This window comes from Trichoplax adhaerens, genomic scaffold, assembly GCF_000150275.1.
Source record: "Trichoplax adhaerens TRIADscaffold_10 genomic scaffold, whole genome shotgun sequence".
Classification (NCBI taxonomy): Eukaryota; Metazoa; Placozoa; class Uniplacotomia; order Trichoplacea; family Trichoplacidae; genus Trichoplax; species Trichoplax adhaerens.
Window position 1 is genome coordinate 1785916 of NW_002060952.1, and position 72089 is coordinate 1858004.

The following is a 72089-nucleotide window of genomic DNA, read 5'->3' on the forward strand; positions in this document are numbered from 1 at the left end:
CAATCATCTAACGCTGTTACTTCGTCATGTCTATTTCCTTGTTGTGAACGGATGGTTGTAATGATCATTGTAAACTTGATATATACAATTACGATCTTTTAGTCATCATCGATTGATTTTAAAGGATAGCTTTAAAAATTGATTGTAGCACAGTTTTCTATCAGAAATTATTGTTTCGCCATAAAAGAAACAGCGTACAACCTGATAATTTCTCAGCAAAAACTTGTTCATTTATACGACTAATCGATTTTTTATTCAAAAAGCGTAATCAGATAAAACAGTTGTAATTTTATGAGCGAAACGATTTAATGGTATTTTAGATATCGTAAATATTTTTGTTAAAAATAAAATCAGTAATCTCATCCTACGCATTATATTCGATATACAGTACTGCTAATATTATATATATATATACAGAAGTAAACATTATATTATCTTTGTTTTACCCACACATTAAGATGTAACATGCAGTAGTATCCTATTTGCATCCAATGCCTTCCTTGAATTTTACGCTAGTAAACAACATCAATTTGACATTAAATAGTTTCTATTTGTCATAGCTAAGCTACTCCTCCAAGTATCGTTTTTAATACCCTCTCTGACGGCGGTTTACTCGTTTAGTGGATCAAGACATAAAAGCAGAAGCTCCATATAGCTGTTTCTAATACCATTTTATCCAATTTTCAGCTATGCTAGCCCTATCTTTCACTAGTCATTAGTGCAAGAAGAATCAGTTTACTTTGTCTTATACGCTTCACGAAAGTATCGTCAACAGATCATTATGTAAGCATTAAAATCTCCTAGTTACAAAATTAATTGCTCGCTCATGATCAGTTACTTTATCATGCATAGTTATCATCAACATGAAAGTTCTCACTTAATATAATTTCTTGAAAACGCATAACTATCTAATGAGAATTTTGTATTAGTAAATTTATCGCTAGCTACTTAGATGAAAGATAAAAGCAATTTAACTGCAATTATACAATTATCACTTGACTATTTTAATAAAGATAAATATAATAACATAATAATTTAACAATAGGCCCTCCAGTGCATTGTATGCTAGCAAGATAAAATAACGCTCTAGATAAATAACTCTTTGACGTAGATAATATATTGAAGTATAGATTAGATCGATATACTGTATTGTCGTAGAAAATCGAGATTTGAAATTGTACTGGAAGGATAATCTTTTCTTTATATCAAAATAATTCGATAATTTCTTTCACGTAAGTGACACTATTTCCTGCATCCTCATCGCTTAATTTTACTAGATCAGCATTGATAGATTTATTCTAATCATATAAAAAATGGCTAATTGAAAATTAAAATATAGGCTATCAAAAATAGATTAGTTTATAATTTATAATAACCTTTGGTGTATATCGTTATCTCATCAATAATCAATGTTTAATTATAAGCAGACAGTTCTACAGTCAAGCATTATTTCTACTGGTAGCAATTATTTCAACATTATCATACGTTGCTCCTCCTTTACAAAAATTGTCGGACTGTTAAGATCAAATTAAGTAATTGACTATTTAGGTTATCTTTCAACTCGGCTATTGAAGTAAGCCTCAATTTAATATCGATAACATTAGTTTATGATACAAAAAGTTCGCCTAGAGTTATACAGTAGGACAAAGCAAGAATTACGTACATCCTCAATTTGCGTATTAACTTTAAATTTGATCCAATCCATAGCTGCCAATATTTGTTTACGAATTATTCCTTCACTATTCTCGATCGTGTCTAGGATAAAATTTAGGCTGTGTGAACTTGTTTAACTTATTTAGTGTGAGTTATTGCCTTAAATTTTAAATAATGAAATTAAATAATTTTTATCACCTTTCTAATGATTCTTACCTACTTTTTAGGTAGACTTGATTGGCCGTTAATCGAATGTAATTATTACTTATTGGACTGATAATTAATATAAAAATTAAAAGTTTGAACATAAGATCGAACACTAGGCTTTCTTTACCCAATCGTTCAAATCTTCAACTTGTAAGTAAAGTTCCATAGATTATAATCGATGATTGCCGAAGTACCTGCTTTATCATCCTGTTTTTATTTCAAACTTTTTTCTTTTTTAAAATACGCAATCAAGAGTGTATTTTAGTTACATGCCATTTTAAATGTTTTACAAAACTAAATCCTTTCCTGGCTAGTACTTAAGGCTTAATATATGGATTAAAAATATTTATCAGAAAGGCTTCTAGAATATTCCTATAGATTCGATTATATCAAAATAAAGTGATCATTCAGTAACGTCGCCGACAGTAATCTTTGAAAATTTTTTTATAATCATATAACAGCCCATACCTATAGTGACCATATTTTTCAGACAAATCATAAATAAATTCCTTACCAATACATACTTTAATAGTACAACTTTGGCATCCAAATACGCTATATATCAATACTAACTCTGTCAAAGTTTAACTAGTATAAAATCTTAATTACGAATATTTCTTGGTAAAGATCCAATTTTAATCATTTATCATCGAGATTGAAATATAAATTTTTAAATCAACGTCTACTGTGATATTATTCAATTCAAGGCAACTAATTAATCTAGCATAGAAAGCGTCGAATTTAGTAAACTACTCTAATGGTCCATTATAGCTAGAAGCTAGAACTATCTATTTCTAATCTATATAACTGAAACTAGTTCGACGTTATTGATCATGCTCCATTATTAAAAACTAAAGCAAACCTTTACTAGCTACATAAAGATAGCAAATAAATAAATTTACAAGAGAGATTTCTTTTAAGACAAGAGTGCTGAAGCCTGCAGCTGTATATCTAATTATAGCCTTCTGTACGTTATATAATATTATCGTGAAATAGATAGGAAGTAATAGTTAATCATTATATCCTTTGTAACAGCGCTATTTACTAACTTGCTTATCTCCTCGTTAAGATATTTAGAGTCAAGCTTTATTTTTTAACTGGAATGATTTATCTTTCCTTAGAGAATTGCTGATTATGGAGATTAGTATTATACGAAATTTACCCCTAACAAACGAAATAATAATGATTACAAATAGATAAAGCTAACTTTTAGCTTTTTAGTTTAAGAGATCGATCATTTTATAGCTTCCTTTCGATCCAATACTTCTCATTAACAATAGAATATGCCCTTATATCTTGAGAAGTAAATTAGTGGAGTAGAAAATTGATAATGACCCTTAAAATGAGTAGAATTGATGTCCTCTAATATTTAATTAAATTACGGTCAATGGATTTGTGAGGCGAAAATGAGATTGATGAACTGTTGTTTACGTTTAAGTTGATATTTCATGATTTCTTATTATGAACAGTTATGCCCCTTTGCTGATATCTTATGAATGCATTCCAAATTTACATAAAGTAATTACAATAATTGCAGAGTGTTGTTTTATGCCATTTACTAACTTAATTATAGCTTGTAAAAGAAGCTCTATATTAAACTTTTTCATCAAGTTTTAGCCATACCTTTCCTAGTGATTATAGCAAGGAGAATTTCATTCATAAGCATGATACTGTATTTACTCTATTGTATATCTATCTTGTTCTTCAACTAATTAATATATATCTTTATGAGCACCCAGACTAGCTATAATGCCAGAATAATAACTAGTTCCAGTCTGCATAATCGATAGCAAGATTTATTGAAAATCAGGTAAACCTTAATTCTATTTGACACCTTAGCCAAATTCAATTCTATAAATCAAATGTAACTCGCATGTAATGTACATTGCAAAGCTTAGCCGGGCAAGTGAATTCACAAGATCACTTGTATCTACATGGATTAATGATTTTATATAAGAACGTCTTTGCCTATTATTTTTTCGGCTAGATAACTAAAACATGAATTTGCTAATGGTATGCAGCATTAATCATGCAATTTTTTCAGCATAGCAATTAGGTTTAACATGACCATAGATACTGCATTTCCATAATTACGTTAATATGCGCATTATTTATACTTGCAGTAGTGTATTCAGGAGCTATGGGCTAACATAGTAGCCCAGTGGGAGAGTTACTCTCTGTGCCAGTGGATAATGAGGAGACTGTCTATATTTTAAGTCGCACTATGAACGGAAAACTATCAGCATACAATATATCTGGTTTTAGACGCATTCTACATTCTTTGAGTTGTCATGATCAGTTTATACCAGTCAACCTGATAAAGAGCATGGTTGTTTATCATTAATTTTAACGAGATCATACTGTAGCATATTCAATGTTACTGAACTAATTTTAAAAATGGACTACCAAAGATTCTGACTACTTATTCTACGTCAGAACCACTTATAAGTATAAAAGCACATACAATATCGTCAATGATGGTTAATAGTAGTAACAACCTTTTCATTCTGTTGGCGTGCGATCAAGTAAATTTCTGATTTAGTTTCATCACTAAAATCTTATGCTTGAACAAATATTCAGTAAAATCATCATTAATTCCACTAGCATCCATTAATACGAGTATTGTGATCTCAAATAATATCTGCTACGAAATTAAATTACTGTAAGTATGAATTTATTACATTGATTGTTATAGTTTGTCATTAGGACCACCAGCCAACTCGTATACAGTAATGTTCATAGACAGAAATATCAATGATTCTTCTCCTTACGTTAGAAATAATTATCATTTTTGCGATATGTTATGTTTAGGTTAAGTAGTTGATGTATGACCAGCGAGATAAAACCACGGCCTATTTTGGTGGTAATAGAGCCATTATTATGATTCTATACACGTATGTCAATTCATTAGTAGTACAAATTAACAGTAGTTTTTTTATTTGGACTTATAGTGATGTACCATCATTGTCTGCTGATGTGACTGCTGTTATATAATTTGCATGAGAATATTTAAAAACTGTTTAAATTTAATGTACACAACAAAAAGCAAGGTTGGTATTCTATCATCTACGCATAAGAAATTAGATAGTAAACAATACATTGTCTCTACCGCAAGACTCTAGCATAAGAAAGCTTATGGCAGTCATAGAATACTAATCTCGATAACTAGTTTAATATTGAAGAATACCAAAATACCTCCCAGGGTAGTTTTAGCATGTACTTACACATTTCTTAGGACACTACTCTAACTATTTCAATTTGTCTTTCGGTTTTTCTAATTGTTACGGTTATTGAACTGTTCATAGAACTTACGGAGAGGATGTAGATTTTACTAGACGGTGTAACTTAAATTTAATTAAGCTTTCGGTTATAAAACTATTCTTTTCAGGGTCTAGCAGTACTTATTTTCATCTATTATACCTAAAGCGATCTCGATGCTTCATCATTCTGACAAGTTGATCGCTACTCTATCTTCTTCTCAACAACTTACATGGTAGTTTTAAAAGTAAAGCTGAAATGGTAATTTATTAAACTCTATTAGCATTTATTTGGCTTAAATCATAAAATAAATAGTCTTTACAATACTGAATTATGTTCCCAACAAGCTAACACGGTGGCTTCGAAAATGGGGACTAAAAATCGCTATTTCGCTTTTCTTTCCACCTTTACTTAAATTAAAAGTATTAGGGTATATAAACATGAAAGAGTCATAGCATACTATTGCTGCTTGTGGATGATTTCATTTGTGTTATCCTTTAGTTTCCTTAAGCTTCGTACCCAAGCATACAATAATTTTTTGCCGCTATTTTTTTTAAATTCAATAGAACCTAGTCTCTTCCTCTGAAACGAAGATCACAATATTTACAGTCAAGCTTTCAAAGCGTAGTCAGCTAAACTTCCTATCTAATAAGTTTAAATTGAACTAATAAAATCGATAGAAGCAGATTAATGAGCTCACTTCTGTCATAAAATTTGTTAGGACTATGCAAATAAGATTAAGGCAGATCCGAAATATTTAGAATGTCCACTTTGATATTAACTAACATTTTCAGATATGATTAGCCATCCGTTTTATTCTTCTCCGATCAGCCTCAACAACTGTATAAAATGCCGTCGCCTATTTGCATAAATGCATAGCTTAGGTAGTCACCAATTTGAGCATAACAGCAATATTAGGAATAGCATGAATATTGACCACTTTACGCCCAAACTATACTAAAATAATGAAGTAGTCAAATTATTCTTGGTTGTATTTCTAAAGGACATACTTATGGTCTTCAATTTACCGATAATAATTTTGTTTACTGCAGTACATTATCATGCATACGAGCTTTCAGGCAAGCAAAAGTTTTATAACCTTAAAAGAAGAGTCAAAGCTGAACATTCCATTCATTAAAGTTAAGCACATCGCTACTTTTCATCTTACAACGTTAAACTTTTCCAACTATCTGATTATATTCGTTCCGCAACGATTTCGTTGCTATGACAATTTGAGATTGAACTGATAGATAATCATTTGATTGGCTTAACTAGTAGTGGAAAGAGCTAGGTTTTCATTAGATTGACATAGAATAGCAAGAAAATTAATTCATTGCAGGATAATTTAGGTTCAGTTCAAGAATTGTTACTAATTATGCGAAAATAATCCGTCACCACGGGCCGATAAGAATATTAAGATAGAGAGTATTGCCGATAAGAAGAGTTTCTGATTCTAACAAATAAAACCTACCTATGATTCTGATTCTTAATTATGATTAGTACTCTATTTAAACACTTTTTAATTAAATGTATTGAATTCATTATAGGGCCAATAAATTGATCACTTGCACGTTAAAAGAGAATTACTGTACTCTATCCGAGTTACTAAGAATCTTGAGTTACTAGGCCAACGAAAAGTTCGTGATTAGTGAATATTGGAGTCATTCCAGTACGGATTTATTTAAATTAAACAGTTCTATAATAGAAGTGAATTCTCTTTGTCATATCTTGGCTGCTCTAAATATTTTATTTTCCGATTATTATTGAAAGTAAATAATTCTATCGTCTTAATTTTTTATTGTTAAATATCAATAAGTCGCATGTGTCCCTGGTTAGATTTTCCTTTTATTCTATCTTTGTTCAGTTTAAGTTAATTTGTAAAGTTTAGATCAAAGAATATTTTCGTGGACATTTTACTTATAGATAGATTAGTATAAACTCTACCCGGTAGATTTGGTGTCAAGTTTAATGAAGGGTTACTTAAGTAATTTTTAAAAGCACAACCAGTAGTATTATATTATGACGATGAGCAGAAACTAAGATATCAAGCTGTATAAACTTAAGCTATCATAATACTTTCCATGTAGATCTTCTCTTTAGGTCCCAAAATATCCACTTAGACTCTAAAATTTTACTTGCGAATGAATAAAACAAATGGTGACATGCGGTTTCCTTACGTATGGAATCTAACAAAAAAATTTTATAACCATAGGGAATAGTCCAGGGCATTATAAAATTTTTGTGTCCAACTTAAATATATCGCTAGCAAGATAGGATCAGGGGGATATAAATACAGGAAATATTGTTTATATTATAGGGTCCTTATGTGAAAATAATTTGCAGTTGACAGTACTGGTGGAAAATATCATCTTCCGTATGGAATCTACAAATGATTTTGTAGCTATAGGGAATAGTCCAAGATATTGTAAAAATTATGTGTCCAGTTTTAATTTATGGATCGCAAGATAGGACGCTGACAGATCTGAATATAAGAAAAATTGATTACATTATATGGTCCTTATGTAATAATGCCATAAAGAATAGTCCAAGTTATTGCGTTGTTATATGCACCCTGAGTGCATTAGGATATTAGTTACTAGAGGAGTGGAAACGTTCGCAAAGAAGAAAATTTATGGCATACGTATAAAAGTTTCGTGTTCAATTCTAATTTATTGATAGCAACATAGGACGCTGACAGATATAAATACAGGAAGTATTGTTTATATTATATGATTCTGATATGACAATGCTATTGCACTTATTCCAGGATATTATCAATGGTTTTACATCCAGTTTTAATTTATCCATAGCAATATAGCACACAGAAAGATATCAATGTCGGAAATATTGATTACATTACAGGATCCTTACGCAATAATGATTTGTAATATACAATAATCGTTGCAAATATCATCGCTACTAAATTTGATAGTGATTCACGTCTATAAACGTCCATATGAGGTATTTCTATTTTGATCTATCCGGTTCAGTAGTTAATGTACTTCAATTGATTTCTTGATCATCTAATATTATCACGGCCTCATACTTTACCCTCGCTGAGGTGTCCAATTGAATTAGAATGATATCAACTATGGCAGGGGTATATCATTCCTAGAATGCGGGTTATAAATCGATATCGAAATGATTTATAATTAATAATTACTATTATTATTACTGACTTTATTTCTGGGAATTGATGGTAGAATACATCAAGCCGATTGACGTTAGTAGTATCTCTTATAATTCTATCCCTAACCAATTATTAATACTTTGGTTTCCACGTCGATATGATTGTATTATAGGGCAAAAATGTCAGTCATCCTCGATCAATATTCGTAAGCCCTGTATCCGCTAATTATTTGTTATATTGACATCCATCCGTCCAATCGACCATAATGATATTGACGATATTAGTCACAAATCGATTGTAATTATAGGAGAAGCCCTGTAAAAATTAATTTCATACGCTATAAAGCAACTTGATATCAATTTCTATCATCCAATAGTGAGCTATTAACAGTAACGCTTGTTCGTTATACTCTTTACAAGGAATTAATAGCATCAAATTCGATTTATGTCAAATTGACGGCATTAAAGAGTACACTAAACAAAAAATCAAGTTTTATTTTAAACCTTGATTATGACCAAGAATTATTAGTGGTTATGGCTTTGTTTTAAAGTCGAGAACAAAGCGCCAGCCATCACCAGAGTATTGATATCAATAAAAATCATCAATGTAGTTATGATGAATTGGATGATTTGTTGGCTAATATTTTATGCATATTATGTATTGAATTGATAGCAATATTCTTTATTTAACGAGAGTTTGAAAATTTGTTTATTTACTTCAAACAATAGTTAAGGGATGAATTTATAACGTCAATTGGACTGTTGATGCCTACATTTTCTTCTTTTTTCATTTTATGATTGCCGTTTTTCAAGTTCTATGTCTTAGCGAGCAGATTAAATTCAATGTTCCGCTTTCAACGCTTTACCTAATACTACTACTTCCAATTGGATAGTCATTATCACTATCGATCTTTATGTCGATCCTAGTCTACTAAAAGAGAAAAAAGAAAGTGATCCTGTTTCATTATTTAACTGAATCTACTAAATCAAGTCAAGAAATCTTTGGAGTCGTTCAATTTATATCGACGACGATAATATTGTTACTAAAAAAAGAAATTAGTTTCATCACTATGGCCAAGTACTTTGCTTGTTTTGCTATCATCATTTTGACGGTAAGTCAAGTTAATGTCTTTTCAATTGGATAATATTTCCTTCTAGCTTGATGAGTAAAAAATAGAAATAAATGGATAGCATTAAGTAATGAATAAAGATTGCAGGAAGATGATTGTTATCACTTACGCTGATTAATTAAGATCATGCTTCAAGAAATAGTCATACAATTTTCAAAATTGGATCGGATGATCGATCTTGTTTTAGTTAAACTTTAATCCAAATTTTTATCTTGATTGAAAGAATTGAGATTATTATTTTGACTTGTTTTAAGTCCAAATCGTCTTTAAAATCAAGAAATTGTTCAAGGTTGGACATTTTTTGTACGGGATTGAACTGATTTAAATTTATGCCAATTCCGATATTCTGATTGATTGATTACGCGAATCTCAACGTCGATCATGATTTATTATCTATCGCATAGGCGAGTAATATCTAGCGAATTCGTTTTATTCCTTTTAATACTCCTTCTTTATTCAAATCAAAATCCCTAGACAATTTGTTTGGGTTAGTTGTTAAAGACTTTTTTGCGTGATTGATTTTAATTTATCAGCGTTATTTTAACAATCATCTTTCTATCGAGTAAGCCACAGCTAAAGTAAATATCGTTATAGTAGGCCATAGAAGATAGCTGTCGATTACTTTATCGATCAAAGATGATTTTACTATTCAAGCTTTTATTTCCAACAAAATATAAATTTTTATACGACAACCGTAACTCTTTTTTCATGCAGTGTGTCAATCTCGCTATAGATCTATTGGAAAAATGATTTCAAAGTCGTGATGAGCGTTGGACCGATATTTTCAACCAGATTGATGAATTAGAATATTCTTCTTTATTCCTGTCTTGTGAACAAAATTTCTGTTTAATTTATCAGTTTTAAATTAAGCTTGTTAAATCAGAAAGCTATCAGTAAGATAGAAAGGAACCATTGTTGTTATTCTTTTCCATTCAACTTAACACTAGTCGTAGATCACTTGCAAAATCTGATCCATCATATTCATTGCTACAAATGCAGAACAAAATGTTAAAAAAATCTTGCTCCCTTTCCTAAATGATCTATCATTTAATGACGAAATGATTTGTGAAATAGGAATGATCCTAATTTCCAGCATCACAACCCCTTTTGTTTATAATTATTTACTAGAACTAAACGATAGTCTATACTTAGGATTAAAAAATAATATATTACTGAGATACAAGCATTACCCTATTTATCATCATCAAAGCCGTAAAATTAGAATTTGCTGAGATGTTGACATTTTCTAAACTGTAGCACTTTTAATTATGGACCAATGTATGCATCTATAGAGCGATTGTTCTTCAATGATTCGCAATTAAGTTAACTTTAAGTCATCGGATGGCCTTCCATTCATTTTATTCGCTACTTCTGTAAGGCTAAGGTTCGTGAATGAACGGAATCCTTTGAGTCAATTCGATGCGTAAACTCTTTATGGCAACGGCTCTAGTAACCCGATCCATAACGGCACTACTTTATTTTAACATGTCAATCCTTAATTTGATGTAGTTGTAGCAATGTTCCATTGCAGCACATACCACTCATTAAAGTTGAAAGATCATACAAATAGCATAGTACTAATTAAGTTCCCTTCCTTCAATCCTTTCCCTTTGGATAATTGAAATACCTTGGCTCGTACTCGTCGAAAATATATGCAAAACATATTAATGATAAAGTTTAGATTATTTCATATTGTGTTATCGATAATATCATCAACGATTTTTATTGTTACCAATATAGTTTTTATCCAGTACAACAATATACGCATCAATTTTGTGGCATTTTTATAGTCTTGGTTTGATTAGTAATTCCGTTTGAGCAAATAATTTGACAAGAGGGTACGACTTAATATTTCTAAATCACGGTTTGCTTTAAATCGAGTTTGGGATTTCTTCGATAGTGTAAAAGTAGCGATTAACTTCAGTTAAGAAAATGATCCGTTTAAACATACCACTGCCAGATATCTATTACATCCTAATTTCTGAATCTGCAATTTATCCAATATTAGGAACAATCCGTCTAAAATCTCAATAGCATATTCTAGATCGATTCTTAATCGTCTTCCTATGACTCTGCATTAGTATAATTATAATTTGGAAGTTGTTTAAGTTATCCCATATTTGCGTGTAGATGAATTTTAGATGGTTGCTAATACAGACTGTATCGGCTGTAGATATGCTCGTAATTGAAATGATTTTCAATTTGAAGATGGAACGATACTAAATTCGAAGTACAGCTATTCCTTTTTCGTTATTATTTGTAATTTAACTAAAATTGAAAAAAAGCCGCTACGAGCCTTTGAAATTGTCCTTGCTTCTATGCAATCAATCTCAATATCAAGTCGCCAAATTATTGATCTTACAGTGGCATATCGTTACTTTCCCTTGATCTTATCCTACACCTGAAATCGAGGTGAAAGTTGATTCTTGTATTGCACCCATCATTTATAATCAATCAATTTCGAGATAAAGTTGGCAAATTATAATTAATTATAGACCTTATTTACGGACTATATTAGAAGAAGCCTTTTTTCTTGTAGTCTGTGCCTTATCTTACTCTTCAAATTGAGGCGAAAGATGATTCTTTACGCTTGAAAGTTATATCAAAACTAGGATAGAACATTGAAATTATGCTTTTATCGATTCTGTTGAACAAACATTCGGTCCTCTATTTGAGCGAATATAGGATAGTATTTTATTACCGCTGCTTCTTCCCAATCTAAATCCAATTCGGATTGTCAGTTGGATATTGCTACCGTAAAAATAACATCATGGGCCAAATATGATCAAATTGGATATTGTCTTGAAGAAGCTACTTGTGATCATTATAATCGACTGCTGTTTAACATGCTGTCGCGAGTTTTGAAATCATTTTTACACATAGTGATAGTGTGATCAACTTACGCTAATAACAATACAAAGCACTTAAATTATCCACTCTATTCTATTTTAAGTTACAAATGATTGAGTTGATCACCAATAAAGTATTTGTTAGTCATCACAGATTGATAACAGCACTAGTTTAGCATCATTAATAACAACACTGTGATCTAGCAAAGGATAACTGTGAGATTATTTTGAGCAAGGTTACTTATGCTAAGATAATTGACTACTGTTGATGATATTGTTGTTGTTGGATCTTTAAAATAATTTTATTGAAATGGCAGAATCTCAATACAATTAATTCATTTACCTTTTTCCTTTTCTCTGTTAAAAAATGGACTGGTTATAAATTAACCTAAATCATTATAATTGAACTCAAATGATAAAGCAAATGGAATCAATTGAAAGATTAGGTCCAATGTCGCTATGAAACACGACGGCACTTGCATTTTTTATTTAATTCTTCCCTGAATGATGAATCGTTTTCTTCTTTCTACAATTTTTAAACGAATTAAAAAAAAGTAATGAGGGGATAGTAGAATTTCTTTCTTGTAACGCTAACTCTATCAATAGACGTTCTATCTGATATCAAGTATCGTAGATCTTTCCGTGTTAGTCCTACTTTTCTAAATTATTTGGGCAATGTGGAAGACATAGCTTAAAAAAGTAGCTTTTAACATTGTTTCGTATGAGTGTGCTGTATACCAAGCAATAAACATAGGTAAATCGTATTAGCGAGATTACATTCGTTTATGAAGAGAATAATACCTAATTAAATCATGAGCAAAAAGAGTATTCTTCACTATGATCTTGGGCTACATAGATCAAACGATAGTGGTATCTGATCTAATTAGTGTTAACCTAAAGTTTATCAACAAACTGTACGAGTTTATATCACTATAAACGGGTGTGCCTTAAAGCAATGAAAGGTAATGAAAGCATTACTAATCTTTAAAATAGAGATCAATATCAACAATCTATTCCAAATTATTTATTTTACTTTTGAAGACGTCGTCACATCGAGCCATCTCAATCGAAATACCATCACATAAATCATTTTCAAACGTTCCATATCAACTGAAGATACTATAGATCAATCCTTATCTTCCGCTTCTTTATCATACTACTATAATTTTAGTGTATTATTTAATCATCTAAAAAATTTACTTTAATTTATACTAAATTTGTACAACTATAATCCAAAGATAAACTCCGCATCTGATTAATTTCAACAAAAGTTTAAATACCGTTGTAAATGGTATTCTAATCTGAGTAGCTTGAAAGTTTTACTGATTTCAAATTAATTTTCAATACAATATTGGGCAAAAGATAAATAGAAAACCATGCTTTGCTACTGGCTAGCTATCATACTAGCCAAAAGTAAATCTGAGTGGATCACTTAATTCGAGTTATTTACTCATAACTTGATGTGATATTAAAAGATGCAAAAATTTTTTATACTTTTAGCAACATGCAGGTACTAACGTCGAGGATAGAGCTTTCTATTCTCAATAACTATTTGACATTACTATAACCAACAGCTGCACTAATTTGAAGTTTAGTCAATCTTCGCATGGTGAGACAAGTACAATACTTCGCATTGAATCTGTCCATACATTCAAAGTATGATTCAATATCTGTCGATACCAATCGAGTGAAAAGTGTTCCACTTGATTTAATGACATAATGACGTGATCAATGTTGCCGATTGGTAATTGAATAGACTACGGTAAATTAAAGAAAGGAAATAATATATTATGGAACGTGAAAACAGTAATTATATCTATATAGATAACAGTAAAGTAAATTAGATCACAGATGCAGGTGGTCTCTTTGTTGAAATTCTTTTAATCAACAAGAGTAGCTATATAATATCGTCAAGTCATGCGACATTTACTTGTAATTGTTTAATTATTAGGATCGGAAGTAGTTGTGATAAAAGAATGCTTACTAATTGGATGCTAATACTGATAGTAGTCAAGGATTGTGAATATTCTGCATTTGTAAGAAATCAATGGGCATCTAGTTGAATCTGTTTCGAGGCAAATCTGTTGTATATCACATATTCGCCTTTAGTTTGTACAAGATGCTCTTAACAACATCATGAAATTACCCTGACGTATCCAGTTAGGGATTTGAACTGGATAATCTAACATACGTAATCTAAATATTTTTTAAATACGTTAGAAATTCCTGTATATCTTTAAAATATCGATCATACTAATTTAATGAAAAGTAGGTAAGAGTACAGATACATCCTAAGAGTGTGTTCTAAGTATTCCGGAAGTACAAAATACTCTATACATTTGATTTCAAGTTCTGCCAATGCCTCGGTCTCTAATATTCAACTTTCCGGATAGTTTTGAGGCAAAAATACTACTTAAAGTACGTCAAATATATATGTATCCTTGAAATTGAGCCTTAGTAATTTAAAAGAATAGTTGCTGTCACTATATAGAAGATCTATTGATAGCAATGTCTACATCTAATTTATTAAAATTGATTATTGGTGGTACTAAAACACGGATATACTCCAGTTTTATAAATTAGCTCTGTTTCCATATCGAATTGAAATTCTAAATTGCTACATGTTATTAATAATGCTAACGGTACGACACATATAAATCCTTAAAATCGAACTTCAATCTTAAATTTAAAATAAGTATTTTTTATGATTATGTAAGATCGAAAAATTGTAATATCTTCATATAATATAGTAAAATTTTTATTAACAACGTAGACACTGACATATATTTTTTTATAAAGTTTGATTTATTTCCTTACTAAACTAAAATTTTAAGTTACAATGTGATATTCGATGATCCTTAAGATACGATACAATTTCTGTAGCTAATAAAAATTTGCCGCTCATAACCCTAACCAACTATTTACAATATCTTACCAGTTCATAATTTATGCGCATAATAATTCTTAATGCTATGCAATTCATTGGTTCTGCCGGATCTGTTATTCAGTACATCTTACAATCCTAACTTTGCCGAAAGTCAAAGTCTTGTTTTGAAATAACTTGTTAGTATGAGGGTATGAAAATCAACGGAAAATAATGATAGTAGGCCTAAATAGTTTGGCAAAGATTGCTATAAATTATAAATGAAGCCTTCGCTAAGTTGAAACCAATCATCAAATTAAATACTAAATAATGGATTATTCAAGACGCTAAGAAACCATATTCTAAAGTCAACAGCTATTTTATTATTTCAAAACTTAATAATTCTGTCACATTTCATCAGCAAAATACAGACGTTAGGGTAATCTTCGATTTGATGTGCTATTTTTGCCATTAAACATACTATATTGAAATAGTTCCTTGAATTTTTAATTTTCCAATATTAAAGGATACGCGTCAATTAAAGAGCAATTTTTATATTTTCAAATTGATTTATTTTAATATAAAAACGTAAGGGAATATAATTAACCTCATCATAAACGCTTAAAAGCACGTATAATTTCTTTAATACTTCTTCTGTTATGTTCTCCTTTTGCCCTTTCCAACATGCTAACATTACAAAAATTCATAATTTTCTAACCGTAATAAATACGCGCTGAAGACCTATTTTATATTTTCAAACTGATTTATTTACGATCTTAATAAAAATGAAGGGAATATAGCTACCCCATTGCCAATATCTAAATATGCGCATAGTTTATTTAAGATATCTAGTGTCTCTCCTGCTATGTTCCCGTTTCGTGCTTCCGATATACCATTATTGCCAAAGTACACGTTATGTTACGACATGCTACTTATAATTAAAAATTGCAGAAGCTACGATTGTATGACTGACTATAATGTGTCATTTAAACATGTTAAAATTTTATCAAATTGTAAGAACTTTACCTAGTTTATATCATTAATAGTTTAACTTCACATCATTAATAGAGACAGGCTATAATTAGAGTATGAGTTTAGATCTATTGCATTAATGGCCAAGCTAAGAAAAATACAATGGCATAACTATTATTACAGGATTCATTCCGCGATGAACTCTAGCTTACTCTTGTTGTCGTATAAATGACAGAAATTTAAAATTGTTGTCTTAATCCACTTTTCTGTTAAATATGAGTTGCGTGCTATCAATTAATTTTATAAAAATAGGATAAAGCCATACCTTCATTTCAGTATATTATTGCCCTAAAATATCACGAGTTAATTCTGTAATATTAGCACTTTCGAGAGTTTTGTGACATTAGTAATTCATTTCCGTAAGTTGGACAGTAAGCGGCACAATAATAGAAACAGTATTAATGAATAAGATATAAGTTCAATTTGCCGTAACAATGTGGTGTGAAATGAAAGCAAAATTAAAACTGATAGATCAATAATCGTGATTATATGAAATATTTAAGGAGGTGAAAACAAAGTTATATTGTTTATGACATAGTCAACAAAATGTAAACATGCGGTTTATACTAAATGATGCCTGTCAAATGAAATCCTTTCAAAAGTGTACTCAGAATGAGAATATCATTAATTAAAAACTTAGAGCACAGAAATAGCGTAACTATTTTTTACTTCATATTATACTTTCAAAGGCTGATTCTTCACAATGTGATGCCAGTGAATTGATTATGATTGAGGTTAAAAAAATTCTGCTTGGCCACTCTACTATGAAATATTAAGCAATGAGCAGATTTCATAACAAATTTGTAGCTATTGGTTTCATCTCTGCAGTTAAGAATCTTAAATTGTATAGAAGAATGTAAAATTGATTTATTCAATGCAACCTTCTGGTACAGGTGATAAAATTTCTAGTTTATTTTTTGTGTTAAAAACTTGAACCAAGTATCAAGAAATAGAACAGAATTATAATATATGAAAGATGCTGCGAATTCAATAGGAATAGTATTTACTTATTTATATTATCTGATAGCTTAAAATACTGCTATACTTTTCTATAAATTATTTATTGGTATGAAAATTTATCGAAAACGAAAATAGACATTTGAAGTTGACATTGACAACATTTATATATATTCAATTGCTCCATAAATTAAATACAATTAATTGCGTAGTATTTCACAACGTATGGCTAGTTAAATTAAGAGTTGCCAGTAAATTTAATGAAGTTCTCTGTCTTCATTCCAATTTTAGTATACTATTTCGCCTTGTCTCGGATGGCATGCCTTAACTAACCAACTCTACGATTGTTGGCCATTACAAAGTCCAAATGAGTATAATATGATTCCTTGTAATGGTTAGTTATTTTTAGATTTTCAAGATGTTCCGTGTACAATAGAAATCGAAATCAATCTTGCATGTTTATTGCAATGAGCGATATTGAATCCCTCTTTAATGATGTTATTAGGCTTGAGAATGAACTGGTTTGGTGCTCGTATTGACTCAGTTCGATCTGCAGAAGAATTTAATGTCTCTTTCAGAATTACGGCATCGGATGGATTTTATCAGTATATTGTAAATAGAGGATTTTACCCAGGGTAAGTATTGCAAAGCAACTACTGCAGCAAGCAAACTATTTATTATTTCGCTAGCGATGGATAAGTTAGGCGATGTTCATCTAGAAATTAAATCTCTGTCTTGAATATCATATAAATTTATAGACTATCAGTCTATTAATTCGATTTATTTTTACCTCATTATGTACCGAAATAAACAGAAATTGGACCCAAGCCAAGAATTGGTGTGAAAGCGTTGAATGCCCTAGTGCAGAAGTTGCAACTGAAGATAATTGCTGTTTGCATCATGTCAATCTCCATTCCTGTCCGAGAACTCAAGTAAGTAGAACATCGATACTGGATCCGATTAATCGCTTTTTCGGAGACCATATTTATTTTCTTGGCTTGGATTAAAAAATTATGTAATCCTTAATGATGCTATTATGATTTATATGAAAATTTGTTGTGCTTCGATTGTGAATGGGTAAAATAATATTCATTTATTTTAATTCTGTTTTCCACCTTTCGTAGTTAAGCTCTCGAAATGCAACCATTTGTGGGCCCTGGATTGGCCCTCAGGGTAGTATATTTACTCATACACCATCAAAAGTCGATAACATGAGCCATCAGAACTGGACTCTCCCTCTGACATTATTCACTGCCGGTCATACTTCATTAATTGCTCATATTCGAATATTCAAAGTGCAAATTGCACTTCATACAACGTTAGAAGTTTTACCAAGCACTGGTAATTGCCTAATCTACTTTATAGTATTATGATAAAATAGTAGTTATAATAAGCATCTAAAGAAAATAGGATTGCAACCTCTTTGACTTATTGTTTGTAAATGCGGTCTAAATTAAGCAAGTAAAGCCAAATATGAATATCTTTTAATTTCTTATATCTTAATTAATATTAAAGTTTGCGGTGATGGAGTCTGTAATGGAACAGAAACTTGTAAGTGACGTAGTATTGTATCAAATATTGTATCTAATGCTGAATATATGTAGACATAATGTTCGAGTTGATAAATCTGCTGGCTTATATAGTATTTTTATCGGTTTTAAAAACTATTTATTTCCAGGTGAAACATGCCGTAGTGATTGTGGACTATGTATGAGTATAATTGCGGCTATAGTTGTTCCGTGTGCTCTCTTGATGGTCAGTGGCATAGCCGCAATATCGGTAAGTTTTTACTTTAATAATGCAAACTTTTTCGTAGTTACTTTGCATGATAATGGTTATCATCACTATTGGTATAATTATTCGATGTATTTGCAGTGGATATATTATCAGAAACGTAAATTGTTTTGGGATGAAAGTTGGATCATTAATCATGAAGAAATTCGACCGGGTAACGTAGTTGATAGTGTCTACGAACTCGATTATAATTTTACTAGTTCAGGCTGCCAAATATTTCTAAAGAAATAACTTGAAGGACCTCTCTCTGTCCTATTTCAAGATTTTACCCGACATTGCTTATGGGTTTCATATTTTTTCTAATCTTACCAATCAATATTACTGTTTCATCACTTAGATACTGGTGTGCGCAATGCTTTAGGTAGTCTTGCTAGCATGGCTAATCCAGGCTCATTACAAGGTCAAAATGTGCAGGTTTTCACTGAAACAGGCATTTAGTAAGTACTTGATATGGTAATTACTAGCTTGATACACCAAGAATAATCCATTTTTAATTATTTAAATACTGCTCATAGTAGTAATTCTTTTAAGCTAATTGACTGTGCCACCTTGTGTAACGATCATTCGGTACTATCCATAAAATATAAATTATCGAAATTGCAAAATAGAATTACTAGTTCACATTTGTCTTTCTACTTGTGTTCTACTACAGTAAAAGTAAAGTAGTAGCTATCAAGAAAATTCTCAAGAATACCTTTGGTATTACTATGGATGTTAGAAGAGAGGTTCGGCAATTGAGGTAATTATAAATGATTTGTACCCTAATATAGCTGTTTATTATGCAATTTCATTGGAGAAATTTTAAATCAGTATTGACAATAACAACTATACAACCTAATCGTATACTGTTCATGCACGTAAAATATTTCCATCATCACAAATTATACCTTCCATAATAATAATTTTCGTTAGTTTAAGCTGGTACATTGTTATTACATTGCCACCATTAATAATAATATTAGATTAGGATATAATTAAAAGGAATACGTAAAGTTATCTGATCGGTTCGCTTAATTAATGATGTTATTGCCGAACTTAATTCTAGTCGAAAACGTGAAATAAATTGTTTTAGAGTTTCTCACTCAGTAAAAAGTGGAAATTGCGTATATAGTAATGAAGCCTAACCTAAATTATTTTTATTATCGTCATATAGGGAACTAGAACATAACAATCTTTGTAAATTTGTTGGTGCTTCTATCGATATTCCATACGTATACATCCTTACAGAATACTGCCCTAAAGGCAGTTTATACGATGTATTGCAGAACGATGATGTCCCACTAAACTGGTCCTTCAGGATATCTTTTGCAGCTGATATTGCACGTGGAATGGCCTACCTGCATTCTAGAAAGTTATTTCATGGTCGCTTAAAGTCATCAAATTGTTGCATTGACGACAGATGGACAATTAAAATAACAGGTGATTGTTTTAACGTGGTCAATTTTAAATCGTTATATGTGAAGTTAGGTAGATTACACTTTGTAGATTACTTTAAAACGCGAATATAATGACGATCGGTTGATGGTTTAGATAATTAGATGCTTAGGTATAACCATTTAACCGCAAAATAGCATAAACTAACCAGTATTCATATTTTATATCGCGTTATATAAGATTTTGGGGTACCAATATTACGAAAAGTGGATACGAAAATAAAAAATATCGAAATGAATGAATATGAAAACAGCGACTCCAAACGAAGATATGAGAGAGTTTATTTACCTCCAGAATTGCTACACTATGACAAGCTTCCACCACCAGAGCCAACAACAGATATTTACAGGTATTTGAAATGACAATTTATTAGATTTTGATCATTAATGCTAAGCTTTATCGCAAATTACGATTTCCTTGAGTTTCTATATTAATAAGTACCAATTCAATACTTTTCATTTGCTAGCTATGCAATTATATTAATCGAAATTGCAACTAGACAAGATCCAACTGCGGAGGTTTGCATTGCTGAATTAGGCTAAGGCTACTTGATCAACGAGCTATAATCGTGATTGCTTTTCTTTACAACTCCTTAACTCAAATAATTTTATTTGGTGGTATGGAAGACAAGTCTCATTCACTATAGTAACTTTATAAAACTTAAATTAGGACACTTCACAAGATGATGGAACTTGGAGACCTCCCTTGCCAGAGCTTGATAGAGGAAGCGGCGAAACTTTCTGTCCTAATCCATCAAAATATCAGGAAGTCAGTTATTAGATAGTATTACGCTAATGAATTCAAAGTAGATCTTTTACAAATCGCTACAATACTACACCAACCTTAAAGCACGTTTTAGCAATAAGCTCTTCTTCATTTTTGAAAGAATAATTTTAATCACAGGATTAAATATGATAATATACTATTATTTACAGCTAATCAAGTATTGCTGGGATGAAGATATGGCATCTAGGCCTACTTTTGAAACTATCAAAAAAATACTGGTAGAAATCAATCCTTCGAAAATGAGCCCTGTAGACTCTATGATGAGCATGGTATTATGCAAAGAATTTAAGCTATTACTATCATTTGATGAAGAACTTAGTAGAAATCGCTTATCCAAGTCTAGAAATCAAGAAAAATTAAAACGTGCATCTAGAAACTAATGATAGTATAATTACGTTTAATTTATATAGATGGAAAAATATTCTAAAGATTTAGAAATTTTAGTGGCCGAGCGTACTCAAGAATTAGAGTTAGAGAAGCAAAAAACAGATCGTCTTTTATATAGTAAGTTTAATTTACTTTCTGATTTTATTTGAGCACTACTAATTATTAGCAAATCGATACTTTTGAATTTGAGGCATGCTTCCTAAGCCTGTTGCTGATAAACTGAGGCAAGGAAAAGGAGTTGATGCTCAAGGATACGAATCATGCACCATTTTCTTTAGGTATTCAGCGAACAATTTCGTCTTGAAACTTGTCGCACTAATTGATTACTAAAGCGATTTAAATTAATTAATTATTGATTATACTAACAACTATTTTTAGCGATATTATTGGATTCACATCTATTGCAAGCCAAAGTACACCAATACAAGTGGTTGCATTGCTAAACAAACTTTATACTACATTTGACGATATCTTAGATAGACATGATGTCTATAAAGTAGAAACTATCGGAGATGCTTGTAAGCACTTATTGATATTTCTTATTTTTAGACATAGTAAAAACAATCATTTTTGATACGATATATCGCAGAAAGCTGAATCCATGTTTATAACTTCTTTCTACAAAATTTTATAATAGATATGGTTGTATCTGGATTACCACAAAAGAATGCTAGGCATGCTTGTGAGATTGCTAACATGGCACTTGATTTAATAGCCGTATGCGATCAATTTGTTATACCTCATATGCCACAATGGAAGTTCTGTATTCGAGCTGGAACACATTCTGGTAAATGATATACTATTTACAGTTTAATATTATACAAAATTAGAGCATAATAGAAACAAAACTGTAGCATCATATTGCTAAATATCATCAGACTTAAATAGAATGGATCTGTGATATCGTTTTATAAAAACCTTTTAAAGTGTGTAGTATATTAGTGCTATAGTGCACATAAGCTAGAAAATCTCACTTAACTCTTACTTTACGGCAATTCGATAATTTCCTATGACTTTATAACTAAAGGCTCCGTTGTAGCTGGAGTAGTGGGCCTCAAGATGCCGCGTTATTGCTTATTCGGTGATACTGTGAATACTGCATCGAGAATGGAATCTACTGGAGAAGGTATTTAACTTGTATCAATAGACTTGCCGTATTGATTTTAGACTGCCTTCTATTCCAAAATGTATGGCAAAAAAGTAGTAAAATATGTCAAGGGTTAACACTCGAGCAGTTAGTGATTCATTTATAAGTCATCAAAATTTGATTGGAAACTTCAACTTTATTTTTAAAATGTCTCTATCTATAATTAATATCATAATAAATGTTAAGTGATTTACCGTAGATCTAATATTTAAAAGCCAGAAATTTAGTTGTTCTAGCGCGAATTCATAACATAATCGAATCTGTTACCTAGCCTTGAAGATACAGATTAGCGGAGTTACTCGTCAAATTTTGGATTCATTTGGATGCTACATTATGGAATCTAGGGGCCAAATTAATGTCAAGGTAAAATCAATAATAGCATTAATAAATAGCAAACTAAATGCTAATTACCACTGAATACGTTTAATGATTAAAGTGCACGAGAATCATACTATTTTTAATCATAATAAAAAGTGGTTTCGTTGGAATTGTTTTTGTGAATCCAATCGTATTTAAACGATATCAGCTAAATCGGCTAGTCAGATTTATTGTTAATAATGAAATAATTAGGGCAAAGGCATGATGGAAACATGGTGGCTTAAAGGAAGGCGAAACATCGATGAAATCCTTAAAAGAGATTCTTTAGCTCAGGGAAATTCACTACATAAATCGATTCCTGATATTCAGTCTGATCCCTTAGAAGAAAAGAAACTTTCATCTCGTGAGACTCCGCCAACGCCAGTTAGCCAATCTCGTGTTTATGTTCACGATGGGAAAGAAAAAACGAATTCCTTTGCAAATCTAATTGATATAGACAATTAATTTAATAGGAATTATACAGAATAGTAATCATTATAAAATACAATATTACTAACCCAAATAAGTATTCGCCACTATTAATACATTGCTAAGGATTAAAACATTTAGATAAAGCTTATTATGGAGTACTTCACTCAAAGCTTAGATTATAATTTAAATTAAATGTGTGATTATGTACCCTTATGCATGTATGCATATCTTTATTATTTATTTCCATATTTTCAAAATGCTATTTGCTATGGAACCTACACTGTAATTATGTCTACTACTCTTCTATTAATTCGATATCGATGCTGTCAGACAGAAATTATTACAAACATGATTTCTTATTTTATTTCATAACAGATAGTAAGGTACTATCATTTATTTGTGGATAGGATAAATGCACAATCAAGCATATAAATATATAATTTATCATAAAATAAGAATCTATCATGATGTTAGCTGCATTCATTACGAAAACAATGCAAAATTTTCATTTAGGCCATTAAAGTTTTTCATCTTCATATGAGGTTCTAATGACGCTTATAACAACTTCTTCCGCTCATTTTTTCAAATATTTACGCGTAATATATGTAAAAATTAGGATATCAACAGAAACTTTGTAGAAATGTGGATCGCATTGCTTAGTAGTGGCAGTATTTATTTAATTTAATGAATTTAGCTAATCATGAAGATTTTGATGTATCGTTGTAAGAAAATTTTTAACAGAATCATTGGTCGTAGATCTTAATATACAATTTGAAATTAAATGATTCGATGATTCCTCACTAGGAATAACATAAAAAAACTGGTAAAGATATTTAGAAAATAATCGAGTGCTGTATAATTTCAAACAAGAATATTATCACTGGTGTCAATGTTCAATTGAATTCTTTAATAATATAACATTACCTATTCCATTGTTGTACTTATTAACTAGAAAAGATTATAAAAGCAGTCACCGTTTTCTTACTTATCACGGCAAATCATAATTTATTGGTGGCCTCAATTATTCACAAGCTAACAATTACATAGATAATAATTGCATTATCGACGATTAAGGTGGCAAATAAAGATGGATGCTAATTTTTTTGAATAATCAAATTTAACTGCTAAAGACAATAGATTATAAGTTAAATAAATTTGGATGCATTCGTTTTGATCGTAATTTAAGCTATGTAAATAAAAAAAATTCCATCAATTAAATGATCAACACGTGCAAGAATTAAAACTGAGATCAGGATTATAACAAGGATAATTTAATGACATTATTATCATATCATGGAACACCAAAGTAGTACATAAAAATAGTCAAATCTACTAGTAATTCTAACACACAGTGAAGATATGACTTACATGAAACTATAAAACATAAACCCGCAACTATTTAGCTTGTCTTCCATATCAACATTATAACTATACAAAATGATATGGTTTACAACGTTTCCCAATTTTAGGCTACGTTCAATAACCGGTGTAGTAGGCCAGAGTATACCCCGCCAAAATATACCCTCGATTAAAGTAACCTAGTCTATTTTATAGCCCAAGCATATAATATTTTCTTTTAATCAAATTTTAAAAATTATCGCACTTGTCCGTGTTTGGCTCCAACTTTCATTAAATATAAGTTTTCTTATACAGTACACTAAGATCGAGTACAATTTGTTTGAAGTATAAAATTTCTAAAAATAAACTTTTCTTAATTTTCTTAATCGGATTTTGATTTCCAAGTCACAGATACCTCTATTAACTATCTGACTATCCAATGAATGATAATTAATAGTTCAGATTTTAGTTCCATAAACAATCAGCTAATTGCATTGTATAGTACACTGTGTAGTATTACGTAGGATACAAACCTGATTTAATCTACTCGACTAGCTTGCTGCTTACTATGAGTTCTTGCCATTATGTCAGTAAATATAGTTGTTGGTCATACAGCAGCTGAATAACTCAATCATTGATATATGCAAGCCGATATTTGACACCTTTACTCTCGGATAAAATAGAGAAAACAAGAAATTGATGTAGTGCTGGGGTTTTACTAAAACCCCATAATTAGGTTCGCAATTGTCTAACTCAGAATCTGATTTCTTAAAATTGAGCAAATCTCTAACGTGGCACGAAATCATGTAAACGCCATGTTTAACCTCAAAAGTATCATTTATTAATAGAACACCTGACATGAGAAGAATCCGCTTGTCTTCCCCCATAATAAAAGTCGAAAGTGGCTAAGGTAACCCGGATAATCGACTTGGTTTCCACAATAACAATCCCATATTATCTAACAGTTATATAAAGACATTACACAAGAAACATCGCCTTACGTAGCTGTCTACTGCGGCCTTATCTACACTTGGTACGAATAGTGTAGGTACATCGTTTCATCGTCAACAATCATGAAATTACCTTATAAGCATATTAGACTATTCTACTTCTTAATGCTACCGTACTTCAATTACTACTGTAATTAGCTGAAACTACTGCAATATGCAATATTACACATACTGTACTACTGTATCTTGACGAGTCTCATTATGATCAATCATTATTTCAACGAGACATTCAGAGCTAATATAAATTGCATGAAATTGTGCCGGAATATTCCGACATAGCGTATGCTGTATACAGTGTACAGTAAGGGATAATGCTGGTGTAGGAGGTAACAGTGATTCCAGGCGTGAGCGAATCCCTATAATTACTACATGACCATATTGTGCTGTGTACAGTACTGTCTACTATATGCTGAACGCAGAAATGAACAGGTTGCAGTTTGTACTTGTCAATTTGTCAACCGCAAGTACATGCACAGCACATAGTACATATATTTAGGAATCACGTAGTATCCGCATACGAATAATCTACATAATACAAAATAAAATAATTCTGTCCGTTTTTTGTATGTTGCTGCGCTGTATGTTCAGCTTCAACCAATTAAAGCATCTGTATAGTGAGCAGCAATCTAATTTAAGGAAATCCAGTCGTAAATTTTACACTGTACAGGATAGGACGGGCCTTGAATTTGGATATACTTTATATGGCTATGGCTAGAGAATGGACTTAGCTATTCATGAAGATTTTGATGTATTGTTGCAAGAAAATTCTTGAACAGAACCTTTGATTGTAGATCTTAACATATAATTTGAAGTTAAATCATTTGACGATGCCTTGTTAGGAATAGTATAAATGATTGGTAAATATACTTGGAAAATAGTCGAGTGTTACATAATTTCAAACAAGAATATTGTCACTGCCGTAAATGTTCGACTAAATTCTTAAATAATATAGCATTACCTACTTTATTCTTGCACTTATTCACTAGAAAAATTGGCAAAACCAGCTACCATTTTCTTACTTCTCACGGTAAATTATAGTTTATTGGTGGCCTCAATTATTCACAATCTAACAATTACATTGATAATTATATAATAATTGCATTATCGACGATTACCGTGGCAAATAAAGATGGATGATAATTTTTTGAATAATCAAATATAACTGCTAAAGACAGTAGATTATAAGTAAAATAAGTTTGAATGTATTAGTTCTGATCGTAATTTAAGCTACATAAATAAAAAGATTCCATCAATTAAATGGTCAATACATATGAGAGTTCAAGCAGAGGTCAGAATAATAATGATAATTTGATAGCATTATCATGCCATGGAACACCAAAGTAGTACATATAAATATTCATATCTACTAGTAATTCTAACACAGTGAAGGTGTGACATACAATGAAATTATGAAAAATATAACCAGAACTGTTTATCTTGTTTCTTATATCAACATTATTACAACACAAACTAATATAATTTATAGCGTTTTCTAATTCAAGATTACATTTAATAACCGAGAATGCATTCAATTCTTGATAAATAAAAACATTAGTACGATAAAATCTGCTTATAATCAAATTTGAAAAATTTAGCGCACACGTAGATGTTTGGCTCCAAGTTTTAACAAATATTGGTTTTCTGGTACAGTAAGATCGAGAACGTTTTGTCTGCAGTATAAAATTTCTAAACATTGACTTTTCAATCGGATTTCGATTTCGAAGTCACCGATGCCTTTATTAAATCGTCACTAGCTGTAAATTGTAAATAATTACAGTACAAAAAGAATAACGTAAAAAAGCAACATGATATAGCAGAGATCAAGACTGCAACCAGATCTGGATATCGTCTAGGGGGAATCGCTATAGCTGCGTAGCCATGCAGACAAGACATAACCATAATCGAGATTCCATACTATTAAGAAATCGACAATATCAACTTAGTTAAACATCCAAAGGCGATAACCGTTGTGAACTAATTAATAAATTTCTGTATTGGCTTTACCATGTACTTTTGAATAGTACCGACTTGATAATAAGATCTGAATGTTATATACAATAAGTACAGATATAACATCATTATGGAAATATATGGTAACAGCAGCCCATCTTTTATTAACAATGGTACCATACTGTAATTAAAAAACAATATGTAATCATTCACTATCGAAATATATCATCTCAATACACCGTAAACTATGGTTAAAAAAATTTAATACCTAAATGTTGCATAAAGGAGAAATAGTCCACTTTCAGCAGGATACCACGGCAGTAACAGGCTAGCCGGCCTTTCCGTAATGGTTCGATTACAATACAAAGCAGTCATGTAACGGATAGATTCTTAAACTTAATCATAAATTAGTACTGATTACATACATGCAGGCTAGCAGTACAGATTTCTCATGGACTTGGTAAGAGAAAAGAAAGAACGCCAAAGATGAGTTGACCTAAATAAGTATTTAATTGCTTAATTGGACGATGCATTGTCATCATACCAAGTTATATTATCAATTATCAGCTGCGGCACAAATGTTATAAACTAATTCTACCGTACTAACCAAAGCGAGTATGAACCTGTGCCGAGAAGGATATATAATCAAATGGATTGAAGAGGGTAAGACAGCCGCAACAGTTGCTAATAAGCTAATCAAGTCCATTTTCAATAGTTACGTAGTGAAAATAGGTTAATATTATTGTATACTATTATATCTCTTAGTTATCAATATTTCAGTACTTGTGTATCTTTGAAATAAATAAATACAACTTAACAATGTTAACCCGACGTACCTGAGGGCGACAAGAGTTTGCTGCGAGAAGATCTGGCGAAGTTTTATTAGAACATTTACGGTACACCAAACATTAGACACCTTATCCTATTGTGAGTATGTACCATAGCATATTTATTAAAAATTTTGGTTCTATCATATCGTGGTAAAGTTGTACCAGATTATTATTAACTCTTAGACAATTTTTCAAAGATAAAACTTACTTCATATAATCCTCTATTGAACGGAAATAATCTTTTAACAAGCTGAGTGGCTTGATTTGTATCGAATAAAAATGGAAACCAGCAAACACCAAAGGTGATGATAACAGTTACTCCTAATGTAATAATTTTGAAAAACGGTTTCGACGAATGTAAACTTTTTCCCAGGAGATAACAAAAAAATGGAAGGGAATGATACAACTCCATTTGTTTGTAGTTTAATGCTAGTGAAAAGGCGCATGCACCAAATACGTCATGGCCTCTAAATATGAATAAAATTGCAATTAATGCCAAACCCAAGCTGCAGCAATTGTATCTGATAGACGGTTAAGGGCTACCTTAAGGTATTTACATATCGTAACGTAATAGTTTGTAATGTCCTATTAAGTACTCGATGAAATACCAGTATGTACAAAATTTAAATGAGGTATCTAGCAATAGATTATCGAGCGTAAAAGGAGATTATATCGTCAGAAGGCAGCACTGTTCACCTCAGATCAATTATAATGTATATGAGTATAAGTATGTACTTGATGTTAGGATACTGAAAGTGGCCGTGATCAATTAATAAGGAGGCTGGTTGTAATAACATTAACAAAGATAGAGAGAATCGCAGTATCCTTGATCGTTTGGCTAAGACCATATTACAAAAGAGTAATACCGGTATGATATACAGGATTAAATCCACCATGACCACTATAATGATAATTATCAACAAAATAATTTCCAATTTGGTTTGATTCCAATTAGTGTAGCAATTGCAAGCAGAAAACAAATCATAGCCATTTATGTTATTGCTGTAAGATATACGAGTCAATGGTATCACCTGTGTAGCGCATAAACAGCTGATGATTTGAGCTTTCATAACCATGAGATGTATTTAATTCTATCCATATAGGATTAATTCTTTTGGCGATTTGCCCGCAAATCCACATATGATAAGCTGTCAGTGGTGGATAATCGATACCCCAATAACTTAAGTTGTTATTCGGCGACTCAAAATACCTGCAATCATTGATGTACTCCATATTATTAATGTAGCATTTAATATAAAGTAAGAAAATTCACCGTAGGCGAAACAGTAAGACCATACAGCTTTGAAGAATAAATCATCATCAAGGTGTGCTGTGTTTGCAATGAACACGGTTGGAAAGCTTGGATGGAGATTTATTGTGGCACTTTATGCTACAATCCAATTTAAGTGTACTCGTATACTAAGCATCATAAGTGAGCTTCTATGACCTACTGATTTACTCCAGCTATTCTACTACAGATAGCACGAAAGCATATCACTGCAGTTATGTCAACTATTCAGCTATGTTATAGCATAAATATGATTGATTGATTACCATTGCTTCACTGGCAAATTGGTCGTTAATTCCATCCAATGACGTTGAGCCTCATAGTCGCCATACATCGGTGGTTTACCTTTACCTATAGTTTATTCATGATAGATTGAATAACAAGCAAAAATTAGTGGGAGAGCATCCACTTCAATTCGTTATTCACGTACAAGTACATTGCAAAGAGTAGAATAATACACAGTAGTATTGTGGTGCTGAATAAAATTGCCGGGATTCAATGGATCACTATCCTTTATTCATTCCAATGTACTATTCATTATCATGTTATCCACCTGCACGAATGAAGGTGATAGAAATAATCTAAGGGTCAATTCATCATGATTGTAGAGAAGAAGGTGCACAGGCTTGGATTTGTGCAGTCGATATACTAATCTATAGTATTAGCTGGAGATTATGAGTGGAAACGACGATCTGATGGTGCTAACGCGATTTGTCGACTCTAAGTGCTGGTAAGAGAATGAAACATCCACTTTGACGCATTACTTTATACTATACTTTAATCTAGAATATGAAATGATTTATTTCATTTTGACCTGAGTACGGGTTTAAAGAGATACACCATCGAATTAATAAGGCTATTAGAGTTGCTATGATATTATCCAAAATAAATCCATGGGGGTTGCTAAGAAATTCCGCCATAGTTTCCTTCGCTGCAATCGTAATACGTAACTACTATCATCGACTACTACAGTAGACAGAGTGATTGATCTACAGTACAGTACTGTAAACTATTACTCTAACACACTTCAATGTTACAATGGACAGTACTGTACAAGTGTACATACTCTACAGTACTGTACTGTATGTTGTGTATTGTACAGTACTGGACGGATAACCATCTACCGTGTGCCATACTGTACGGTGCACGGTAGCGGGTAAATTGAACTGAAATGCTTATCGTATAAACTTATTGTTTCCATACGGCAACAATAAGTCTAAGAGCAACTGCGATAGCGGCTGCGCGACTTCAAGGGTTCAAACTCAAGCCTTTTTTTTCATACAGTACTAAAGACTATGAACTCCTTTGTAATTAAACTAAGAAATACCCAGGAAAACTGAATGAAAATGAGCTAAGAAATCGTCAATACACTCTATGAAACTTTAAATTTCGATAAGATCGATATACTTGATACATTTTCATAGTAGAAAACCTATTTCTCTGGTATTTTCTGAAGGAGATTTTCGTTTTCGCCAATGTCGGCCATGATTTCTTGCCAACTTTGCACTGTAGACCAGCGCAGTTAGTACTGTAGAGATCTCATCCACCAGCAATATTAACTTACTGTACAGTACTGTACAGTGTACAGTATCAATTTATTAGTCGTCAAGCGAAGACGATACTGAATACTATTCAAAATGTCTTTAACTTCTCATTACATTATCTAGTATGAGTTTAATGTGACTAATGATTCCATTTCTGTCATTAATATCGACTCATGTAATAACTTACAGTACACTGTACTATTCAAAATGTCTTCAAGTTCGCATTACATTATCTAGTATGAGTTTAATGCGACTATACTATTCAAAATGTCTTCAACATCTCATTACATTATCTAGTATGAGTTTAATGTGACCAATGATTCCATTTCTGTCATTAATATCGATTCATGTAATAAGTTGCAGTACACTATACTATTCAAAATGTCTTCAAGTTCGCATTACATTATCTAGTATGAGTTTAATGCGACCATACTATTCAATATGTCTTCAACTTCTCATTACATTATCTAGTATGAGTTTAGTGTGACTATACTGTACTATTCAAAATGTCTTCAACTTCTCATTACATTATCTAGTATGAGTTTAATGTGACCAATGATTCCATTTCTGTCATTGATATCGACTCATGTAATGACTTACAGTACACTATACTATTCAAAATGTCTTCAACTTCTCATTCCATTATCTAGTAGGAGTTTAATGTGACGAATAATTCCATTTCTATAATTAATATCGACTCATGTAATACGTTTGCGTTCATCATGTACAGCTTTACAGTGTATAGCGAAAGCTAAAACTTGTGGTACAGGACGTGATATTTTCGAAATTGGATCCTCAATTGTATGGATGATAAATCTTCATTTTATCCTTAGTCGGTTTATAGAATTATTATACTGTCTGATGGTATGAGGTTCAATAATATACTATACTTAATAACAGTATTCCTCTTTCAAATATATTGCAAGATAGATCCGCAGTATATTTTTACAGCCATTCCGCCATGACGGTAAAGTAAATGCTTCAAATAGAATTACTCATTTAAATAAGCAATAAACAACAACTTTGACAGTAATGCATCATCAGCGGTTCGAAATAAAATAAATAAATAAATAACTCTGACTCGTTGACGCATTAAAATTGCTATTGTAATATTTTATCATGCTACTTTGAATACCACAAGAAAAATTGAATTTTAAGTAATAACAAATTTGAAATTTTTACAGTAAATGATGTTATTTGCAATGTTTATCATAATTTTCGTTTCATTCGAATAAACAGTTACAAAGTTGAAATGTATAATACGCTCACTATATAAGTAGCCTAATGTACAACCTACTTATTTTTCATCTTATTTTTCAATAGATTATCGATCCTTTAGTTACGAGCAATAAATTCATTATATATATAAAGACAATAACATTCCATCTATCTGGCAATCTTAATCGGCGATATTTTGATTTATTGTACACGAGTTTTTAATACCTGCAAAATTCAAGCGATGTCTACAATTATTATTGATCCTGATCGAGTTCAATATTATGTCTGCCTTCTTCTTAGTGGCATATACTTACAGCAAAGTGAATGCGGGAAGGCTAAACAATTAGCAGAAAAAGCGCGAGAAATAGGCGAGAAGCTAAAGGATGAAATAATGATCGCTGAAAGTTTTCATAGATATGGTGACATTAAGCAAGTGGAAGGACATCTAAATGAAGCATTGAATAGTTATATAAAATCGGTTAATATAAAATTAGGGCATGTAGATGAATGTAATACGAGTATCGCTAATTCGTATAAAGAGATAGGAATCATTCACTGTAGTCAATGTAATTATAAAGAGGCTATTTCGATGCTTGAAAAATCACTCGAAATTAGATTGTCAATCCATGATCGCAATCATCCCGATGTTGCCGCATCATACAGCAATCTAGCAAATGTGTATTTAGATCAAGGCAAGCATGAAGAAGCTATTTCTATGTATGAGAAGTCTCTTAAAATTGCATTGTCAGTCTTTGGTCATAATCATCTCGATGTTGCCAAATCATATAATAATCTAGGAAATGTGTATTTGGATCAAGGTAAGCATGAAGAAGCCATTTCTATGTATCAGAAATCTCTCAAAATTACTTTATCAGTCTTTAGTCATAATCACCCCGATCTTGCCAAATCATATAATAATATGGGAGCTGCATATAGACATCAAGGCAAGTATGAACAAGCTATTTCCATGTATGAGAAGTCTCTCAAAATTATATTGTTAGTCTTTGGTAATAATCATCCCGATGCTGCTAAATCATATAACAACATGGCAGTTGTATATTTTAATCAAGGTAAGAATAAAGAGGCAATTTCTATGTATAATAAGTCTCTCAAAATTACATTATCAGTTTTTGGTCATAATCATCCCGATGTTGCTGCGTCATATAACAACATGGGAGTTGCACACAGACATCAAGGCAAGTATGAAGAGGCTATTTCTATGCATGAAAAGTCTCTCGAAATTCAATTGTCAGTTTTGGGTCATAGTCATCCCGATGTTGCCAAATCATATAACAACATAGGAGCTGCATATTTTAATCTAGGCAAACATGACAAAGCCATTTCTATGTATGAAAAGTCTCTTGAAATTCAATTGTCTGTCTTTGGTCATAATCACCCTGATGTTGCTGCATCATGTAACAACATGGGAGTTGTATACAGTAATCAAAGCAAGTATGAAGAGGCTATTTTTATGTATAAGAAATCTCTTAGAATTACTTTATCATTTTTTGGTCATAATCATTCCGATGTTGCTAGATCATATAACAACATAGGAGCTGCATGTTTCAATCAAGGCAAATATGAAGAAGCTATTTCTATGTATGAGAAGTCACTTAAAATTCAATTGTCAGTCTTTGGTTATAGTCATTCCAGTGTTGCTCAATCATATAACAATATAGGATCTACATATTTTAATCTAGGCAAACATGAAGAGGCTATTTCTATGCTTGAAAAGTCACTTAAAATTCAATTGTCAGTCTTTGGCCATAATCATCCTGATGTTGCCAAATCATATAACGATTTAGGAAGTGTGTATTTAGATCTAGGCAAATATGAAGAGGCTATTTCTATTTATGAGAAGTCGCTCAGAATTCACTTTTCAGTCTTTGATCACAATCATTCCGATATTGCTACATCATATAACAATATGGGGGAGGTCTATAAACATCAAGGCAAGCACGAAGAGGCTATTTCTATGTATAAGAAGTCACTCAAAATTCAATTGTCAGTTTATGGCTATAATCATCCCAGTGTTGCTACATCATATAACAACATGGGAGCTGCATATTCTAACCAAGGCAAGCATGAAGAAGCTATTTCTATGTGTGAGAAATCACTCAAAATTAGATTGTCAGTCCTTGATCGTAATCACCCTGATGTCGCTGCATCATATAACAACCTAGGAAATGTATATTTAGATCAAGGTAAGTATGAAGAGGCTATTTATTTGTATAAGAAGTCTCTTGAAATTAGATTATCAGCCTTTGGTCATAATCATCGCGATGTTGCTGCGTCATATAACAATCTAGGAATTGTGTATGGTAATCAAGGCAAACATGAAGAGGCTGTTTATATGTATGAGAAGTCTCTCAAAATCAGATTATTAGTCTTTGGTAGTAATCATCCCAACGTTGCTACATCATATAACAACATAGGAGAGGCATATAGACATCAAGGCAAGGATGAAGAGGCTATTTCTATGCATGAGAAGTCACTCAAAATTCAATTATCGCTTTTTGGCCATAATCATCCCAATGTTTCTACATCATACAACAACATTGGAACAGTATATAATAATCAAGGAAAGCATAAAGAGGCTATTTCTATGTATGAGAAGTCTCTGAATATTCAATTGTCAGTTTTTGGTCATAATCATCCTGATGTTGCTACATCATATAGCAATCTAGGAAATGTGTATTTAGATCAAGGCAAGCATGAAGAGGCTATTTCTATCTATGAGAAGTCTCTCAAAATCAGATTGTTAGTTTTTGGTCATAATCACTTCGATGTTGCCAAATCATATAACAACTTGGGAGCTGCATATGGACATCAAGACAAGCATGAAGAGGCTATTTCTATGTATAAGGAATCACTCAAAATTCAATTATCAGTCTTTGGTCATAACCATCCCGATGTTGCTACATCATATAACAACATAGGAGAGGTATATAGACATCAAAGCAAGCACGATGAGGCTATTTATATATATGAGAAGTCTCTCAAAATTAGATTATCAGTCTTTGGTTATGATCATCCTGATGTTGCCAAATCATATAATAATATGGGAGCTGCTTACTTAAATCAAGGTAAACATGAAGAGGCTACTTCTATGTATAAGAAGTCACTTAAAATTACATTGCGAATCTTTAGCCGTAATCATCCTGATGTTGCCAAATTATATAGCAATCTAGGAGATCTGTATGATAAACAAGGCAAGCATAAAGAGAGTATTTCTATGTATGAGAAATCTCTCAAAATTACATTGTTAGTCTTTGGTTCCAAGCATCCCGATGTTGCCAAATCATATAACAATCTAGGAAGTGTGTATGATAATCAAGGCAAGTATGAAGAAGCTATTTCTATGTATGAGAAATCTCTCAAAATAACATTGTTAGTCTTCGGCCTTAATCATTCGGATGTTGCCAAATCATATAACAACCTGGGAGCTGCATATAGACATCAAGGCAAGCATGAAGAGGCTATTTCTATGTATGAGAAGTCACTAAAAATTATATTGTCAGTCTTTGACTGCAATCATCTCGACGTTGCAGTATTATACAACAATCTGGGAATTTTGTACTTAGATCAAGGCAAGTATGAAGAAGCTATTCATATGTACGAGAAGTCTCTCAAAATTAGATTGTTAGCCCTTGATCATAATCATCCCGATATTGCTAATTCGTATAATAACATAGGAGAGGCATATAGACATCAAGGCAAGCATAAAGAGGCTATTTCTATGCATGAGAAGTCACTCAAAATTCAGTTATTAGTCTTTGATCATAATCATCCCGATATTGCTGCATCGTACAACTATATAGGAGAGGCATATAGACATCAAGACAAGCATAAAGAGGCTATTTCTATGTATGAGAAGTCACTCAAAATTAAATTGTCGCTCATTGATCACTATCATCCCGATGATGCTGCGTCGTACACAATTTATAAAATATGTATTTAGATTAAGGCAAGCATGAAGAAGCTTCTTCGATGTAAGGGAAATCACTCAAAATTCAATCCTCAGTTCGTTATCACAATTATTCTGATTTTGTCAAATCATATAACAAGATGAAAGTTGCATATAATAATCAGGGCAAATACGAACAGGTTATGTCTGTCCTGGAGAAATCATTCAAAATTTTAACTGTCAGTTTTGATCTCAACTTTTGCGATATTGCTACGATTATACACGTATGTAGCAATATTTCACATTACTAAAGAGCATCAATTAGCTTTTATGGTTGTAGAGAAAGACATATAAGTCGTATTAACGCTAATAGTAAGATGTTCGAAAGTCCAATAAATTAACGGGCATATGATGATACGATCGACTGTGTGAGATTAGGGCTTTACTTTATCTTTAGCGACTAACCCAAAATTTAGACTCTTGCTATGTACGACATAAACTTAGGACCTAGTGTACAGTGCAAGCTATTAAAACGGTATAAGCGTTGGATATAATACAACAATTCGTCAATTCTGGGGGATTTGTTTTTACGCCAAAGGTGATTTAAAGCTGGCGTGGATTGATGAATTATATTAAAAGCATGTTTTAGATCTTACCAATAAAGATGAAGTTAGTATGATATTTCCTATTCAATTTAACCACATTTACAAGAACGAGCGCAACTAATCGAGCAAAAACAGTTTTGGGGTGATGTAACTTGAAAGCAATGATGTAGATGATATCGACTCTGTGATTTACAAGGGAAAGTAGGTCAAGGACTTTTCATCGAATTGAAAGATCGTGTCAAAGACGTTAGTGAGTTTACTGAGCTATCAGCAAAAACAACGGAAGAAGGGATTAAATTTGCCGAAGTTGCAGGAAAATTAAAGACAGGTTGATGCCATCAAGTAAAAAATAAAAAAATTTAAGTTAAAACTCAGCTGTTGACGAAAAGCAGATTCTTTAAATTTTGATACTGACAATCTAAAATGCACTATTTGCTCAATTTTTGCTATTATAAATGAGTGATGGTCAATACAAATTCTTACTGCTATTCGTATTTCCATATTAGTGTAATTTGATCTCAATACTCATCATCTAAAAATAGACTAATTTTTTAATCTCTTGCTGTCTTGGTTTTATTTTATCGTTTAAGTAAGAGAGCGGTGATTAATAGAAAATTTTACTGCTATTCGCACGTTCCTATTAGTGAAATTGGATGTCGAAACTTGTCATCTGTAACATAATAAGGTTCGATCCTTTCGTCTTGTCAATTTTTATCCTGTACAGACATCTGATCATGCTATCATTCTTAGTAATAATCCTCAATTATTTATTGTTGTTATTGTCGTCACTTCTTTATCAATTATCTCCTATTCATATACTGTACATGTCTTGATAAATCAAACTTTGTCAAGATTCCTTTGTTAATTAGTATAACAATTATCTTTTCCGATGGGCGACATAACCGGTCATGGCCATTATGCAATAAAATTATTAGTTATCGTTAAATTTATTTTTCTGTCTGTTTGTATCGCTTACCAATTAATCTCTTGAATATACTAGTATGAAGCAAGAAATTGGTCGTGCAATTCGTTTACATGCTTTTTCATGCTTTGGAAGGTACTTTTATGTATTTTAAGCAATTTCTACATTTGTCCCTATTTTGAAATCGCTCCTGTAAAATTTAGAAATACTACAGTGCCGTTGATAAAAGACTTAGCTTGATCATGGACCAAGCAAGAAAAATGTCGAATATTGTTAATTCACACTAGCTAAAAATAAAAAAGACATGATATCTGCTAAAACTATTTTCAATTGAGCCAACTTTTACTTCAATTACTGTATTTTGTAAATAAATCTCGAGTATAGTATCTAACATTGACATATCCCTCTATGTACTTAATCCTGACTCTCTATGATGTATTGTGTTGGGAGAAATTTGTATTATCTCTGTGTAATCTATTACTCAGTCCACGAATAAAAACCGACCTACTGTAAAATCTGATCATCTATATGATCTTCTGGTATCTCTAATACTGCATCTATGAATTGATGTTGTTCATTTCCCTGACACTGATTATAAATGTTTCGATTTTTAAAGTAATCCTATGAAGTAATACAGTAATTACTTTTATTAAGGCCATTAAGCTGATTTCTTACTGTCATTTACTCATTTTATTTTCATTCCTTGTAAACTCGATTCTATAACAGTCGAGTTAAAATATTGCAACCATCCACCTTAGTGAGACAAGCGATGAATGTTATCCATTAAACTGCAGCATTATAGTACGTTTCATTATGATCAATCATGGTTTTAACAAACTGGTGTATCTCTTAGTGGCATCTTGACTTTTGCATCTCAGTATTATATACTCTACCCATGCATAAGCGTGCAGTAAAGGTATCTAAGCTGCCGCTTTCATTTTACAGTATAGTTGCCTATTTTTCACTCTAGCTACATATCCAATTTCTTGTTTTCCTCTACGTTAGCCAAAAGTATAAGGAGCAACTATAGGCTTGAATATCGAACTATTTATCAGGTAGTGGTCTTTCAAGTAACGATATATCCAACTACTGTATAGCCAACAACTATCATAGCAAGAACTCATCGTAAGTAGGAAACTGGTCGAGTAGAGTTAATCAGTTTCATAACATACGTAGTACTATACAGTGTACAGTATCATTAGCTGATAGCTTTGGTTCATGAAGCCAAAATTTTAACTATCTACTAATAATTTATTATTGTCGGATAGTTAGATAGTTAATGGACTGTCTAGTTATTCGATAGTTGTCAGCACAGAGTAGTATGATCCTTCAATTGAGTGTTTGGAGTACCGTAGTTACAGTAGATGATAATGATGCACTTTGAAAATTTTGAAGCCTAATACTAGATTAGTTTCTATGAAATATGATTCAATTTACTTACTGTTAAAATTAAGCATGTTAAATGTATTTATTTTCAAGATTTTAATGCGTCAAAAATTGGGAAATTTCCTTAGTATAATATAGCAAAGCTGGTATACGCTACTATTAAAACGTATAGAATCGTAATACGAAAGAAAAGCGAATGTTATGGCGTTAGCCTTTTTTGCAAAGGAGACAAGCCTGTCGATTAGTACTATAGTAGGCATCTTTAGCTCTCATACGTTACTTTACATTCAGTATTTTAAAACACTATACGGCTGTTAAAAAATTCTACATGTATTGTAAAATGAAAATGTATGTAATGGGAAGTTGCACGAGGAGAACTGTTTTAATTGCGCTGCAAATGTATCGTAAGACATAGAGACGACTGTAATTATAATTTTTGCCTTGATACATAACTACTATAAAAAGGGAAGAAACGGGACAGGAAATAGCTGCCATAACAAAAGAGTTGAAAGACTGACGATCATTTATCCAGTCATTCTGCTGTCATAGAAATCGAAGTTGGTCTAAGGCCATAATATCTTTCAACTACAAACCTAACGTAGTAGCCATGAGGCTATTACAACCATACTTCATAAAATCTTCCTAGCAGCTAAATGTGCCTGTAGACTTTCCGAGTCTATGCCAGACACAATGACCACCATTTTGGATGAATGAATAACCTCTTATTGTGATGATACATGCAGCCACTTTATTAATTAGCAAAACTACGACTATTTCTAGATTAGACTTGTCAACTGACCACGACATCGCATAAGGTCTGTAGTAAATAGTATGTCGGTAATGACAAATGATTACATTAGTTTCTATTTACAGTTCACGTTTTACCGGCATTCCGAAGTGGGAAATAAGTGATGATAGCTATGACCGTTTCACCGCCGATGATTTTACCATCAGGGAGATCTATGGATATGTAGTGCAGCACTCAAAAACAGATCATGTTTTGTAGATTAAATCATCGGTTTCATCAATAGATATCTACTACCACTGGATAGGTTATTTCTTAGATATAGTATCGTACTATATTCTAAATTGGACTCCTAGAACTTCCTTTCAATTTAACCATCAAGAAGTACTTTGCCTAGATAAGCATACAGATTGCCTGCCGATATTTGTATAGAGGAATAATCTGCTCTATTCTAGCAATGATTTGTAGCCAGGGGTTAACAGTCATACTTTATGTATACGTATTATCTCTAGATGTACTAAATATTAACGCCATGGTCTACCTCTTTCAACGGGTAAAATTGGCATAGATACATTTCTATAAAATTCAGCTGTTTTCTATGTCTATATCCTACACGGGAATCTTAACAGTAGTAGGCCAGTAATGTGGTTCATAACGAAATAATAAGCAGGAAAACAATCGAAGTACAGTCATTACGGATACTAGAAGAGTACGGATTCAAATGCTGTATTCCACTCTACCATATATACAGTATTCCCCTAAGTACTAAGCAAGAATTAAAATCATCGGATGCAACGAGACATACTCAATTTCTATATTTTAAACTAGTTTTCAAAGATTTATAATATCGTCTTTTAAAAATTTTATATAAAATTATGAAGCCGTAATCAATAGATTTGAAACGTATACTCCAATATTCCGCCTGTTGTTAAAGGTATATGAGCGTATAAATGAACTATAATTTGTTCTTTAAATGATTTGCCCACCCTAGTGTTGAGATGACATTAATCCAGTACTGTAGTAGCGCTTATTGTTACAGCCCATACGCTAATAATATGTCGTCAGAAACCAATTTTGAGTAAACGTTCTACTCTTAAATGTTAACTATTATTTGCGTTAACATAAGACTAATATAATGTAATTTAGCTACGATTTGCCTATTGAAAGATTTGCCCACCCTTGTCTTGCAATGACGTTAATACAGTATTGTACTAGCGTTTATTATAATATTAATTTATCCAGCCCATATAACATGTCGTCAGAAACCAATTTCGGTCAGGCATCCAGCTTTGAAATCTTAACTATTATTTGATTAGGATACTGTCTATTGTTTACAAATTGCTAATTACTATCGATCTATGATTGTGCCTTTACTGCTATTGTTCTCTACTAACTTTAGCATGAACCTTATCAAGAAAGGATATAACCTTTCACAGTTTTGCAGCTAGGGTAAAGTGCTAGCTACTGCAATGATGTTTTAAACGGTCGTTAAGAGCTATTATTAACGTTACACCTTTCTACAATTTATATTTATAGTATACCAGTAACGAACAATAAATTGATAATTTATCCATAGCTAGATCGACCTTTGTATGCTAATTTCAACGCCTTCGTTCTCACTTTGTTCGTGTTATCTCTAATTGTTTTAATAACAAAAAGCAGTTTTAGATTGTTTCATGTACAAGCTTGAAGATAGCAAGCATAGATTTACGAAACAATAATTAAAACGTCTTGAATAAGATAGCATTTAGGGATAATAGGCGTACAAATTGAATCATGTAGACTAAGAGGCTGAATTAACAATCACGGCAACAAGACAATTATAGAATTGTAGTTCTAAAGAATCGCATAAATTCTGTGTACCAATAACTAATCAATCACCATGACAATTAACGACTTAAAACTATGAGAATGCAAATTAAGTTTGATGAGTAACCATCAACATTCCGGCGCTAATACAACAAAAGATTACATCCTATTATATATATTATGTTTCGTAATTGAATATATTCCTCGGCCCTTGCCGATTGTCAGTCATAAATTAATCGTCAATTTTTTCGTCACTTTGTTAAAACAGACATATGTTGCATCTGAGCGAGAAACATTTAATTAACGAAGAAGTTATATTCCATTCCAAGTGATCTTAGAAAAGTGCAATTTCTTTTCAATTAAATCACACATTTTTATTGGCCGTGGTCTTAAGTAGCAGCACATATTCGAAAATTACCATTCTAAATTATTACAGTTACCAGGATGTCCCTAAGAATAGGTTATAGCATTTTTCTTGGCGTTTTTTATATAGTCCTTATGATTATTGCTATTCCCGGCAATACTTTAATACTATGGATGACTTTCAGCAATAAACAATTACGTACGCCGACCAATTTACTCGTTAGTAATTTAGCAATTGGCGGTTTAGTTATTGCTATTTTTGCTATACCTTTTCGAATATGGTCGTCTTTTAATTTTAGTAGCTATCCGTTTTCATTGGCAACTTGTCGTTTTGAAAAAATGATTCCGTTATCAAGTATAATGGCCATTACATGCACTCTGTGTATCATTTGCGTGGATCGTTTTATTGCTGTGGTTTATCCCGTTAAGCATCATCTAAAAATGACTGCACTGAAAGCCTATATACTCATACCTACGATTTGGATTGTCTCAATAGCCTCATTTATACCATATGCAACCTTTAATATTTTATATAACTATTTTGGCACAATCTTTTGCATCCCATATTGGCCTGATAATAGGGCAGTAGACATAGTTCTTAGTCGAAACGCAACTACTGGCGAACCTACCTCATATTTGGAATTTTCAAGGGTAATGTACTGGATATTTATTGTCGTCTTTCTTTTTTATATACCAGCTATTATGATGACGCTTTTATATTCTATCACCGTTTTGAAAGTTAGAAGCACTATACAACCTAGTTATGGAAGCTTCAAAATGGTCAGTTCAGATAGTAATAAAGCCAAAGTCAAACAACGAAAGCGAGTTATTAATATTATGATTGCTTGCTGCTCACTCTTTGTCTTTACAGGCTTACCTTATTATACTCTGAACATGTTGCTGGATTTACGAGTTATTACTTTACAGTCAGATGTTCGATTTGTTGTTTTCCGAACTTTAGCAGCGTTCCTTTTTACCAGTATTGCTTATAACGCAATTATTTACGGTTATTTCAATACAACTTATCGAAAATATACTCCTTTATGGCTAAAACATATAGGAAGCGTTTTGACGTTTAAAAGATCAACAACGATTACAAATTTATCTACAACGACGCAGCAGGAACAAATTCATTCATAGTATATTATAAGGAGAATAATTACCTTATTAAAGCGTTCTGCTGTGAAAGTTTAGAGCTAAGCACATCATTAACAACATGGCTTAGTCACAGAAAGTTTTCAAACTATCGTTCTAGTGATATCTCCGACAAGCCTATTTAAAGGAATAGTCAATGACGTCTGCAAATTATGACGATGATCTACAAGGTTGGCAATCTGTCATTGGTCATAATTGTAGTAAATCTGAATATTTGTGAAGTAAAAAGCTAGATTATCACTAGTAATTAATTAATAACCGCAATATTTTCATTATAAAGATTAACAGAAACTTTTTTAAATCTTTAACTACTACCTTCTGTGCAAGTAAACAAATTAAGAAGTACTATTTTTTGTTAGGAGTTATATAATTAAATGTTTATCAGTTCGTGTGTTAAATTTGACTACACAAGAAGGATAAATGTAAATCAGTTTAAGACAGTTTTTTACTCTAGCTACAAAATAACATATAAACGTATCAATATTACTAGTTTTTTGTAACGAAATATAAATAGTTGTTAGAAATATTTTTTTAACTAGGCAATCCGGCACAAGTACGTTTACTTTGCCTCATTTAATAGCTACTCAGCACAGTAATCTAGTGTTGTAAAAAATACACAGTGTAAACATAATTTATCTTTGCAATTTCATAGAATAAACTGTCCATTGAAACAGTCATTTATAAGCCGAATTCTAGGCCACTAACTTATATAGTGTACGTATATGTCTGCTTTAGGCATGGCTTTTATCTTTAACATCATACGATGTTATCATCTAACTACTTAAACGATAATAAAGACAAAAAACTAAACCATAAATAATCTACTCATTGCTTGATTAGCTGGCTCTCAAATCAGAAAACCTCTCTTTAAAGCGTAGAAAATTAGTTAAAAATGCATTTGGTCAGTGCTCAATCAAAAATAAGCCTGATTACTAGCTTAATGTTCTTACTGAATCATATTTAATTACGCATTTCATTTACTGGTTACTACTGCGTTTAGGTAGTTACTTGCAGTAATAATGATGCTAATAAGACAGTTGTTCATTTTAAATTTCCCTTTCATATATGGGAAAGGGCATGATCTGCGCAGATACAACATATAAGCCTGTTTTAGGCAATGGCGATTGTGCAATTTATATTAGTACAGTGCAAATAACATTTTGATGTACATAATGTGTTACTATCGTCTCGAATTAAGAGAGAATTTTAGCTTACTGTTTTGCAAATTTGCTATATTCAACTGCAAATTATATCGAGCGGTCATTCCAGGAACATTCGTACTCAGAACAGGTCAATAGTTTAAGAAATAGATCCAATCTGCTATAGATCTTCATTAGTATATTACTTGAATTGATACTATCCACCTCCTATATCAAATAAAGGTTCAAGATAACTACATTAATACATAATTAATTTAATAATTATATGTTAGACCATAATTGAGTAATCTATTGAAAATATTGTATATATGCAGTAGCTCGAAAGATAAGTACACTCTTAAATGATTTCATCAACCAATCACATAACATACTAAAGCAAAATATGTATGAATTAAACCTGCCAAAATTAGTAGAAAAACTAGTTTCGAAACTAAAATATGCCCTCGATCTAGTTTCCGATACTTTGGAATATGAGAAACCAGCACTTGCTGTAACGTATTTGCTAGGACCACATATAGAGAAGAATCTATAAAAATTTACGAGGAAAATTCAGATACAACTAGCTTATATATATTGCTGATATACATAGTTAACAAAGCGTAAATAATTACTTTATTATAACATATAATGGTTTACGGCAGGAAGTAATTCCATTGTTGGATCCTTTATAATATCTGCAGTCAAAAGAGTAACTTGATACCATATAAAGTGAAATCCTATTCTCTTACTCCCTTCAGATACAGTAATATTCTGTAGGCGATATTCTTTTACAAGTTCAGATGAGCTTGCTCTTTATACCATATATGTAAGTCCCGTTTAAAATATACTCTAGCATGTTTACAAAGAATCTACAGTGTCAATGTGTGGGATATTCTTTGACATAGCTCTTTTAGGATTTAAATATTTCTACCATTGACTGTATTGAGTCAAATAATAGAAAATTACAATCTCTATATAGGTATACTATACGGTACCTATTAGAATTCAGCATGCACATAATCTTTTAACTAAAGAGCATATTTCTACAATTTGCTCTAAATAGCAATAATAGACAAGATAATGACATTCACTACGAGATACCGTCTTACTACTAAGTAAATTGCTATCTAAAATGTTTAAAATAAAGATTCTACGTCTATATCAAAGTACAGTAGATACAATGGCAAGATTCATATTTCAAAGAAGTTAAACATATTTAATCTCTTTAAGGGAAACATACTTGGAAAGTAGGTACGCAATAGGGAATCGTCAAAGTAATAAAATAAAAACTATAATTTCTTATTAACTTCTTTTTATTACATAAGTTCTTCTGAGAGCAACCATGGATCATCTAGCTACAATAACGCGATCTAGATTATTACAGTAACATTCACAATCTATATTAAATTAATGCAGAACGATTTTTCCTCTATACAATCATATCTTGTCAGTTAAGTCTCATGATTAGATCTAATCTACCATCGTGCCATCAATTCATAATTCAATCTTCTAAGTAATATATCACAATGCAAATTTTACAATTCTTACATGTTCAGCGCTATCTATTTATGTCTTACAATTTCAATATAAATATCTCAATGGAATTGCTAGTACATTACAGTACAGTACAGTACTGTACACAGTACACGATATAAAGTTACTGAACCTCTGACAGGTCTACACGGTACGGTATAAAGTTACTGAACCTCTGTTAAATGAGCACATTATCGTAAACCGTCAGTAAAGCGACGGGAGTTTGCACTAGTAAATCTTAATCTTAGCAAAATCTGGGACTACACCACAAGATGCTGCAAATTTCAATCATAAGAATTGTGTATTGAACAGCGTACTTGATAATAATTTCTTATGTTGCAAGTTTAACAATCGCTAATGTCATAATGCCTGTAGATTGCAATTTGACTGTAACTTTTAAAAATATTCCGTCCTTCGACAGCTGTTCATAGTACTATACAAGATGATATCCAGGTTGAGTTGGTTACGGATCAATGGTAGCATGCTCGTAGCTAGGAGTGCTGAGTGTTAGCTTGAATACAAAGACTGCTACCGATGATTTGTTAAAATTATAACACATTGCACCTTGAACTTGCAAAGACTGTAAACTTCTGAATATATCTTAACCAAGGTTGTCTTATCCTAAATAATTAATAATCTTTGACTTTATTAATCTATTTGTGCTATCCACACTATCAATAGATACTGCAGATTGGTATTCCTTTTAGTGAAAATTACTTCCAAATACGAGAATGTAAATCATTGCGTTATATAAAGCCTAAATTAACATTTCATATAAATTGCTATAATAGAGGATGAAATATTTTAAACTGATTGGAAACGCCTACGATCATTGGTGCTGAGATTAATCATACGATATATAATTTAATCAACTTACTTAACTAGCTCGAGCATCAGTTATTCAATTAATTATGCTTTACTTAGCTAAGCTATAGAAGAGTATGAGTTCTTTCTGAATAAAACAAATTTTAATAAATAGATCGTATAGTAATTAGAAATTCAACTTGATTCATGATGATAATAGGAAATAATTATGCAATGTGTACTAAAAAGTCAATGATATAAAGAATATAGATTAGTAGTAATCAGTCTATTTATTAGTTACGATGTTTACTTCTTCAGTGAGAACGTTCTCAGAATTGGAGATTAATAAACAGCTAGAGGAAAAATAAATCGTTTTAATTAATCAATATTTTCCGAAGTGGCCCTTGTACTTTACAGGATAAATTTCGGTGGTATTTTCGTGGACTTTGTATGAAAATACAAAAACAGCAAACATGCCTCTCGTATCGTCCATGTCACAAGCTCAATCGAGAAAGAAAGATATTTCTTTATTATGAGAAAGTATCCTCACTGGAGTTAAAGTAAGATGAAGTATGCTAACATATCTCTTACTTTGATAGAAATAAAGTTAACGCTGCTGCTGTAAAATTGATATGCGATGAATAAGAAATGAGAAATTATAATACCTAATAAAAAGAAGTTGATAGCTCCTTCAAATCAATCGATATTAGCTTTCGTTGGAGGCCTAAAATATTCATCTCAATGATAGCTAAATCATTGGTAATTATTCATAAAATAACCCTAAGAAGAGTCTCGTGTAAGTAAATAACCTTTGGAGAAAGGGTAGACGATGTCAGGAATATTAATAAAATTGAACAATAAATCGATACGATGTTTGATTTTCTTTACTATTTTATTGTTTCGATATAGTCTCGGTAAGGAACGAATTGACAGCCGGTAGACTATTATAGCCAGAGTGAAGAATAATAAAGTTGATGGAATGATATTAAAGAAGTTGACTACCCGAAAATATTGAAAAGTTTGTGAGATAATATAAACCTTTACTCATCATAACCTTTTATCATAAAATATTGAGATATAAAAGCGTGACCCATAAAGCTAATATCATTCCATTCAATTTTACAGCATAATAAGTGTCATCAATTCAAGTAAAATTAGTGATATCATGGGGTACCAAGATAATTGTAAGATTGAGTAAATACGAATGGCAATGGATATAATAGTAATGATTATGCTAAATAGGGAGGCCAGTGTACAGAATTATATTTACCCGTGACTATATTATATGGCATTGCATACTGATAGGATAGAACCACTAACTGTTCAAACATCCATACATAATAATTAATATAATATTTGACATCAATTATATCGAAAAAAAATTTATTCAAGGCAAGGCATGTTAAAAGATGAAAATTCCAGTAAATAGTGTAAAGTCAACTGGGTAGATTGCATGCTTTGTTATTTTAACATGAAAGGCCTGACAGCTATTTACCAAAATAATCTAGATGCTAGAATTTAAGTAAATTTTTCGTTCTATTTTTAAGTAGTTTCTCGTAGATTTACCTTCAGAAGATTCTGAAACTGTTTTGAATAATATTAGAGAGCCTTAAAATAATATTTAGCTGATATTTCAATCGTAAATACCATTGATTACAGTAGCATTGTCCGTTTTAAAGCCTATTTCGACAATTTTAGTACTCTTTTTTGTTACTTTCCGGCGATTTTTTTTTGCACATCTTATTAACTTCATCAGATGGTCACTCTGAGTTCTTTATTTGTTCAAGTCGGTCTACAAAATTTTTGAAAATGTCTTCTCTAGGAGCCATTAGAATATTTCTAAGTGTTGTTTATATTGGCTTAATGGTCGTCTCCATTCCTGGCAATTCATTGATTTTATGGATTACAAGCCATCACCGACATCTCCAGGCATCGACTAACTTGCTAGTTTGCAATTTAGCCTTGGCTAGCATCTTGGTTGGGATCTTACGCTTACCGTTTATTATATTTGAGCTATTAAATTCTGATATTAGTTATCCATTTACTCAATCTATGTGTCAATTTCAAGCGCTTATATCTACAGCAAGTATCATGTGTATATCTATTACCTTAACAACGATATGTATTGATCGCTACATTGTTATCGTTCATCCTCTAAAATTCGGATGGAAATTAAGTAAAAAGAAAACTTATATCGCTATTGCGATGAGTTGGATTATTTCCCTGATCTTTTTTGCACCATATACAAGCTTTAATATTCTTTATCAGCCCAATATCACGATATATTGCTTACCATTTTGGCCTGAAACACCATACGATATCAATTTTACCCGCATTTTAAGCAACGGTCATGAAAATTTTATAAGGCTTGAGTTATCGAAATTTTTTGTATGGCTTCTGTTTAATTTATTGGTTTTTCTTGTCCCCTCAATAATTATGTTAACATTATATTTAAAAACCATACTTAAATTATGGTATAATACAAGTCCAAGTGATTTAAGACATAGTGATAGACGTTATCTTGATGAAATACATCGCCTTAAACAAAAACAGCATGCAGTAAAAATAGTTATTACGTGCTGTGTTGCATTCATCATCTTGAATTCCCCATATTATATTGTTACTATGCTTCTTGATTTTCAACTTTTATATATATCTAGAGTGTCACAAAGCATCCTGTTCGATGTTTTAAAAACTATAAACTATTTATCTATAGCTTACAATCCTATCATTTATGGCTACTTTAATCCTAGCTTTCGTAAGCATGCACCAAAATGGCTCTCTTGCATCAGGATTAAACAACGCTTTCAAATTCTACGTCGAAACCAAGAAGTAACATTTCATAGCACATTAAAAACTGAGCAAGCTAAGTTAGGTTTAATTGATATTTCCAATACGAAATCTGAACATGATACTAGTAAACCATGCCTATATCATTTAAATGATACAATCCAGTGAGCAACATATCTTATCATTTTTTTCTTTACTTCATCTAATTGTACACTATATTAGCAATAAATCTCAGTATCATATCAAATCTAAATATCCTACCATACTGAATGTAATCGATCTATCAGAGATTATTGTTTTTGTATTATCTTGATAGTCAGATAAAAGCGAGTTTACGCTATTGTAACACAATTTTTGGATCATCACAAAGTCAGCTATGGTATTAAATGCTATGATCATTCAAAATCTTAGCAAATTGTTATCATTGTTTACCTATCGCTCAGTGTTTTTAAGAAAAGTAACAACTATTTTATAATATTTGCTTGCGGATCAGCTATTTAATCTAGCCAAATTTGTTATAAGCATCCCCACATTATTACTTATCAATTCTCTAATACGGTTACTATTCCAAGTTTTAAATGTTGAAAGTGCAATTTATACCTGTATATCTTCTCTTACGTAGACATACCATTAAATCTAAATTGATGGCCTAGTAAAATATCTATCGATATCAGCAATAAAATTTAATCTGAAATCGATCTTCAAGTTTACTTTAATCATTCGATTCATGCAAAACAGATCTAACGCTGTATCATCTTACTGGCTGAAACATTTTTAGCTAGTCATGGTAAGAAACTTTGAAAATATTACAGGAAGTAACTTTAAATATAAACTTTGCTCATAAATAACAGAATGTTGATTTTAACTTCATCAATTCTGTAGCTGCTTTGCAATTAGAGGCAATTGATCTGTTGTAAATGTGCTAATGTTATGAACATTTATAGAAGAATGTTTTCGATCTACCTGAAAGCAATAGGGACAAGCACGCATATAGATATTGCAATATTAAACGATGTTGAAAGCAATAGTAATATTGGGGTACAGATGTGCTACAGCTATCACTTGTATTGGGTAATCCTTTCGCCATCGTAACCAGTGCTTATGTACAGAGTGTAATGATAATACCTTTAAACTCTATAACTGCTTTATTGATACAGTTATTTGTAACTAGAAAACGATGCCAAAGGTACTCCCAAAATTTTATACCATCTTATCGCCCACAACATCTATTCTGATTGAATTTTAATAGAAGAGGCATAAAACTCACTCTAAATATAGTATGTCTTAATATATAACTGCTTACCGACGTCAAAACAATGCCAAATATTTGAATTCTGACATCTATACAACGTACAAATTCGTTGTTTCTTTATCACTTTTAATCTCCATTAAATTTTAAAGGCCATCTAAATTGTTATTAATTATTTATGATAATTTCATAGTGTATAATATCCAGAGTAAAATTAATTGAGGATGAGTGAAGCAGGATGTTACGATCAGATATCACACAGTTTATTATAGATCGACGTGAAATTGTTCTAGAAGTAAGGTAAATTTTAGCTTGGTTAGGAATAAGCTATTAATAAAATAATATCTTTGTATATCTTATTCCTAAAATATAGAAGTAACATGGCTAATTGAACATAAAACCACTGGCAGAAAATTTAGTTTTAGGTATTAAATGCGACATAGTTAAATACTCAATCATATCGACTGATCCTACATGATATCGATAGTGATAAATGTTATTGTGAAATTATTTTATAAAAGATGCGATTGTCTAACATCAGTATATTTTCCTAAGTAAGGAGTCTAGACTTAATTATTATTTGATGAATAATATTATTATGCATGTGCATCCCAAACTAGAATCGATCTTCTGGTAAATTGAATATGATAAAACAAAACGCGGACATTTTACCTTAGCCAACAGTTTTGCTATCTTTCTCAATTCCAGAGAATTGAAATTTTGAACTTGACTGAATAAACTATTTATGTTTTATGACTATTGACTACCGCAGCAATCATGAGCTATAGGCATAACGTAAATACCAGTGTCTGTAATTATAAGAATCTTATTAAAGTTAATTCAAGGATGCTATAATACATAGAAATAAGACTAATCGGTGAACCAGACATTGCAAAAACCAACGCTATTTTGACAATTACTACTTCTGGCATAATTTCCAGTAATAGAAATACGTGTAATGATTCATTCCGAAAATACAATTGTTCTTTGCTTACTAACCTCATCTACGATAGCATTTCCGCCCCTTCGGTTATTAAAAATTAAAATAGTATCTACTGCGTAATATTATCGTAAAGTAATGATATATTATGTCTACGATCATACGAATAATACTGCTTTATTCTAATAATACGGTATTGTAAAAGACCGTATTTATGCCGTTATGGCATATAGTTTTTTGTATTACTATCATATGTAATATTTCGGATATAATCGACATTATTGTCTGTTTTGTTATGTAATGATAACTCGCTCTATATAGATACAAAGCAATAAAATCCGACATTATATCTGATAAATATTTATATTAAAATAATGACGATAGTATCACCGTAATCAATATCGTTCATGATTGTTTCTTATAGATTATTCTTTAAAGATAGTCCTGTTACCATTTAACTGATTTCGCGTGAACATTGTTGTTAATTGCTAGAGCCTTTCTTAATAAGTCTGTATAATTGATTATTTCTCGCGTATCGGATTACTGCCATAGAGCTATCGATTAAAATTTCATATCTGAATACGCCAGATTTATATTGTTGAATTGCACATACTTTATTCTTGTAACCCCACCTTCACAATTACGATTAGTATTATGAAGCAAGTAACTGTCAATTTTGGATTTACCAGTATTTGATATTATGTATATGAACGTAACCGTATGCGAAGTCGGTCATTTTGCAAACTGCCCGGGCACTTTGCAAAATGACAATACGGACGGACATTTTGCAAACTGCCCAAAGCTAGAATTAATTGGTTCGGTAGATGATGTTGTTAATAGAGATTATTTGAAAATGACGGAAATAAACAAAGTCGTTGGATGAATGATTTGTAGTAATTTAAAAATGAAATTGAGCACGATAACATCAGCGTCAATCCGTTCACTTCCTAAAGACTGTAATAGGGCATTTGTTACATTCGTTTACATAACTACAATCCCAAGATAAATTTGGGCTAGTTACCTTACAATTGTTGATCATATTGGTGCCGAGACGACTGACAGAAAATTTTACGTCAATATACTTGATAAATCATCGAACTCCAAACAGAATTATCTCTACCTTCATTACTATTATATATTCAAGAGGAGGATTGTTATCTAAATGAATTCAAAACAGTTAGCTAGCACGTATAAATAGGGTTAAATTTACATTTACTATGTAGAGCTAGAATTGACCTGTAAATTCGATAGCAGACTCATTAATTACCAGCTTTAAAAGAATTTACATCGTCATGAAATACCACGAGAACCTAATACTACCAGCAAATCGTATGATATTCTATATCGTATGAACTTTTTAAATGCCCATGTGACAAAGTGATCTTCAAAACAATAAATCAAGAACTACAGTTTCTTGCAAATTTCACTTTATTACAGAAGTTAGGTTCGTCTAACTACCAAGGACTATCTGACTATCTGACAATCTACTTATTACAGCAAAATTCACGATTTATATAGCGAACCAGAATGTGACCTCTAGAATTCTAAGGCGCAAATATTCCAAGTAAAAATTCTATAAAGTTATGCAACTCTTTTTAAATTACTTCTGTATGGTATTTACGCATCGTAGGACATTAACATATAAGAATGAATGATGTATAAAGACGCAGAATAGTTTAAAGCTATTACCAGAGAGAAAGTAAGTTGATTTAAAACTGAAATCGCTATCGCCCGCAATAAAGTCTTGATTCACTCTAATAATATGAAAATCGAACATAATGGAGCACATATCTGGCTTTCTATTTTTAAATGTTGGGCTACCCCTACAGCTTGCAAATATTTTGCGTTTTTACAATAATTATTAAAATATTCTAAGATTGACTGAATGGATACAGTAGAAAAGAGTATATCTACAGTACCTTCAATTGATATTATCATGCATCAGATTTAATGTTCCATATACTTTTGCTCGTTAGGAGATCTAGTATCTAATATGAAGTAACCACCAAAGTATCTCTTGTATAGATATATATTAAAGAAGTGTTAAATAGTCATACTTCAAGATTCATACTTTGCTAGCTATTCAAAGTTATTTTCCTATAAAACTGTAATTCAGCGCAATATAATAAGCACTCTAATATCTTTAAACTCATAATAGCCCTCAAAGTGTTCATTCATTACTTATTGTTGTATTAATTAACCTAAGCAGAGGTTTAGCTCAAAGTAGAAGTACGTATACAAATAACATATTTACTTACTTCTTGATTAGTCATCCTTTAAAATGTTTGACAAGAAAATACATAATTGATCTTGAACTTTATGTTTATGAATGCTGTAACTTCCAATAGTTACTTGGCATATTTAGAATGAAATCATATGCTGTTCCAATTATATTACTTATGTTTAAAAGAAAAATAACGAAGCTTTACAGTAAATGTGCTATAAGTTTTTAGCCAGTATCTTCATTTAGGGTGGATTAAACTGTTATCTAGATACGTCCAGAAAAATTTGCTGCAAAATTTAAAGATAACGATTTTGTCCATGTTCTCATATGCTGCAAGAGAAATTCTATTTTGATATTAAACAATGAGTCTAGCAATCTCGGCGCAGCATTAAAGATAAAAGTAGTCGAAAAATGTTGTTTAGAGTCTATGTTTGATTATTATCAACTAGTTGTCATGCATGCTTCCTTCCATTTAATTACTCATACAAGCATTAAACTTATTATTTAACCTCCACGATCGAGTTAATTTATAAGGTGGAAACAGGAATTGAGTAATAGAAATGAAAAATATTTGGTTGGAGCATTAAAAAAGTCTACAGTCCTCATATTTAGATCACGTATCAATAGGTATGAACTTATTTAAAATCAAACCGATCTAAGTACGGTATTATATACTAATTAACGCCTTTGCAATATGCCTTCAGATTACGATTAGAGTCATTGATCTTTAATTTTTACTTTTCATTAGTTATAAATTAATCAATGGTTATTTAATAATTCTCAAAATTTCGTTATTAGTGTTTTGTTGCAATATCATTTTGGAATCACGCACGAAAAGCATCATGACTAGTTGACATAGACTTAAATTAATTTTCTCAAAACAGTAATTGCATTGTAAGAATAAACCCTCAACATTTGCGTATTCAACATTGGAATAACAATAATACTGATTTGCCTTGTGTTATGGTCATGGAATCAGCGAAATTGCTTATGATCGAAAATAACGAATTATTGTATTTAGTTACAATAACACTAGTCGTTATGATAAACAGTTAGTACATGTTATCGAAAACATGAAATTCCTTTAATTCCCCTAATAAATATCAGATTAATACAAGCTTTGTATATTCCTATTCAATATTTAAAGTGTTAATATTGTGCAAATTCCATCTTCAGCGACGCCATGAAAATTTTATTTACGTCATACTGACGAACTAGACTTGATGGCAATGATGTAGTAGGCTATATTGATGACGGCATCGATCGGATTAATTATAACTGCATGGATCTTAGCGAGTTTGTTTTCACCTAGAAGCCTTTGTCAATAAAATATTCTAGCTGTGTAATAATATTTAATCTTGAGATTCTTATCAATGTAATAAGTGATCGAAGTAAATGAGTTGTAATTATAAAATAACAAAGGTATCTATAATGAATCATTATGTGCTGTATCCACATCAATCATAACATTTAATGAGATTATTAGTATTCATTCTAAAGTCATTAACCCACCCTATGATCACATTAATTATATAGCTATCGGTATATTATCTTCATTATTATCGTAACTATCAAGTATATTCCGCGGTAAGCAGTAAGTTAGCATTTCATTAATAAGGGTCTCTACATAACGACCCAGAAATGTAGTTCACGTATCAGTAAATCGTGTTCGATATGTAATAGACTAAGCCAATGAGAGAAATTGCGATAGAGCTATCCAAGCCAATATTAGCAACCGCAAATCATCATACTGTCTTTAGTATTCTGCTTTACTGATATCTGACATATTTTTTGAATAATCCAATGTCCATGCTCGTAGTATACTCTTAATTAACGCCTAAAATAAATAGAATGCGGATAAGAAAAACTGAATTAAAATGATTTTCTGCTACCGATCTTTCAATTAATAAACTCCACGTTAGATAGAAAAAACAATTGCAAATTTTTGCAATAAACGCTGTAAAATAAAGTGTGTAATTAGTACCTATAATTTTAATTTACATTAAAACCCGCTAGGTTGGACTATGGTATGTTTGTTTATTCAGTTAATGATATTGGCGTCAACACCTTTATTTACATACAATGCGAATGCCATCTTGCCGTCTAATGGTGAGGGCATATCACCTGTTGTTCCGGCCTATAGTAACCATAACAACGATACTGAATTATTTATTCAATCATATCCCGTGTTGCTTTTAGCAGCGACAACTGGTGAACGTGCCCTATCATTGTGGCACTTTTTATTCGATCTCAAGAAATAAAGAGGGTGTTCTTCAGCTGCTATTTTTCCATATTGAAGTTTCAACTACTTTGGATTGAAATACTTGTAGTTATAATATTTTACCGTAACTGGTCAAAATAATACTAAGCTACAGATTTATTTTTTTACATTAGCTATTTCTCGATTTTAATTCTCTGAGTTAAGAATTATATTCATATTTTCCTATAAAAATGGCGGTAGATGATAATAAAGTTATTGGCATTTTCAATATCATCGTAATAGTTGTATCAATTCCTTCCAATGCCTTAATTTTACTGACAATGACACTGAACAAGAAATTGCGATCTCCTACCAATCTGTTGGTAGGAAATTTATCTATTGCTAGCTTAGCTATTGCAATATTTCGTATGCCAGTTAAAACCTACGAATTATTCCACCCAAAACAAGGTTTCCCATTTGGGAATTCGATTGGTATGTGCCGATTCCAACAAATTCTGCCATCTGCAAGTGTTTTTTGTATATCTTTAACTCTAACGACAATCTGCGTTGATCGTTATATTGCAATCATGCATCCAATGAAACAACACCTAAAGTTGAGCTTGAGAAAAGTCTATATCTTTATACCATGCAGCTGGATAGTATCATTTGCTTGCTTCGGGGTGTACGCTAGCTACATGGCCACAATTGAAGTAGGACCAGCAGTTTACTGCCTTCCAATTTATCCTCCAGGACCTGCAGATATTTTCGTACGTAATGCCACCGGATATGTTATAGCTACCTACCGAGGAACAAAAGTTTCATTGTGGGCTTGCTTCATCATTTTTGCTTTTCTTATACCATCAGCTGTAATGACAGTTTTGTATTCTATAACAGCAAGATTCTTATGGTCAAGAACTGGTCCTGGAGATAAAATTACGACTGTAAGAGTTTCAGAAACTCGTCGACGCCTACAGCAAAAGCGTCGAGTAGTTGGAATATTAATCGCTTGTTGTGTTATTTTTATTGGTGTTAATTTACCATACTATTTCTTATTTATGCTACTGGACTTAGGTCAAATAGTAATTCCAAACGTCGGATTTGTAGTTAACCTATTAATATTGATCAATTTATCGTGCATTGTGTATAATCCAGTCATTTACGGGTTCTTTAATCCAAGTATCCGAATTTCAATAGCGAATCTATTGCGTAGAGTGGTAGGAATAGAGCCTCAACGTATGCGTGCTACGACAGCGACGTCTGTCGTTAATGGACCTTCATCGTATAAATAATTAATAACCCGATGTAAGTAAAACGTAACCGAAAATATCCTGCTGTGTCTTTGCTTGTAATGTTATTTATCATTAATTGCTATGCAATTCTTTAAAAATTTCTGGTTTTATTTCTATATTTACTAGAGCTTAAGAGCTAATCGATATCTAATGTAATTTATTGAGTACCCACTTCATCAATACTCCAATCAGTTCTTACACCCTAGTTTAACATATTTAATCGATTACTTAATTTACATCATTACTTTTATAATGGTCATCAACATATATTAGGCAACGATATTTTGGGTTATTAAGATTAAAAGTAAATTGATTCCGTGTGCATTCGTTAGCTAAACGTCTAGTAGACCTTTAACATGGATCGTAATTAAGACTGCATTTAAAGAAACTGCAATAGCTCAAAGCAATTCGACAGCGTAGCATAGCACATATGGAATATGTTGATACGTGTATATCAACGGTAGAAATAGGAATTAATTTTCAAGTGAATTCGTTAGTTAATCGCTTAGTACAATTTTTTTAGATAGGCCATCATTAATGGTACAGTTATAAAAATTCCAGTCACTGGAAGCAAATTCGATAGCACAGTATGGCACGCGTTGACTATGCTAATACGTGTAATTCAACTATAGCAACAAGAAATAAATTTTATTTCGAAAACTACGATTTATGCATAAACTTTTGATTTCCTAAGTATAAAATCTACTATACGGTACTTCTCCATGCCTATTTGTACCGATTTTAATTTACTATCTTAGGTGTCCGTAAGACTTATTCTTCTAATAGTTTGGGATTGTTAAATGCATCATTCTATAGCTATATCTTAGGATGAATCAATAATTTTCTATCTTGCAAAAGAATAATAATATTAAAATTTTCTTTCCAAGTTGGCAAAGCAAATCTATATCAGTAGATCATACAAATAGATGATTTTTAAGTTATCCAACAAATGCTTTAATTAAGAAGTTTGAAGTATACTAAATATTAATAAAGTGAAACTTAAAATATGAATCAAACGATGCCCATAGTCTGCTTTATCATAACTTTACAGTACTTTATTCCGGAATGTAAAATACTATGTTTTCCTATAGGCTTTTTATCTTTGCAGTTGAGTTGTTAAAAGCTTAAATCTTGCCTTAGTGCAAATTAATGGTAATAATGACCAAGGATCTACAGTAAATGATTCTTAGTAATTCCAATGCAATACTAGATTTAAACGATAAACTACTAAAACAAGAATAATGTATTGTGAACAACTAAAAAATTTCTTTCCACCACAATGTTATATTTAAACAATACCGGTATTTAACATATAAGCGAGTGAAATAGCGCAGTATTCACACACTGTTGTCTCAACTATTCAATGGTCTAAGTTCTTACTCCGAAATAATTGCATTATTCACATATATTATAATCAAGATATCTTGTTTATTTCAGAAATACAGCTGAAAATCGATATCCTGATAGCTAAAATGAGGCGATAGCAAGAATGAAATAAACAGGATCAAAATTCTTAGCTATCATCTCTGAAATAATGTTCCGGACAAGATTTAAATATCAGTAGGAATAAGGATATCATTCCATTTCTAACTGGGAGATTTCCGTCTCTTTGTCACAAAGACACTTCAAAAAATTGCAACACACTGTGCAAATCTAGACTACTGGATTACGTCTTCGCTTAAATTTGGATACTATCCATGTTTTCAGTAAATTTAATTTACCACTGAGGAACCAATGAACTACACAATTTCGACTATTTCCCGATATTTTTGATTAAATTTTTATTAACTAATTTCTTGTAATTTTTTTTTCCTGTGCTTATAGCACGCAATGATATGACGTTTATTAAACCACAACCGGTATAACACTATCCTTAATTCTGATTTCTTCGAAAGATATTTTATTTAAGGTAGATAGTGCAAGCAAGTTACTGCTCAAATTCTTAAGTAGTAATAAAAATTTCTTTAGCTTTACTTTCTCTCAAGAATAGAACTTTCATTTTTCAAGCTAGATATCTTAAATATTGCTTTGTATTTCCTGCAAATGTTAAGATTGCTTGGAGATTATCAGTAATACTATATGTTACCATTTTAAATTGAGGTTGTTATCAATCTTGAACATGCACTGTTACCCTTTCATTTCACTAGATATTTAACGCTGTGCAAGACTAGTGTATCATTGCATAATTCTTATCATACAAAGCTAATGTAACATTATTTCAAGTCAAAAGAATCATGAATCATAAATAAACTACATTCTACTTTAACATCAATCACAAGCTTTACTTAATAGTTCATATTTTAATTTACATACTCTATCTTATACTGTACATAAAATGAGATATCAATTCATTAAAATCGGGAAGATTTTAAGCGTTTAATAAAGAAATGATAATATGATGTACGAATAAGATGCCTCTTTTTAAGTAAACTAAAGCTGCAGACTACCCTATCTAGTATGGTAAAATTATATTTACCTTCCTCACCCTAGCTGATTTCCAGTGCTAAGGCGTATACTTCAGATCTATTTGATTCCAAAAATATCAACTTGCGATAATAACATTATGATAGAATTAAGCGATGATAAGGATGCAATCTCAGTTAAAGGATGGATGAAAGCTACGTATTACGGCACTAAAGTATTTCATGGCTATTGAAATAAGATCTGACTAGTCTCCATAGTCTGTATTAAAATTGAAACTAAAGGCAAAATAATTTATAATGTAGTACATAACGGTTGCTCCTATACATTAGCCGATTATATTTATACAAATAGATTTTATTAATGGGTTATGGTCGTCTGCATTCTATTTATATAAATTTTATGCTGCTAATTGTATAGAAAGTTCAACACCTGCATCGAACATAATATTAGACTACTTTTCATATCCCACAGGATTTGATCATAAGCATGCGCTCTAGCAGAATAGTCATTTTTTAATTAGAACCTTGACCTTAGCACATTCCGTTATAAAGTTATCTATTTATAAGTAATTAATACAGCTGAAGAATTAATTAGAAATCAAGACGAATGGAAGAAGCTTTTCACATCTGTAAGAAACCATCCTTGGTATATGTTGCTTGCGACTAATTTTAATTAATGAATTCGTTATTAATTTTATTAAAATTTCATTACATTACTGCTGAAATACAATTTTTAGGGATGTATAATTATTGAGATAGAAATACTTTAACACAAAGGTAAATGTACTTTTGTTATAAAAAACAATCTATTCTAAAGTATGGACTGGTTACGTAAGGTAAAGTCTAATGTTAATAAATAGTACGGTATCAAAAACATATTAAGATAGCGCTGGTGAAAAGAAAACGAATTTGTTAAAAAAATTAATTCTCAGTTTAATCACTGTAGATTAAAAATTACAGCATGGATTACTGTACACTACCCTAGCAACAGTTAGCAGCTGCGTAAGATATTTCACTTAGGGGCATATGTTGTCGTTTTCCTACAGATGATAACCCATCTGTGGCTACCTTACCTTTTTCTAAAAGTAAGCGAAAAGTACAGTAATAATCTGATTACAAGTCATACTGCATCCTGGAATATTGATAAAATGATTCATTACTAGAGTCTGAAGTTTGGAAAAGAAACCAACAATACTGTATAGGATTAAGATCATCTTACGTCTGAAACACACCAAAAATCTCAAAATTGACATAGAGTATTTTAATCATACGAACTATGCGGTAGACTGACGACTGTAATGACGTAAACGGAAGTCAAGGAAAGAAATTATATTAAAGGATACCATTCAATTAGGATTACAGTATAGCCTGTCTGCTATGAGTGCTGATTTAGGCGATCAATGACGTAGTAAGAAGATTATATTAATTAAGCGAGTAAAATGATGTAAAATGAACATGTTATTAGTAGTAGAAATCAGTAATAATGCTGAGTTAAATGTTCAATTTCATAGAAAGTTTATAGCACTTTTGGAATTGAAATAGGGCTCAACGCATAGATATCGAATAATAATGACCATAGACATTTTAATTTCCGTATAAGATAGAAAAATAAAATTGAAATACAAGTGAATAGTAATGCAATAACTATATTATTTTTTGTGTTTTATAAAAGAGGTAAATAAAATTTCTTTAGTAATTAATGTATGAGTGCCATTTTATCATGCATTCTTTTGGATTAAATAAGATGAAAGGGCTACTTCAGTAATTGTCTACTAACTATAAAGTAAATCATTATCATATATATTTCAATAGAAGAGATAACTGAAATTCGAGTTATTCTTGTAATTGGCAGCAATTACAAGTAATTCCAATCGCATCAGTGAGATAAACTACAAAATAAATTATGCTAAGGATTACCAAAACATTTTCTACCTTTCTTATTCCTTTGCATGGTGTAAATTATAGATTAAATTTTGTGTTAAAATATGAAACAATAAAATTTATACAGACTGTGGTTTTAATTGCAATATATGATTACCCTTGAAGCTTAATACTCTTTCAAGGCTTCATAATTTAAAAAATTAATAAATCTTCATTATGATAACGTTTGTATTATCATGACTAAAGAAAGCAATTAGGAAGAAGGTTATATTAAATACAATATTAGTGGACAATGATAATATATAATTTATGATTTACATACAGTAGTACTTATTGCAACTCATATTTCTAATTTCCTTCAAGTCGAGATCGGATCTTAGACAAATAGAAATCATTTCCATATTATGCAAGAGAAAAATTTAAAAAGCGACCAAAAAGAGTAAACGATTATATTTTCATAACTTGATGCCCTTGGATTTTCGTCCAATTATTTGCCCATAGCGATCATGCTATCCTGTACTGTTAGTTTGTAATAAAACACCAAGTCGATTGCTTATTCAGCAATCAATTTTTCAATAGGGAATTTACTTTACGCATTCTTAAAATCTTATTTAGTGAAGACCTTCCTTGATGAAACCGGTAGGCAGGCAAGAAGTTCTTTTTGTCCGTAATTACCGAGTGCAATAGATAGATAACATTATCACAGTAAATTTAGTGAATTATTTATTTATCAAGGTTACTCTCTTGCCTCTAAGGTGCTCTTACTTAAAATTTAGTGATGAAAATGATTACTAACTATCCTAAGTCTGGTAAACTTGACTTCGTTTTCATTTAATTCCCACAATAAATAATTCTTACATTACCATTGAAAATATTTTAGGAAATTAAAATTACATTCTAGCAATTAGAAACTTGATCAAGCACCTGATATTAAAGTAATAATTATTTAATGAGTTCATTTGCTTCTGAAATTATTCAAATATTAGCTGATGGAATTTCTACTTCCGTTACTTTTAGTGATTCTAACTGTTTTCTATCAATGAAATATTTAATGATTTCCGTTACAATTTTAACCTTACTATAACATCCTATTATGATAGAATTGTTAAGTTAAACTCAGTTATTAATTATGTTATATCCATTTACGTAAATCTCATCTTGTTAGCCTCTCTAGTCTATTATTTTACGTAATCCCTGTCGATTTACCCCAAATAGACTTTACAAAATCATTCAACAGACATAAGAAATATTGGCGAATATATAGAAATAGTTCTTTAATACTTCAGTTATCATGTGTATGACGAAATCCAGGACATTAGAATAAATTAAGATTTGAATATCAGTGAAAGAGAGTCAGAATTGACGCCACATGCGACTTTTTGTAGAAAAACATGAATCTACAGGGATACATATTATTGAATAAGGCATTCCTTCTGTTGTAACCATTGTTACCTCCTAAACAATATATAGTCATTACTGAATACTATCCACTTTCAATGTAATCAACAAACTAGCGTGATAAATAACATTCGTCTTTTGTACTACAATCTAGTCATCATTCAATTATACGAATATGTCATTAAAATTGGACAATAGTGGCAATATTTCAATTAAACAATAGTTTTCTTAAGAATAAGACCATGTGGGTAACTTCGTTGTGTATCGCCTCAGGTAACTGAAGTTGTTTATTTGTCAATTTAAAAGTACTAATATATACTAAGATTAACACCCAGATATCATCAGTTTATGATTTATAATTTTCATTGGCAATCATTTTAGGGTTAGTTATCCAAGAAAGCTTACATGATTTAGACATTAATATACTTCATCACTTAATCATTTTACTTCATTGAAATCCATTTCAAGGACAAGACTACAAATCAAGGATATTTTACTCTATGCTTATCATTATATTAGTAGGTATACATTACTAACTAACTATTCAAATTCATAGATATATGTATATATATATATATATGAACACATACATAGGAAGATATTGATTTAAGCTATCGAATAACTACGAGCAAATAAAAGAAATAGACAAGTAGAATCACAGCTAAGGAAAAGACTGAAAGTTAATTTATTGCCACTTAACCGAATTTTGATAATTGTCGATATGGCTGACCAATTAACTATTAACGCTTTCTTGATCATCGCTGTCTTTTATATCATCATGATGGCCGTCTCGATTCCAGCCAACTTATTAATTATTATTGCTACTATCACCGATAAAAAATTACGATCGCCAACCAACATGCTGGTATGCAATTTATCAGTAGCTAGTTTAATTATTGCTACTTTACGTATCCCTGTTAAGCTATACGAATTATTGAACCCGGATGCGAGCTTTCTCTTTCCTAACTCAACAGCTATGTGCCAGTTTCAACAAATTTTACCAGCTTCTTGCGTATTATGTATTTCGATAACTTTAACTACAATTTGCGTTGATCGTTTCATGGCAATTATGTATCCAATGAAGCAACACTTAAAAATGACTCTAATTAGGTTATATATCTTTTTACCTTGTAGTTGGATCGTTGCTTTTGCTTGTTTTATTGCTTATGCTTCTTATGCAACACTGTTTCCTTATAAAGGCAATATTTATTGCGTACCAGTGTATCCAAAAGGTCAAAACGATATTATTATACATGAAACTACCGCCAACGAAACATATCCTCGAACGATTGAAGCAACCAAGATAGCGATATGGAGTTTATTTATACCTTTTGCTTTTCTAATCCCCTCAATTATCATGAGCACACTCTATATCCGTCTTGTGTTACATCTATGGTCTGGTAAAGGTCCAAGCGATGAAACACATACTATTGCACTAAGGGATCAAATTAAAAGGCTTAAACAAAAACGGCGCGTGATTAAAATCTTAATAGCATGCTGCACCGTTTTTATCGCCACCAATTTACCATACTATATCATCATAATGCTTTTAGATATGGGATTTATAACAGTTGCCAATACTAGTATTGTAGTTAATACGCTAATTATGGTTAATTTATCTGCAATTGCCTATAATCCCATCATTTATGGCTATTTTAACAAAAGTTTTCGCTACCGTGTCGATGCTATGATACGCAATATGGTTGGCCTGACGCCTCGACGTCGTCGAACTTTCACGGTTAGTTCCAATACAGCTACCTCACAAGCGCCTAATAACTCTCAACGCTATAGTCCAAGACAACCGGGCAAAACTAACCCGAAAGAAACCTATCTAAAAACTACACCTAGAGAGCCTGCTAAATCATGTATTAGAGAAAATACCAAGCCTAAAGTAACCGAATCAGTTAAAAATACTGAAAGAGCATCCATTGAGACCACTTTAACAGAATCTGTTTATTCTTATTCTATTGAATCATTCAGACATTCCAAATATTCTTCGGATGTTTAACAATACGTTAGTAATGATTCATCAAGTAAAGTTTAATGCGAGTTAAATTTCGAACTAGACTTCCGTCTAACAAGACTCTACATATCAATCAATATCATCTTGAATCAAAACTAATATTGCTCTTTTGAATTAGATTACTTTTTCGCGATCTTGCGACCATAATGTGTACTCATTGCTCACATTTTATCACATTTATTACAGAAAGTCATTTTTGGATGTAACAACATATTTTAACAATGATATATAGGCATATGCATAAGTATAAATTTTAATCTTGCAAAGCAACATCGAAGATTGAGCAATCCATTTAGATTTGACACAATGAATAACACATAGTATCGTGTTTATACTTGCGAATCATATAAAATCTATATTTTTATACCTCTGATGCTTTATATATTAATAGATTATTCTATAGTATCACAAACTGAAACAGTATCGTCTAATTTGAAATTGTTTTTCTGTGCTTTGCATTCATTGACGCATGATAACACCTTATTCAACTAAAAACGATGGATGTATATTGTCAAATTCAAGTTATACCCATTACCACATCAGGGCATATAATTTTTCAACAATAAATTAAAAATTATGTTACCATTACTAAGCTTTATACTATATAATTTTATAATAGATGTATTAACTATGGTATATCTCAAGTTTCATACTCGACGTTACGAAAGTCGAGTAGATATATTATGTACAATCTGTGCCATTACTAAATTAATTTTGTAAACTTGTCTACCAATACAACATTGACATGGTGATTAGTTTAATTAATAATGGAGACCTTAATCCTTTATTATCAATAATAAAATACTATCATAAACCGAATACTATCGAGATCACAATTTTTTTGCGTTATAGGAATTCATCAGTATCGTTATAGCTTTGACGATGGTAATCATTAATTGTAAGAAAACATTTAGGAAAAGTAATGATAATGTAATTATTAAAAAAATCACAAATTACACTTCTATGATTGAAATTACTCTTCGTAGTTTGCATGCAATTAGAAGCATTTTGTTGGAAGTCTTCCATACTCTATCTAATTGCTATTTAAAAAATATAATTTACGACGTCATATGCTGTGATGAAGACTATTTCTTAAAAAACAAGCATGAACTTTAGAGCAAACTATTTACTTGTTGGCTATCATGTAATATTTTTAATAATTATAGTAATTCAATAAATTAACATCACAATAGCGCATTAGTGATATTGTCTAACTTCTTTTAGTATCAATAAGCTTAAATTCTGCCTTCAATTATATCCTATTCTACGCACTGTGAACAGTCGTATTTTAACTATAACTTCATTAATATTATTGACATTTCATTAAATACTAAGTACTTTGACGTAATGAATTTTCATATAAACAAATTATTAGTAAACACATTCATCCAACACTGATCATAACGATAAACACTTTCTCGTAAATAATTAAATGTATATTGTAAAATACTTCTGGATCTTGTTATTGGTATAAGATCGCATTTATAAGGAACAAAGAGCTTGTTTACGACAGTAATTTCAAAATAAGATAAAAATTATGTTATTTCAATTTATCGAAACTAGTTCAGTGAAGGTTATAACTAAAAGGACGATGTCTCTGCTTGTAGTGATCGTATAAAATCAAGATATACTCATGTTCACTGCTAGTGTAATATTGATACTAACTTAATTACTTATAAATTCATTAAAATAATATTAATAATCGAAAGTCACCCTTGGTAAATGCGATCATATTCTTGACACTGTCTTTGCGAATCAAAGTTCAATTTTTAAATACTGAAAGATTTTTTTATTTGTAACATTTACCATAGTGGCCCTAATTTAATTACCAAAATTTTAGATATCTTTAGTATTTACTCAGTAAGAGCCAAAAATTTAATTAAAGTATTTAAGTTGTACTCCAATTTTTTTATTGGGTGCGTCATGTAGTATTAAAAGTTTCCTGTACTCAATGATTATAAGCATTGAGTACAGGAAACTTTTGAATACATTTATGAACATTATAGACTTCGCATCAATCGGATAAGTACTAATAATATACTAGGCGTTTTTTATAGACAAATTGCAATAATATGCGGTTACTTGTGGGTGCATTATTCACCTGTAATATAGTTATGTCTCTAGTGACATCAATTTGCATGTGAATTTTGATGTCATTTAAGCGTTCCAAACAATTATCCTGTAAATGTGCAATAACCTTAATCTTTATGTACAAAAGATGTTCTAAAAATGTCTATCAGGATTTAATTTAATAACTCTTACAGTAAATTTTCAATTATAGAGCATTGAAGTTGTAATAAAATTACTATCGAAGTGAAATCACTGACAAATGCTTCCTTTCGCATCTATTAAATCTCAAAATAGTTAGAAAAATTAATTGATATTCAAACTGATAATTAATCCTTTCAATGAATTGATCGAAATTTGTTCAGTTGTTAAAATAATCTCAGCAAGATCTTCCACCTTTTATCTACCTTTCTAATAACGCAATTATCATCAAAAGAAAATTCATAGCTGATATTGTAAACATAAATTTTATTATAATTTCTAAAATTAGTAGTAGTAGCTATCAAAGATTTTAGTTTTAGATATAGATTGCATAGTATCGTAAATATGGAGTGTTCATATTACTTAAATCATTGTAATCTGTCTTAAGCTCAGCTTGATACGCTTTTTATTAAAAGAATTCTGTTTGGCAATTAAATTTTTTTAATTTTTAATGAACTGCAATCTGGAAAGATAGTAAAATAATTTAAATGTACTTATTATGTACAGTATCAGGTAAATGTCTTTTATAGAGCACCTCCGCGTGTACTTGCATAAATTTTAGCCGGCAAAGTGATATATGAGTACTGACAAGTGTTGGCATATTACGAATGTTTCGAAACTTGCACAGGACAAAAAACACAAATCCTCCATCCATTGTATTAATTATTACACAACTGCGTGTGTCGAAGTAGAAATTATTAATTTAAGTATTAATGATAACTGTTGGCAATAAAAATATTTTAGTTTAACAATGTATGAGTTACTAGATACTATATTAGTTTCAGTTAATTCATCTTATTCATAATTTGATAGAAATCTCAAGTAAATCATGCAACAGGCAAGACGAAAGGAAAAGCGTTCGGGTAATAAACTTATCAATTTGTTATTGCGACTTAATGGGCAAGATAAGATTTGTTACAGTAAAAGCATTCTGTAACTAATCGTATATAAATCGTGAATTTTGCTGTAATAAGTAGATTGTCAGATAGTCAGATAGTCCTTGGTAGTTAGACGAACCTAACTTCTGTAATAAAGTGAAATTTGCAAGAAACTGTAGTTCTTGATTTATTGTTTTGAAGATCACTTTATCACAGTTACCATTGTAAATTTTTTTAGAACAACTTACATCATGCCGTAGATAATACTGTACAGGGTTCGGTTCTCATCGAAACTACTCTGATTACGAGAATAAATAAATTACATCAATACTGCTGTAGTAGATGCGCTAAAAGATCTAAATTTCTGAATTTCAGTTGAAGATTGATTACCAAGTGATCACTTAGGGTTCGAACTCTGAATGTTTATATATCACATACGAAAACTTTAGTGCATGCATAATATAAAACTGATATATGGCAACAAACACACAATATATCTTTACGATGTTCAAATACATTGACGAAAAGCATCTGTGTCAAATTGTGAACATAATTATTAATCATCGTAATTTCTAAATTAGACTGGAGTCCTTTTGGGATACAGTTTAAGATCAGGTCTAGTTGATATAAATATAATAAGAATCTCGATCAAGTTCATTAACTCTTAATGAAGCAAATTAAATCAGTTAATAAGTAGTTATTTGTGTTATGGTAACCTTTCAGTACGATAACTTAACTTTTTTAATAAACTACCTCAACTTGATAGCTAGCATATTTATAGATCGATCAGTTGTATTTTATAATCATGTACAGTTTGTTAGCTCCGTGGACCATAAATAAGTTAATAAAGGGCCAAGGTAAAAATAAGGAAATCTAGTAGTAAAATAAGGCAAATAAGCACTGACTACATTATAGTCCATACTCAGATCAATCATTTCGCGATAGCTGGTGTGTCATACTATTTTAGGGCATAGAATTTATGGAAAATTGTCCAAACTTTACTTTAACCAATAGTATGGCTAAAAGCAATTAAAGTCTTTAACAAAATTTATTCGCCTATCTTGGATAACTAATGAAGCTTATCATAGTTTAACACGTAAATAAAAAAAACATAATTCGATTTAAGAGGAAAGCTTTACTGTTGTATTATGAGAATGAAAATTAAGTCATACTAAAATTCTATAGCAGCTTTCAATCAAACGAAATACTACGGTTAGCTATATCTATCACAGATTTCTACTTTATGAAGCTGTATCTATTCGGATTATCAGTCATTATTGCATAAGATACAGAGATTACTTGGCAGAAATCTATCACCAGATGAACGTAACTTTCTTTAAATTGTCATACATTCAGGAACAACATCACGGAAAGTAAGTTTTAGACTAATTTATTGCTAATAAGAAAAAGATAATAACCCAAAATTTAGCGATAGGAAATACTGACATAAATACAGTAGCTATTTCAAAACAGCCTGAATTCAACCTAGAGTTTTATTATAGCGAAGATCAACAAACAAACAGTTTAAGTACATCATTTCGGTACTTGATATCGACAGAATATGTCATCAAGTGAAGGCCCATTAAACCATTTAATATACGTATTCAATCAAATACTGCCATAGAACCATAAAAATTGAAATGCTTACTAAATCTTTGGCATCACTAATCACTAACTGCTATCCATACAAAATGAATTCTGAACCATTAATATCGATATGATAGTTGGATTGAAGTGCTTATGTACATCTTACTCTATTGATGAAAAGAATGCCGATAACGATTGTACCTGTAGTAAATTAAACAAGGATCACATTCATAGATATTATCTTCTAATAGAAATTTTAATCGAAAGTCGTAGCCTACTCTGATCACTGACCAGCCTTGAGATAAAAACATGGAGAATCTAAGTATAACATATTTGCCCTTTTAAATATAAAAAATGATCCTAGTTCCAGCAATGTTTTTTCTCTTAACTTCTTAAATCTATTTATAGAATATCATGACTTTTATTCACCTACAGTTTTCAAATCATAGAAATATTTACCCTGATTAAATACCGTATCTAAGGTGGAAGTAAACATAGTAAATATCTTCGGTGCCATAGCTTCACAATTGTAAACTTTAGTATCAATATTGAATTTATCTTGATGAAAATATGTAACTAGGATATAGCATAAAGCTTCTTTAATAAAAGTCGGCCGCTTTAATAGCAATTTATGACGGATTAGGATTCGGATAAGAAATTTTGCTAAACGTTAATTTTTTATGAATAAAAGTTAGGCAACAAGGATCTAATTCCTTCCCATAAAAAACCAATTAACAGAACTCAACAAAAACTGAATGAGTCTTATCTACTGCAAAGGACACCTTAAAATTAAGCCGTAAGAAATAAATAATAGCATAACTGATGTATTTTAAGTCGTTCCTAAGGAGTTTTAAGCGAGTAGCCTATCATCTGTTACTGTCAGCATTGTTAATAATTATAATTATTGAAAATTCTTTACGAAATGCAATAAAATTAATTTCCCTCCATTCTTACTGAGACAATGATGTCATTATACTTTAAATTGCCTAATATTATTTAACCAACTCTTATGAAAAGCATCGTGTCCGTAAGAACAAATTTTGATTATAGTAATGAGTCTGAAAGAATAACTATTTTCGCTAATGCTTTGATTTTATCACAGTAGTTTTTCAGCCGTATAGTTAATAGGTCACACGTGAAAGCTAGACATTTCAATGCTGATTTGGTAACTAATATTGATATTCTATTACGATTATATGATTGCCGTTGCTGGTAATAAAAGGGAAGTATTGACTAATAGTCACCGGACATTGATGATACAACAACGACAGCAACTATGTACTTAGCAACAATTGCTAAATTCTCTAAATTGTATATATCAATTTTACGGTCAGTGCTTTATGACCGAAAAGAAATAGGATCATTTCTGATAATACTTCACATCTTTGGCTGTGACTAATGTCTCAAAATAAAGTAAATTAGACAATATTCAATACAATTCAACTTAAACTGAGATTGATCATTTATCCCTGATATAGTACAAGCAAATAAAATCAAGTATTCATTTCTTCCAACTTATTTGTTGGTTATAAATTAATTCATTGTTTATACTACTTATCAATATTTGTTTTGCCTCCCATCCAAATTATAAACTGTCTACTCGTTCATTACTATATCGGAAATCGATCAGAAAAGCTACCGAAAATGAATGAATTGCTATTGCCATCATTCTATCCTGTCAAATCTAACTTGGTATAAAATTATTATTTGATAATTTTTTGACATCTTCTTCTATCGATAATTTTTCGATCAATTTTCAATTAAAAATCAATCCAACTTCAATTGAGGAAAACTGTATCAAAGCTGCTTCATCGTAATTAATGAACAAAAAATGTGGATTGTTTCTTTTCAAACTTCTACTTCAATATTTTTTATTTGCCCTAATGTTGAATTTTGGCTGCTTTATAGTGAAGTAGATGGCTCCACAGCAAATACAATTTATGCGTATCATTGATCAGAATCAGCGCTATTATAATAG

At 31.2% G+C, this 72089-nt stretch overlaps 6 protein-coding genes across 6 annotated transcripts; 5 read left to right on the forward strand and 1 right to left on the reverse strand.

The window, feature by feature from the left end:
- Nucleotides 1-16066: 16066 nt before the first annotated feature.
- TRIADDRAFT_59364 (uncharacterized protein) lies at nucleotides 16067-23448 on the forward strand (the record flags this gene model as incomplete). The annotated part of the gene is made up of 23 exons (XM_002115276.1): nucleotides 16067-16102; nucleotides 16811-16855; nucleotides 17370-17472; nucleotides 17584-17713; nucleotides 17893-18010; nucleotides 18203-18419; nucleotides 18594-18629; nucleotides 18757-18857; nucleotides 18954-19026; nucleotides 19210-19309; nucleotides 19525-19611; nucleotides 20026-20291; nucleotides 20487-20655; nucleotides 20773-20824; nucleotides 20976-21074; nucleotides 21242-21361; nucleotides 21503-21596; nucleotides 21670-21757; nucleotides 21858-21997; nucleotides 22117-22266; nucleotides 22507-22605; nucleotides 22898-22989; nucleotides 23197-23448. 23 exons carry the CDS (start codon nucleotides 16067-16069, stop codon nucleotides 23446-23448), a joined length of 2667 nt encoding a protein of 888 aa, XP_002115312.1.
- A 4016-nt stretch (nucleotides 23449-27464) lies between these two features.
- Nucleotides 27465-30751, reverse strand: TRIADDRAFT_28993 (uncharacterized protein; the record flags this gene model as incomplete). Its single annotated transcript, XM_002115398.1, has 11 exons — nucleotides 27465-27677; nucleotides 27768-27894; nucleotides 27982-28050; nucleotides 28139-28209; nucleotides 28321-28405; nucleotides 28550-28635; nucleotides 28752-29064; nucleotides 29294-29444; nucleotides 29575-29753; nucleotides 30098-30182; nucleotides 30646-30751. 11 exons carry the CDS (start codon nucleotides 30749-30751, stop codon nucleotides 27465-27467), a joined length of 1485 nt encoding a protein of 494 aa, XP_002115434.1.
- Nucleotides 30752-32834: 2083 nt separating this feature from the next.
- On the forward strand, nucleotides 32835-36554 carry TRIADDRAFT_59366 (uncharacterized protein; the record flags this gene model as incomplete). Its single annotated transcript, XM_002115277.1, has 1 exon — nucleotides 32835-36554. One exon carries the CDS (start codon nucleotides 32835-32837, stop codon nucleotides 36552-36554), a length of 3720 nt encoding a protein of 1239 aa, XP_002115313.1.
- A 5839-nt stretch (nucleotides 36555-42393) lies between these two features.
- TRIADDRAFT_7315 (uncharacterized protein) lies at nucleotides 42394-42840 on the forward strand (the record flags this gene model as incomplete). Its single annotated transcript, XM_002115278.1, has 1 exon — nucleotides 42394-42840. A coding segment is annotated over one exon (447 nt), but the record flags the coding sequence as incomplete, so codon positions are not given.
- A 5954-nt stretch (nucleotides 42841-48794) lies between these two features.
- TRIADDRAFT_36385 (uncharacterized protein) lies at nucleotides 48795-57548 on the forward strand (the record flags this gene model as incomplete). The annotated part of the gene is made up of 2 exons (XM_002115279.1): nucleotides 48795-49308; nucleotides 57181-57548. Coding segments are annotated over exons 1-2 (852 nt in total), but the record flags the coding sequence as incomplete, so codon positions are not given.
- Nucleotides 57549-64076: 6528 nt separating this feature from the next.
- Nucleotides 64077-65363, forward strand: TRIADDRAFT_59369 (uncharacterized protein; the record flags this gene model as incomplete). Its single annotated transcript, XM_002115280.1, has 1 exon — nucleotides 64077-65363. The coding sequence occupies one exon, from the start codon at nucleotides 64077-64079 to the stop codon at nucleotides 65361-65363; it is 1287 nt and encodes a 428-aa protein (XP_002115316.1).
- Between the last annotated feature and the right edge of the window lie 6726 nt (nucleotides 65364-72089).